Source organism: Triturus cristatus, chromosome 8 (assembly GCF_964204655.1).
Source record: "Triturus cristatus chromosome 8, aTriCri1.1, whole genome shotgun sequence".
Classification (NCBI taxonomy): domain Eukaryota; kingdom Metazoa; phylum Chordata; class Amphibia; order Caudata; family Salamandridae; genus Triturus; species Triturus cristatus.
Genome location: NC_140591.1, coordinates 1,601,455,264 through 1,601,527,352, shown reverse-complemented (window position 1 = coordinate 1,601,527,352; position 72,089 = coordinate 1,601,455,264).

The window sequence follows — 72,089 nt, the reverse complement described above, 5'->3', positions numbered from 1 at the left end:
TGCGGATTCTAATTTTAGATTGTACTTTTAAATGTATTTTATTGGCAGTGGATTCATGTTCTAGATTTCTATGGATGTGGCCCAAGCAATCCGCTTACACTCAAATTGTTATAAAAGATCTGCAAGCCTTTATGCGGACACAGGAAATAGCTGCATTCCACTTGGACATGGGACCAGTGTTTGCCTCTAGGGCTTACTGGGATACCATGGGAACCCTGGGTGTGACTGTGCATTATTCCCCTCATCATCTTAAGGGAAATTTGAGGTTCAGATCGTAGTATGATTTATCACTTGTATGTAGTTGAGAGAGCTTTAAATAATCTGCCTAGAAGATCCTTGGGCAGTTGGACCTCCTATGAGATCCTGTTTGGAGTCCAGATGAACGTTCCCGATCTTGATAATCCTGGCACAGTGATGGCAGATACGCTTTTTTACATCAATGAATGTTTTGCTGTCTTATAGTCTTCTGAGATGAACACTCAAATTAAACTAATAAATGTTCTGTCACTGAAGAATTTAAGGTGCAACCAGCAACTCCTGTCTGGATTCCTAAAGTTGAGGATACAGTTCTAGAGAAGATTATCAACAAGAAGGCGTTTGGCCCATCATACAGAGCACTGGTGCCAGTCCTTTACATTGCAAGTACTAGTACTGTGATTTTTTTCACAGCTTGTTGGTTGTAGAAGGAAACAATTTGTGTTCATCTACCATATCAAACTGCATCACGTGGCCAGTCCTACACAGTAGTGCAGGATGGTTCATGGGTAGTTACATGTCTCCACTCACTACCATGCAGGAAACACCTCTGCAAGCATTAAATAATACAGAAATTGCATGTAAATTGTCTCTCGCACTGTGCACTTTTATGGTTTCTGCAACTGAAATTAAAATAAATATGATGATGATACAAAAATTGTTACACCCTGGCTGGGGACATCAGATACTTTGGTTCTACAACTTCCTGTTACTACTACTACCAAAGCAACATCACTGTATGTGAATTCACAGCCTTCGACTGCCATCCCAAACAACAACGTTGTTTATTATTAACCACATTTGAAGGTACCAAATAGTTCGACTGTACCCCGTAAGGTCCCTGCTTTTGCACAAACTGCCTCTGGCTATTTTGCCAGCATTGATTACTTTTTCTCTGATTCATCACAAACTTCATTGCATGAGATACGTACATTTGTTTTCTGGCTGAAACAGACATGCCTGATTCCACCATGCTGCTACAGATGGATCTGCATTTCACAGCTTTTCTTATTCATTTAGATTGGATTTGCTACAGCTTTATTTCTTATTTATTTATTCATACAATTTATAGAGCGCACAACTACTCGTGGGTGTCTAGGCACTGAAGACTGAGCTTGCTGGCAGAAAGAGCCAGGTCTTTATTTGATTCCTAAATGAAAGCAAAAAGGGCTGGTCTTGATATGTTGTGGGAGACTGTTCCAGAGTTTGGTGGTGGCGACTAAAAAAGATCTGTCGCCCCTAGATGCTTTCTTTGTTCGTGGTATCGTGAGGAGGTTTGCTGTTGAGGAGCGTAAGCATCTTGAGGGGGTATAGGGGCATAGGGAAGTTTTTAAGATCTCTGGTCCAGTGGCATGAATTGCTTTGAAAGCGATGCAGAGGGCCTTGAACTTAGCTCTGTTTCTGACGGGCAACCAGTGGAGCTGTCGCACCACGTTGGAAATTGGTTTGGATTTGGGGGTGCCCGTCAGCGGTCTGGCAGCTGTGTTCTGCACCAGCTGTAGTTTATTTAGGACTCTTTCCTGGGCATTGATGAAGAGGCCATTGCAGTAGTCAATCCTGGACATGACTAATGTGCTGATAAGGGTCTTAGCTGCAGTGGTGGGGAGGAAAGGGAGGAGTTTCTTTATCATCTTGATGATAAAAAAGGATGCAGAGACACCTGCATTTGCGTGATGCATAAATGATAGTTTTTTATCGAAGATGACCCCTAGGTTTCTTACCTTTGCGACAGGTAGCGGAGGTGGCCCCATATCTGATGGCCACCAGATGGGGGACCCAGGCAGGGAGGAGATTGCCAAAGATCATAACCTCCGTCTTGTCGGAGTTTGATTTAAGGCAATTATCTGCCATCTATGTGCTAATTGCAAGTATTCCCTGTTAGAAGTTGTGTGCAATTTTAGCACCGTCATTGTGAACCACTATTACTAGTTGTGTATCATCTGCATAAGAGGTTAGTCCCAGGTGGTGGGATTTAATGACCCTCGCTAAGTCAGTCACATAGATATTAAACAAAGTCGGACTTAGCGAGGATCCCTGGGGAACACCACAAGGTAAGGCGAACGGCGGTGAGTTGAAGTTACCAAGTGTGACCAATTGCGATCGGTTAGAGAGGAAGGAAGCCAGGAGAGCCCTAGCATTATGAGAGATCCCTAGGACCGCGACACGGTCGATCAGAGTTACGTGATTGACCGTGTCGAATGCCGCCGAGAGATCAAACAAAATCAGGATGGCGGCCCCTCCACCATCAAGTATTCTTCTGATTTCATCAGAGGCCTTGATAAGAGCAGTTTCGGTGCCATGGCCCTTTCTGAATCCAAACTGGGTTTCATCTAGAAGATTGTTTTGATCGATGAAGTGTGATAGCTGAACGTTCATGATCTTCTCGGCAATCTTAGCTGGCAGGGGAAGGCAGGCGATAGCTCTCTAACTAGTGACGTCTAAAGGATCTAGGTTGGTCTTTTTTTATCAGGGGCTTGATAACTGTTTTTTTTCAGATGGAGGGATCAGTGCCAGTTTTGAACATGGAGTTGATGATGTCGGCTAAGTTAGTGCCTATGATATCAGGGAACAGTTTAAGGATAGACGGAGGGCAGGGATCATTAGGGGAGCCGGAGTTAGTGGTGGTGAGTAGGTGGGATACCAGAACTGGGAAAACATGGGAGAATTCCTGGAGCGAAGGCGAGCAACTTTTATCGATGGGGGAAGCATTGGTAGTGCAGGTGGGCTTTTTTTGTTTTTGATGCGGGGTAGTATGTATCTCACTAGGGATGTGGTTTGTGAATTTGGCGTAAATGTTACTGACTTTTTCTTGAAACTAGGTTGCTAGAGAGTCACAGAGATTTTGGGAGGCAACTGTGGAGGAGGTGAAACTTTGTCCAGACAACCTAGTGACTACTTGGTACATATGTTTGACCAAATCTTGTGCTGATTCAATTTGTGCGAGATAAAACTTACTTTTTTCCGTGATGAGGAGATGTTTATATTTTGATAAGTCCTGCTTGTAGACTATTTTTTGCACAGGGTCATACTCTAGTCACCAGCGTCATTCTTGCCGTCCACAAATTTGTTTCTGGAGCCTAAGCGTCTCGCCAAACCAAGGGGCAGACAGTGTTTTCCTATTGTTGGAGATTGTTTTGATGGGGACGGCCGTGTTGTAGGCATCGGAGATCCATTTCGTGTAGAGGTCAGCTGCTAAGTTAGGATTGGAAGGAACAGCTTGTTGATTGGCACATAAATTGGCTTTGAACTCTAATGGGGCGATATTGCTCCATACTTTAAAATGCCTGGGGGATATGGGTTTGGTGGGCAGGGGGGATGGTAATAGTTTGAATTTCTAATAGGACTGCGCAGGGGTCCGTTCATGGCAGGGGAATAACATCCCCTAGAGAGATTTGCTGATGTTTAGGAAAAATGCCATCTAAAGTGTGGCCAGCGGTATGTGTGGGGGAGGAGACTAGTTGTTTGAGGTCTACCGCTTTAATTTCAGCTAGGAGTGCTGAGGTGTCTTGATCATCACGGGCTTCAAGATGGAAATTGAAGTCTCTGAGGATAGAGAAGTTGTTTTCTCCTGCTACAAGTTCTAATAGACAGCCCATTGAGGAGAGAAATTCTGTTCGGTAGCCAGGGGGACGATATAGGAGGATGCCTTTAAATGGGAGATAGTGTGGTATCATGATAGTGAAGCTGATTGCTTCACAGATCGTTGAGGGAATGAGTGCAGTCCTCACTCTGTAAATATCCTGATGAATGATAGCAAGTCCTCCTCCTTTTTTGGAGGTTATGTCAAATCTGCTAGCTGTAAAACCCTCAGGAGTTGCTGTGTGGAAGTCTGGGCCACAGGAGGGGTCTCCTCAGGTTTCGGTTACAAAGAGGAGGTCTAATTTGAGGTCCTCTAAGAGATTTAAGATTTCGTATTTGTGTCTAGGCAAGGACTGAGCGTTTATAAGAGCTGAGCGGATGTATTCCTGGGGTGTGGATTGTGGCATAGAGAATAGTAAAGATGGAAGATGTGTGATGTTTAAGGAAAGAGAACAGGTGGGGGCAGTGGAAGGATGGCTGGTCCAAATGCTCTAGTATGATGGCATGGCAGCTCCGTGGGTGGTTATTGGATTTCATTATGGTTTTGAGCTGTTCAGAGGTGTAAGATAAAGGTTTGGCGTGGGGGCGTGGGCTTTGGTGAAGGGGGCAGGGGGTGTGGCCCTAGGCACGGTCCAGGCATGGACGGGTGCAGACGGGCTTACTTTTGGCGTGCCCGCTGCGCGCGTCCGCTGCGCGTAGCGACTGGCATGGAACTTAAGTAGGGAAGGGGAGAGGAACAACTGGTCTGCTGACCTTAGCGCTGCTTCTAAGCCGGAAGTGTAGCCACTGCACGCGAGTGTGTAGCTTCCCTCCACTCCAACTGACTGCTCAGCGGTGGACCGGGGAAGTGCACGTGATGAGGAGATTTAATCGAGTACAGTGAGGTATTTTTAAAAGCTGTGCAATTTCGGCGAGTTAAAAAATCAATCAAATTCAATAACCGTTACAATTTCATAATCTAGTAAGGAGCCCTTTGCCAGGTGCTCCTGAAACCACAATGTCAGCGTTTGTTTCACCTGCTTTAGTGCGTCTGCTGCGCGTAGCGACTAGCATCCAACTTAAGTAGGGAGGGGGAGAGGAACAACTGGTCTGCTGACCTTAGTGCTGCTTCTAGGCTGGAAGTGTAGCCACTGCCGGTGAATGCGAGTTCTTTTTGCTACTAAATAGACATTATCTCCCAGAACACTCTGCTGTTGAACTGGTAGCTGAGGTACTGATGCATCATTCTTTTTCACATTAAGCCCGAAGTGATCGGTTCCGTGTGAACCTTTATACATTTCCTGTCCCGGATGGAATTGTTTGTGATAACGTCCCATTTGGTATTTTGGGTGCTACAGAAACATTGCCAATTCCATAGATTATATGATCACTCCTGGGAGTATTTCTGATGACTGAAATGTCACTACTGTGAAAAGCATGCTTGCTGAACTAGAATCTTATGCATTATTTGAAACTGAGGATTTATATCATATTTCTGCTAATTATGATGAAATGTATTGTTATCATCATTATGCACACCATTATTTACACAGAGCTAGTACTCCATGTGCAGTTTTCAGTTACACATAATGTAAACATTACCCAACACCACCAGTGGGTAGTTCGAAACCACACCTAAAAAGTTTGCATATTTTTCTGGCATCAACTCTTTGTACCCATTTTCTTATTATTTTAAACTTACCCCTTCCCAAGCGATGAAAAATATGCTGACACAAACAAAATGAATCTATTTAGATTCAGTCATTTCCCAGCTGTTCATACAAGGCTATGAATTTTGGAAAGACAACATTGAGTTAAAATCAATTTGGGGAACACAAAATTGGCAAGTTCAGGGCAATAAGGCTTTGTTTAGAGCTTATCTACTGCTGAGCCAAATGTTTTTTCTGAATAAGACAGTACAGCTGACCACCTGCCAGGGATTGTCTAAAATTAAAAACATGCACACACTTAACTTTCCCTCTTTGTACATTTATACAATTGGCAACATTTTGCGAATTACACAGAGAAGCATGAAAGAGAATGTTACATATAATTCTTCACTTTCAGGTTCAGATGGGTGGTTAGTGTGGCCAATATATCCACTAATGGTTGTCATGCACATTTTTTAAACACCAAAAATTATTTTAAAGCAAGTAGACCAGACCGCTGATATTTGCAGGCACAACACTCGGGAGCAATGATTACAACGCTGGACTTTGCCTGCAGTTAAGGAACACTTATCTGTCCTTTCTAATGACAAGTATTTACAAGATTTCTTGTTGGGCACCAGATCACCATGTCTTAGATGTTTTCTATAAGCCATATACAATGAAGTTTGGACAGTTTGCCAGCAGGTAGCTGCTGAAATTTTGAGAGAAATTGACAAGGCTCATTTGGAAAGGGCTTTAGCTGTCGTGGATAATGGTATGACTACATTGTCAAATTGTATTTATTCTCTGAATAACATTGTATCATCTGTATTCGAGATAATACAGAATTACTTGTATCTCCTCCAGTATGGACAAAGTGAGCTGAGATCGATTATGCAATTGAGTTGGACATTGTATATTTTAAAATAAAATTTCAATCCATGGAAGTACCTGAACAAACTGAATTATATGTACCTTATTATAAAAGAACCTTAGTTATAATCTAATTTTATTAGATATGTTTTATTTTTTATTTTTTATTTGTCAAAAAGAATTTCTTAATGCCACCCATCTGTTAGAGCTTTCTACAGTGCAGAATCAAGATGTTCAACTCATCAATGTACCATCATTCACATTGTAGATGGCCAATGCAGCAATGCATTCTAATCAGGTTCTTGCAGTGTATTTCTGATGGTTAGATTTGAGATTTCACTTACAAGGGACTTGGAGACAAATCCCTATGTGAGTTTAAAAAACTATTCCGTGCACATTACCACTGAAACCTGCCACCAAAAGATAGACCGGATTACTGATGTTTAAGTATAAACTCGGCCAACATATTTTGATTGGCTAAGTGGATAGACCATTTTCTAACCGTCCCAAAATAACACAGCTTACCGTAGTGGTCTGACATGACTATAGACCTATTTAGAATAGCTTTTCAAGTAAGTGACATTAACTGAATAACTGTATTCTGGCAAAAAAAAAATAGACATTATGTTTTAGAAGCAAGCTGGGCTCTTTTGAAGATGCACCCCACTTTTTTCCCCCCTTTTCACCACTCAATGCAGGTTTTTAACTCTGACAATGCACTTATACATGCTAACAAGTACTCAGTGCCAGTGCTCTTTTTCCATTAGTATTGTGAACTGATACACCCATTGGCAACGTACCTTATCACCCCTTATATGTCCCTAGTATATGGCACCAGTGATACCCAGTGCTGCAGAGCCACCCCACTGCATTAATATAAGTAAGACACCCTTAAGGTATGCCTTCTCTAGCATAGGAGGTTATATATATAGTCCCTACAGTAGCCCTGTAAAGCAAGGTTTGGCTGTAAGTGACCGGCGGTCAATGGGATAACATGGGCTACCTACCAGGCAAACTTGAGATAGCCAGCTCCATTATGGTACCACTGAATTACGTTGTGCTTGGTATCAAACACCTTGCTTTTTCACCCCTGGCACAATTCTCATGTTGAGGGTGTGCTGGAATGCACAAGGGTGCCACCCTGAGTGGGTGCCCCACTAGGATACAGTAACCCATTGCCTTTGAAGGCTTTCCCAAACCATTTCCATCAAGACAAGAGTCTGCCCTCCTGGTGTGTTATGCTGGTCCTTCCCCAGGCTGAAGACAAAGGCCTGGGCAGGAAGGATGTTACACCTCCTTCCTCCAAGGCTGGCTAGTGTTTACAGTAATCAAGGCAGTGAGCCTCAAAGGCTTCATCACCCTTGATATGTAATTTACTTGTCCCACATTCAAGGACAAAGCCCTTTCCATGTCCAAACCTGAATTAGTATGCAGTAAGGTGGGAAAATGAGCCAGTTAGGAGGTGTATACCCAAAAAAAGCTAGCCACACCTTTAGGGTAGGCTAGGAGGTCTGTGCAGCCAAGGAAGGGCTCTGCCCTTTTGGAAGACCCTGCAATTGAATATTCTGGGTAGAACGGTGATGTACTTACACAGGAAGTTGTCACCTCAGAGGGCAGATTAGCCACAGGGACTAGTAGCTTATTGGCCATTGCCCCTCACACCCTCAACATCCTCTAAACTAGGATCTAGGGGGAACCCCTGACTCCAGAGCCTCAGTTCTGACTTTCCATCCGAGCAGAGAAGAGGCACAAAGAAGAAGACATCACCGACAACAGGACTTTTGTCTCCACCGCATTGCAAAGATAGGTCACTTATATGTCCTAAGGAGACCATATACTGGAACTGATCGACTCATGTGCGTGGCTTAAACTCATTGCTTTCTGCAAGAGGGACTCCAGCGAAACACTAAAACGCTAAGCAGACTCCCCTAGACTGATGGGATCAGTCCTTTTCAACCTGCAGAAGAATCATCCTGCTGCATCACAAGAAGTAGAGCCTGATATGGCCCTTCAAGAGTGTGCCCAAAAAAATGATGATGCGGGAGTCCTAGTGAGGCTCACAATAAATTTCGAGCTGCTAATCCACTCCGGTCGACCTCCAGCCTTCAATGTACTTTTAGAGTACTTTGCCTAAGCTAAGACTTGTTGGTCACCTGCCCGGTAATCAACCCTTTTACTGAGATCTCCAGCGCCGAGCATGTCATAGTGACAGGAACCAATTTCGGCAACTACCTCACTGCTGTGGCCTCAAGGTGGCATCATCAAGTGTGTGGTAAAGTGTGGTAAAGCATGTTTGGCGCAACCATTCTGTGATTTACAACTAAAAGGCTACCTCTGCACATGGAGCCGCCGGGCTAAGTAGAAAAGATCTAGCAGTTAAACTCTGGTCCTGGGACCCCACAGGTCTCTACTTCCCTAGGGTAGAGTGTAAGTCCATCTACAAGTGTGGTTTTGCTAATTGCTGTATTATGACAGCTCCCGTGGCTCCCGTTCAGCATCAAGAACAGCTAAGTAACCTCTGCACCCGGTCTCCCTGGGAAAGGTAACACAGTAACGACTGTTGAGTCTTGGTCTAGGGACCCGCAGACCCTTAACCACAACAGAGTTTGTTTGAACTCACCCTACAAGTAGCCTATTGCTAAGTGTGTTTTTCCCAAATGACTTTAATGTGAACCTTTAACAGCTTTAATTGCATGTATTATTTAATACTTTGAAAATCTATAACTACGGTTATAACCTATCAAATTCCTTTCAGTGTCCATATTTATATAAAAACACACTATTTTTATAAATTGCAGTTGGACTTCTTTCGAGTGGTGTCATTTACCTGTTGCCAATGGTGGTGCATGAAATGCTTTGCAGATGTTCCTCAAAGTAAGCCTGACTGCTCTTTGCCACACTACAAGGACTGTGCTAAGGATTGCTGTGAGTGAATCTATGGCCCACTTTTGTGTATTGTGTTAGCATTACAGGATTGGGCCCTCCAGCCATATCACCTATTACTTCCACCTTGCAATAGTTTTTACAACACAGTCTTCCTAGATGCTCATTGATAAGAAGCCATCAGTGTGAAACCGTATGCTTTTTTATTTGGCAGGCATGGATCTGGATGGAGGGAGGTCACTCAACCTACCATTTTGCTCCAAATGTAGACCTAAATTAAATTAAACCTGATGTGTCTCTTCCAGGGTTTTATGCTGTACCGGCTTCTTGTTCATTTTTAAACAGACATGGAGAAGGCCAGGGAAGAACACTTGATTGTGTTTGGCACATGGGATCAGTACCGGTGTGCGTTCATCTGGATTGGGGCCACCTTTACAAAACACATGCTAATAAGAAAGCCAGTTACACGTCTACAACTATAGGACCTTTCAAAGTCCAAATTAACTTGTTGAGGAAGAGAGGACATAGCTGTATTTATCTATTAAGTTGGTAATGCAGCCTGCTCAGACCGATTTATAGGTGTAACTGGATGATTAACAGTCAGAGAACTGCCTCAGCCAACAAGCATAGGTGCAATCCAAAACAGCCCTCTTGACTGGTGAAAAAGCATTCAAGACTGAGAAAAGAATACTGTGGTCAGGAGGCAGGTGCTTGAGGATTTTCTGCACAATTGTAAGGACACTGGTTGTAACAGTTTACCGAGTACCACTCAATGCTTCATCCAGTTTGTTAGGAAAGTAGACAGTGTTGGAGTTGCAGAATTGTAGACATTACATGAATGAAAAGAATGAAGTACTTGGGTAACAAAGTGTCATACCTCACCTCAATAGCTTCTTAATCGAAGCCTGCAAACTTATGACATCAATATCTTAGAATTGACTTTTACACATGATATTTCTTTAAAAGTTTTAGGTGAGTTATTAAGTTCAGGGGAAAACAAACCACTTAAAATATTTTGCACTGGTTTTTCATTTTGCTTACCTGAGAAAAAAAGCTTATAATGTTGTTTCACTCTTCCACTCTAGGAACAGAAAGGTCAGCTTGTCAATAACTGGAGTGAGGCTGTCTTACATGGTCTTTTATTGTATTGGGTTTCTCCTGGGAAGTGATGGGTGGTTCTGTATGAAAGAACATGCCTTGATGATTCAACCATGCTGACTGTGACAGAACTCCAACATTTGCCCTTACATTGTCGTACCCTCCTGGATGTCAACACAAGAGCTTATGTGACAATTACATAGCCACACAAATTGATATTTGCATGGTTGTGCATCACTTTTCACCTGAAAAATAACACAACGCAGCACCTTGCACTGCTTTGTGTTACCCTGCATCGTGAAGGTGTTACATGGGAAATGTATGGTCGTTTCAGTGCATCCACCCATGGATTTTGATGTAAACCCAGAACTAGTTAGTAAACCTGGGATTGTGTCAAAATGGTGCGCCTATCCAACCTTAGTATAATGAGGACGAATAACTTTATATCTCCTCGTTGCTTCTTCTTTGCATGTGGGCTCCATTCTGCAGCACACATAGAAAGAGGAATACACCTCTAAGGATTGTTTTTGCACAGGAAGGTATGCCTTCCGGTACAAAAACAATTCGGCACACAATGCAGGCAACGTTGCACCATGGTGCAGGGGATCCTGCATTGGTGACAGGCAGTCACAAGTGTGCCAGCTTAAGAAGAGAGCTGAACTGTTGCATATTTTTGTAAATAAATTGACATTTAGCTCTCTCCACTTCACACAATGCTGATCAGCAACTTGCCTTGATGCCTTGTGTTTCATGACAGATTAGTAAATCTGGGCCTAAATGTAGTGTGAGCTACAGGACATGCACGGAAGACTCAAGCAGCTGCTGTTGAGACATCCATATAGATGATAACATCTTTGATTATTTCTTGTTCCATTAAGAATATGTTACTTGATATTTTAAGTAGAAGACATACCAGCATGGGGTAATTAGATCCTGGGTGTACTATATGTGTTGAGTAGTTGTTTAACTATTAATAAAGTCAGATCCTTTGTATGAGGAAGGACATCCCAACATGGACCTTCCCAACATGCCACCTCTAATCATTCACCAATTCTTGGTTGACTCTATGCAGTTGGCATTTCATCCCTGTTTGGTGGTTGGCTCGCTTCTGCTCCCAAAATTTCATTTGTGCCCGTTCATCTTATTTATTTTCCTACGTATCAATGATTCTTGTCTCAAATTTGAAACGCATAAATTGATTAATCTATGACTATTTGAAAATCATATCACATCATTCTGACAATAGTATTACAGACACACAAATAATACCAGGCAGGTGACCCAATGGTCTACACATTGCCACACAAACACTGATTAATTTTCTTCAAGCATTATGTTTTAGTAACTTTGTTGACCACTTGAACGAAATGACCCACAGCCACCCATTGAACCCTACATGATCTAGTCCTTGGCACAGTTACCAAGGTTATAAAGACACACATGTCTTTTTTGTAGGTAATTAGCATTAAACTGCAACACACTAAGGGGGAGACTATGTTGTAAGCATTTCTAAAAAGAAACATAACATTAGGAATGAGTTCCTCATGACTACAAGGCTTATGAAAGTTGAAGAGAAGGTGTGTGTTGTACGTAAGAACATTCAAAGAACTGGAGAACAACATATGTGGCAATAACTTCAGGAAGGCATGGAAAGTTTCAGATTAGAAGAACTCTTTGCTACCCAAGCATTAGCCAATATAAGGTGGTTTCATATTGGAGGAACAGAAAGTGTATGATCAAGGCCCTTGAAACTTGCAAAGTATAATGCAACAAAGCCAGGATGCAAAACTTCAGTTTTTGGGAATGTTCTAAGAGCTCGAAGTAGTGTAGGTTACAAAATGGATGGGAGCTGTTTTGATAGACAGCACTAAAATATGGCTCCTTTCTTTTGACTCCCAAGTGCACATGCACTGGACTATGGCTCCTTTCTTTTACAAATGGCTCAGGATTCCCAGACACTGACTTCCAGGTGCACAAGCGCTGGAATAGCGCTCCTTTTATAAATGGCCCAGGGTTCCCAGGCTCCGACTCCCTGGTGCTCAAGCACTGAAATATCACTCCTTTCTTTTACAAATGGCCCTGGATTCACAGGCTCCGACTCCCAGGTGCACAAGGACTGGAATAGCGCTCCTTTTATAAATGGCCCAGGGTTCCCAGGCTCCGACTCCCTGGTGCTCAAGCACTGAAATATCACTCCTTTCTTTTACAAATGGCCCTGGATTCACAGGCTCCGACTCCCAGGTGCACAAGGACTGGAATAGCGCTCCTTTTATAAATGGCCCAGGGTTCCCAGGCTCCGACTCCCTGGTGCTCAAGCACTGAAATATCACTCCTTTCCTTTACAAATGGCCCTGGATTCACAGGCTCCGACTCCCAGGTGCACAAGGACTGGAATAGCGCTCCTTTTATAAATGGCCCAGGGTTCCCAGGCTCCGACTCCCTGGTGCTCAAGCACTGAAATATCACTCCTTTCTTTTACAAATGGGCCAGGTTTCCCAGGCCCGACTCCCAGGTGCACAAACATTGTAACCAGTTTCACCAGCCTGGACATCCAGCTGCTATAATGATGCTGGTCTGGTGGCTCAGTGGACTATTTTGTCCACTGCAGGGGCCTGTGTTCAACCTCATGGTCATAGGTTTAAATCCCAGTGAGTCCACTCAGCCTTTCATTCTTCTAAGATCGATTAAATGAGGACCATTGAGTTGGGTAACAATAAACATCTGTTATTCAGCACCAAGGTGCCTAATGGCGAACATGCACATTAAAAATACATATGTTATGTTATGTGTAAATTAGGGAGTCCGGCCCTGGGCCTCACTCAAACCTGACACACTCCTACCTACGGCATGGGGGAACACACAGCCCTCCCCATCCCAGGCTCATGACAATTGATAAATGAGCGTATAATTATCCCTGACATTGGTGCCAGCTTGTGGAAAATGACCTAGTAATTCTGGGTCTGCACTTTATTCAGAATTAGAGGACATTAATGTGGAATATCTCAACAAGGCCACAAAGGACAATCCTCTAATGCACTTTCAGGTTCCATATACATAACACAAAAAAGCTCCCACTGGTCATCTGTTTCTTCTACAAAGAAATCATGTGACAACGATCCACGCCTCATGGCACCAACATTACAAATGTGAGTTTTTTTTCAATTATATTTTTCTTGTATATAAATTTAAATCATTCGCGCACTTCATAGTTAACTACATGCTGTACGTTATTCCATTGTTTTTTTCCATCAGCCCCTAAATCACTAATCAGATCAATACACATCAATTATCCCTCAAACTGCCTACCAGAACTCCAAAAATGTCTCAGAAGCCCATTACCACCCAATCAGTAAAAGATGTAATGTGCGTCTATTCCACTTTACTGGGTAGTGGCCTGTGCACTCTACAAAGAAAGGGTTGACTCAGTGGGGAGAGGAAGATTGAAATGCAGTGCCTGGTGGGATATGTGGATGTCAGCCTCTCTCAGTGACTTGTTTTACCTGTAATGGTGCAGGCTGACACTTGGGTAGGGTTTTTATGTGAGGATCAATTGGTTTACTTATGATTGGTCAAGTGTTTAATACATTAATTTCACTCAGCACATGTCTGAATTAAAGTTTGTGATTGTGTTTCTATTTCATAAAATATATGCTCTCATGATTGTGGGGTGAATATATCCCAGAAGGGAATAGATGTATAGTGTGTTGGAGAAACATATCTATGGCTAATGACGCATACCAAGAAGGATGTTTGCTTTTCTCTGGTTGATGGGACTTCTCTTCACCAAAAGTAAGGAGAGGAGATCAGGCGGCTCAACCAGAAGAGACAGAGGGAGCCCCCTGGGAAGAGAAAGCCCATTGAGGTGAGAGGCCTCCCTCTTTTGAGTGGGATGGGCAGGGGGTTGCTATTGGCTATGTAAATCTCACCTGCACGGCAATAGTGGCTATTAATCACCCTCCTTGTTTTGTGGCCTCAACTGTGGCTGGGATTCATAAATGCAGACAGGATATTTGCCAGAAGTTATTGCCTGCAAGCCTGGGCATTAATGCCTAAGAAGAACATCGGAAAGTTATGGTCTTGGAATAGCACTGTAGCTCTTAAGCTCTGGTCTATAACAGTTGTGGGAGGCCCTTACACAGAATAAAGTCATTTTCCTGTGCTCAGGAGGAAGGTCTTTAGCAACCATTATAGCCCTTGACAGCACGCCATAAGTCTATTTTATTCCTGCTTTATGAGTGATGTAAAGTGGACCTTTTTGAGAGGCATGTTAACAATGACAGTTGAGTCAGCCATGAATCCCCTTGGCTCAGATCTGAGAAGCTCTGCGACTATCGTGTCTGACCTTCCTGCAGTGATGTATCACATCTACATTTATCAATAAGAAGAACCAAGTGCCATGATCAGCCAGCCTGGCACCGACCTGAAAATATTTTGCAGCCATTGGTGATAAATGGAATCTTTTCTGAAGTGCCTTAAAGCAGTCAGACAGCATGGTCACTAGACAACATGTGATTCCTGGTTTGGCCAAGCATTTCCATGAGAGAGAGGTGGCCAAACTGGATGTATGTAAGAAAAAGAGGCTCCCCACATACACTTTCTTGAGAGGGTATTTCATCTAATCATCTTTTGCTGGTCCTGCGTTTACCTCTCAAGGGTCTCTGCAGGGTTGAGGGGGTCACACCCTACTGGAAACGTGGACCATTGCTTCATGACACACAGAGGGTGGTGGCTGCGGTCATGAGAAAGCCCAGCAGAATGGGGGTAGAGATGTGAGTTCATGAGAGGAACAGGACCTGCATCTCAATGGGCAGGAGAACCAGTGGGATCAAAGTCAGAGTTGGATCATCTGTTTGCTTATCCTCATATTATTACATGTAACTGTAATTGTAATTGCATTTATAAAGTGCTTTCTACCCCTGACGAGGCGTCAAAGTGCTTTTTTGGCGAGTAGCATGCTACTCCGGAACACATAAAGGATTAGTGTTGAATTAGTATAGTGAAATATGAAAGTAATTTGAGTGGTGGACATGTTAGTCAGTTATTTGGATTGAGAAGGGTAGCGAAGGGATAGAAGAGGGAAAAAGGTTTGCATTTATATAACACTTGCTACCCCTGATGAAGTGTTAAAGCGCTTTTTCAATGAGTAGCACGCTACTCTGGATCCTATAAAGGATTAGTGATGAATTAGTATAGTGAAATATGAAATTAATTTGAGAATTGGACATGTTACTCTGTTATTTGGATTGAAAAGGAAAGTGGAGGTATAGAAGAGGGAAAGTTTTAGACTTTTTTTCGTTTGTTTTAGAGGTCACAGCAGTAGGAGGAGACTTGGGATGAGTATAAGGGATGTGGAGGGGAAGGGTTTAGAAAGGCTTGTTTTGGGGATCGGTACAGTAAAAGAAGTACCAGATGATGCAAGAAGGGGTGGAGTAGGGAAGAGTCTAGAAAGGGTTATTTTGGGGATCATTGCAGTGGTATGCGGCTTCGAATGAATTAGAGAGTGGAGGTAGCGGCTATATTGCTAGAGGCATAGGGTGAGAAATAGGGTTGTGCATTGGAAAGAGTGGTAGAAAGAGGTTTGAGAGAGGTATAGGGTGAGAACTAGGTGCTCAACACACATGATTAACACACACTTCACACAACATGTGTTCTACATACACATATTTTGATAATATTCCCACAGGTGGACTTATTGACTGCCACCGCGTATTGGTGCCTTGTGCCTGCCATGTTTGACCTGCCTTGGCATTGTTTGCATTATTGGCGACCCATAGATGGGTCACTTATACTTTGTGAAAGAATTGCATCTTTGTAATGTTAATAATAAAAACAAAAACGAATAAACTGCATGTTTGGTCTTCAACGACACAATTTGCCCGTTCTTTGTTATTAATAGGCTTCGACCTCAAGGGCTCACTTGAAAAACTTACTGTTTAGTTTTAATAAAAGATGAAAATTCTGTGACAGGGCTTTGGGAAAAGGCTAATTAGCCGCCGCTAATTGATGTAAATCCTCCCGTATTTAGCAGGCTTCAGAGAGCGTTAAATTCTCAGGATCTTGGATTCTGTCCGCGGCCCTGAGCACCATCTCGCGCCTGTGGGTCATCGTCTGAGCATCTCTCCTGCATCCCACCCACCAGCATCCGCGGCGCTGAGCACCGTTTCGCGCCTGTGGGTCGTCGTAGGAGCATCTCTCCTGCATCCCGCCCACCAGCATCCGCGGCGCTGAGCACCATCTCGCGCCAGCGGGTCGTCGTAGAAGCATCTCTCCCACCAGCATCCGCGCGGCCGCTCCCATCCGGTCAGTATAAAGATGCGCTTTCCAAGGGCAATGACAGTGCAAGGGTTGTGTAAGATTGGAGAGTTCGGCATTTGCCAACTTTGAGAAACCTTTTTATAACGTTGCAAACATCACGAATTTGTTTTAATAACAGAAGGGAGAGAAAAAAACCTGAAAAAAACCCAGTAACATCGACTATTAGCTAAAGGTTATTCTTGGAAACCTGCACGGATTGTTGCCACTTCATGAAGTTGTGAAGTTTGTCACCTCGAGTGAGTTCTCAGAGTCCTGGTTATCTTTGCAATGGGAAGTATTATTAAACCACTGTTAGGAAGACACCGAAGGAGAGCAGGAAGCGAACCCTTCCTGCTCTTTTGGATAAGTTGACTATTATTAGAAATTAAAAGTTTGAAAGGCAGAAATGAAACCTTCTGCTTCCTAACTGTTCCTTTACATAAACAGCTCTTTCCATGATGTGTCCTGAGGCTTTGGCCCCGGGCCCTGCGGGTCTCTTCATCAGATTACAGCCCGGAGGTCACTCACTGATGCTCCCCAGCCTGGCATTGTCCTTCATATTCACTCCCTTCTTGATATCCTCCTAATATGGAAAGCACCACTTGCTGACGTCACTATACTTGTGTCATTCCTGGCATGGGGTGGCATCTGATGTCTGTCCACCTCTTTAATTATTGTTTGTCTTTTTATTTCGGGGCTCATCTGTGGGGTGCCCTTTGCTGCTGTTGTCCCGCCCAGGGATGCGGACCCTTCATCCACAGTCCTCTGTACAGGGACCCCAAACTTCAGCTTCTTTCCAAAAGTTCTGACCTCTGTTTTTTCTCATACTTGATGGTGGAGACAAGACCTAGAATATCTTTTTCTTGGCTTTCCCTGGTATTTTCTACGTTTTCTCGTTATGTTACCTATTTTGGGCATCACTTATTTCCCAGCACATTTTCGGTGCGCTCTGATTTTCGATTGGTCGATGAGGCTTGTTTATGATGTTGACATGCATGGCACTGGCTCTTACAAAAGCTTCATTTCCTCCTGCTGGAGGGCAGGTAGATATGTTCGCATCAATGTATCGTATTTTATTTAAGTAGCTCACACCACAGAACTAACAGCATCTGGGCGCTGACACTTTTGTGAGCACAAGAAAAGAGAGCCAATCACACATGTTCTCTGCTTTGTTAAATAACAGCGGTAACTCCCCGGCCGGACACACATTGACAGGATGTCCCGCAGCTCTGGTCCACAGCAGGGATGATGGGAGTCCCTGCTGGAGTCAATGGGGCAGATTTATATTGCAGTGCGCCACTTTTGCGCCGCCGTTGCGTCACTTTTGTGACTCAGCAGTGGCGCAAATCCTGCGCCATGGTGCGGGGTATTTACAACGTGACGCATCTGGGAGATGCGTCACGTTGTAAAGCCCTGCGCCACATGTAGGCGTTCCAGGGCAGGTGGGGGCGTTCCGGCGCAGGAACGCCTCCTAAAAGTGGCAAGATTTCATTCAGTCACTATTACACCCATGCTGCATCAAAACCCTGCGCCTGCTTGAAGCAGGCGTAAGGATTGACGCAGCATTGTACAGATAGGGCCCCCCAGAGCATTGCTGGAGCTGCGTCGCGCTTGCGACACAACTCCAGCAATGCGCCGCTTTTACGGCACAGATGCGTCACGCATCTGTGCTGTTTTTGCCCCATGGTGCGCCTCATTATAAATGCGGCGCATCCATGGTGGCGGAGCTGTGGCGCATAATAATTGGCACATCCCTGCTGATATGGAGGGATGCGCCAGTTAACATAAATCTGCCCCAATGTGTTTGTGATTCAGTCGAAGGAAGTTATTCGATGTGACCTTCGTGATGTCAAATAATGGAAGAATGCAGAATAACTTCGGTGTTAAACACCTCGATGATATAAACTTAGCCAGGACTCAATCAATCACTCAGTCAGGGTTTGTAAAGCGCTGTTACTCACCTGTGAGTGTCTCAAGGCGCTGTGGGGGTGTGAGGGCGCAGCGGATCGGACGAAGTGCAGAGTTCATCCGAAGAGCCAGGTCTTGAATTGTGTCAGGACTGAACTTTGGGCCTTAGTTAGAGCTGGACGGACAGGATACTGTGTCACAAGTGTGTCCGCTGTAACACAAGTACTTTATTGTCGATGACACTTGCAATTCAGCCGACAGCACAACCACCGCATTGGTAATGGAGTCCCTGTCCATCAAACTCTGAATAAGACCCTTCGCCTGGTAAGTAGCCGGGGAGATTGGGGGGCCCTTGGTACCCGGATGGGAGATGATGATGCAGAGGACAGCACTGCTGGCCAAGTAGCTTTACAATTATTATAAGAAATGCAGGGACTCTTTGAGGGGCTGCGGGGCAGAGACGCAGAAAAAATGACAAAATGTAAACAAAATCAGAAAACTAGAAAATAAAATATGTTGCTGTAATTAAAGCCAGCCAGTGTCCTGCTTACAGAAATTTCTCAGGTCACTGGTAGTAGTAAACTGGTATAAATCATAGAATATACAACCAGATGTGATGATTCTCTGAGTAGAAAACAGAATGCCCAATTGTTGTCAGAGTTCCCAGCAGTCATAACAGCTGGACTCAGCTACTGAAGGGTGGAGAGGAGCCAAGGTTCTTCAAGGCACCCTGGGCTCAGAGGCTGTAGCTGGGTGAAGGTCAAGACCTGAACCCACAGAGTACAAGAGGGAAGGAAGGAAGGAGCATGCAGGACTGACAGAGTACAAGAGGGAAGGAAGGAAGGAGCATGCAGGATAGACAGAGTACAAGAGGGAAGGAAGGAAGGAGCATGCAGGACTGACAGAGTACAAGAGGGAGTGAAGGAAGGAGCATGCAAGACTGACAGAGTACAAGAGGGAAGGAAGGAGCATGCAGGACTGACAGAGTACAAAAGGGAATGAAGGAAGGAGCATGCAGGACTGACAGAGTACAAGAGGGAAGGAGGGAGCATGCAGGACTGACAGAGTACAAGAGGGAATGAAGGAAGGAGCATGCAGGACTGACAGAGTACAAGAGGGAAGGAAGGAAGGAGCATGCAGGACTGACAGAGTACAAGAGGGAAGGAAGGAAGAAACATGCAGGACTGACAGAGTACAAGATGGAAAGAAGGAGCATGCAGGACCGACAGAGTACAAGAGGGAAGGAAGGAGCCTGCAGGATTGACAGAGTACAAGAGGGAAGGAAGGAGCATGCATGACTGACAGAGTACTAGAGGGAAGGAAGGAGCATGCGGGACTGACAGAGTACAAGAGGGAAGGAAGGAAGGAGGATGCAGGATTGACAGAGTACAAGAGGGAAGGAAGGAAGGAGCATGCAGGACTGACAGAGTACAAGAGGGAAGGAAGGAAGGAGCATGCAGGACTGACAGAGTACAAGAGGGAATGAATGACGGAGCATGCAGGACTGACAGAGTACAAGAGGGAATGAATGACGGAGCATGCAGGACTGACAGAGTACAAGAGGGAAGGAAGGAAGGAAGGAGCATGCAGGGCTGACACAGTACAAGAGGGAAGGAAGGAGCATGCAGGACTGACAGAGTACAAGAAGGAAGGAAGGAGCATGCAGGACTGACAGAGTACAAGAGGGAAGGAAGGAAGGAGCATGCAGGACTGACAGAGTACAAGCGGAAGGAAGGAAGGAGCATGCAGGACTGACAGAGTACAAGCGGAAGGAAGGAAGGAGCATGCAGGACTGACAGAGTACAAGTGGGAAGGAAGGAAGGAGCATGCAAGACTACCGGGGTCCAGGAGGGAAGGAAGGAAGGAGCATGCAAGACTGACAGAGTACAAGAGGGAAGAAAGGAAGGAGCATGCAGGACTGACAGAGTACAAGCGGAAGGAAGGAAGGAGCATGCAGGACTGACAGAGTACAAGAGGGGAGGAAGGAAGGAGCATGCAGGACTGACAGAGTACAAGAGGGAAGGAAGGAAGGAGCATGCAGGACTGACAGAGTACAAGCGGTAGGAAGGAAGGAGCATGCAGGACTAACAGAGTACAAGAGGGAAGGAAGGAAGGAAGGAGCATGCAGGACTGACAGAGTACAAGAGGGAATGAAGAAGGAGCATGCAGGACTGACAGAGTACAAGCGGAAGGAAGGAAGGAGCATGCAGGACTGACAGAGTACAATAGGGAAGGAAGGAAGGAGCATGCAGGACTGACAGAGTACAAGCGGAAGGAAGGAAGGAGCATGCAGGACTGACAGAGTACAAGAGGGAAGGAAGAAGGGAGCATGCAAGACTGACAGAGTACAAGCGGAAGGAAGGAAGGAGCATGCAGGACTGACAGAGTACAAGAGGGAAGGAAGGAAGGAGCATGCAAGACTGACAGAGTACAAGAGGGAATGAAGGAAGGAGTATGCAGGACTGACAGAGTACAAACGGAAGGAAGGAAGGAGCATGCAGGACTGACAGAGTACAAGAGGGAAGGAAGGAAGGAAGGAGCATGCAGGACTGACAGAGTACAAGAGGGAAGGAAGGAAGGAACATGCAGGACTGACCGAGTACAAGAGGGAAGGAAGGAAGGAGCATGCAGGACTGACAGAGTACAAGAGGGAAGGAAGGAAGGAGCATGCAAAACTGACCGAGTACAAGAGGGAAGGAAGGAAGGAACATGCAAGACTGACAGAGTACAAGAGGGAAGGAAGGAGCATGCAGGACTGACAGAGTACAAGAGGGAAGGAAGGAAGGAACATGCAGGACTGACAGAGTACAAGAGGGAAGGAAGGAAGGAACATGCAGGACTGACCGAGAACAAGAGGGAAGGAAGGAAGGAGCATGCAGGACTGACAGAGTACAAGAGGGAAGGAAGGAAGGAGGATGCAGGATTGACAGAGTACAAGAGGGAATGAAGGAAGGAGGATGCAGGATTGACAGAGTACAAGAGGGAAGGAAGGAAGGAGCATGCAGGACTGACAGAGTACAAGAGGGAAAGAAGGAAGGAGCATGCAGGACTGGCAGAGTACAAGAGGGTAGGAAGGAAGGAGCATGCAAGACTGACAGAGTACAAGAGGGAATGAATGAAGGAGCATGCAGGACTGACAGAGTACAAGAGGGAAGGAAGGAAGGAGCATGCAGGGCTGACAGAGTACAAGAGGGAAGGAAGGAGCATGCAGGACTGACAGAGTACAAGAAGGAAGGAAGGAGCATGCAGGACTGACAGAGTACAAGAGGGAAGGAAGGAAGGAACATGCAGGACTGACAGAGTACAAGAGGGAAGGAAGGAAGGAGCATGCAGGACTGACAGAGTACAAGAGGGAAGGAAGGAAGGAGCATGCAGGGCTGACAGAGTACAAGAGGGAAGGAAGGAAGGAGCATGCAGGACTGACAGAGTACAAGAAGGAAGGAAGGAGCATGCAGGACTGACAGAGTACAAGAGGGAAGGAAGGAAGGAACATGCAGGACTGACAGAGTACAAGAGGGAAGGAAGGAAGGAGCATGCAGGGCTGACAGAGTACAAGAAGGAAAGGAAGGAGCATGCAGGACTGACAGAGTACAAGAAGGAATGAAGGAAGGGACGTGCAGAACTGGCAGCAGGTGTGAGGCACATTCAACACGCCTCACTGTTTGTTCCCTTTTGGGTAACCCGAACATGCCTCCACATTTATATTCCACTATGTATGTAAGTGATTGTAGGTGAATGTTTATGTCATGTCTATAGTCATAAGTTTCATTAACTGCATATTAAAAGGGTGCACTTTTAATATATCCCATATCAGGATAATATAGGGTCATTGTTATCATCATGGGCATTAGTTTATCTCTGAAAGCATGTCCCTTCTTTCTAGCTCACCGCTTGGAGTGAGTGGTGTTTCCACCTGTTATCGCCACACACTCTCTAACCATCCACTCTAGTGCCATCGAGACAGTCAACAAAAACAAACGGAGTCAAACGGTGGCATCAAATTTGAATGTATTTTTTTGTTTGATTTGAGCCCAACAAGGCGCACAAACATTACATATATTTTCACATAGCAACAATATAAACCTATTCCCACATAATTGATCTAACATACCCCTTCCTCAGCTTCAAAAAGTGATCTATAGCTTCCCTTAGTATAAAATAGCCAAATATATATATAATATAAATACAAATAAATAGGTCGTCAAAATAATGTTTAATTACACCAAGAACATACAAATATCAGAAGCACCATCATGCCAGTGTAATTAGATAAGAGCAAAAAACAAAATGTTTTTTAAAATACAGCAGGATTTACATCACAGCTACTATTATTTATCACCACTAGTAGTGGTGCTAGCCATTCATATAATTTAAAATCAACTTCTTTGGTCAACCGAATGTTTACCATCTCTAAACATTTGCTCACGCTGAAGCATAGTTTTAAATTGCTACATTCCAGTATTAAAAATAACAGGTCTTAAGAGTGTTGAATCTAAAAACAGGTAATAACACCTTCTTTCTAATATAAAACCGGTGCAAAAAATTGAAATATGACAAAAGGTTAAAGCGCACTGTGCGCCACATGGACAGAGTCTCTGTTTGGAGGTCACACTACTCTATTTGCACTTTATAACCTTTCAGCATCCAACGCAGGGAATTGTGTGCTTTGATATCCTTTAAATGCTGTTGTAACTTGCCTTTATAATCTGTGTGTAGTAGGTATACAAGCTGAGGTCTCTTCCTACAACCCGTAGTCTCTGCTGGCAAAGATTGATCTTGGTGGCATCAGGTCACTTTCTTCTTGTCCTCTTCTGAGCTCCATTCACTCCTTCAGATCATTCTCCTGGTTCAGATGCTGTGGAATCTGTCCTCTTTGTTGTGTCTCTGTGCCTCGTTCACACATTGGCTGTTAGTGCCCGTGCGGGTGGAATGCTTTCCTGCTTCTTCTGCAGGCAGGGACTTTAGTACATCCAGGGCAGCATTCTGCTACTGTTGTCAGTCCTTTTGTGGGTTTGAGCTGCTGACCTGCTTCCATCTTCTTCACAATTTAGACATATGCAGTGCCCAGGGTCGGACTGGGACAGAATGAAGGTCTGGGTTCAAAAATAAGAGTGGCCCCAGTTAATGAATTAGATATCAAATAATAAACCCATGTTTGTAGATGAGTGCAGTTTTGAAGTTGTAAAGACATGCTGTAACGTGGGTTGCAATCAATGGAAGGGAGACTGCATGGATTTGAGTTGCTGCAGGCAATGTTTGTGTTAACACCAAGAAAATCAACAGTAATAACCAGCCCAGCAGACCATAAAGCAGGCCCTCAAACTCCCACAAGATGACCCACACATTGACTTGTCAGACCAGCCCTCCGGGCACTGCCTGAATGTCTGTAGGCCAGTCCGACCCTGGCAGTGGCATGCTGTACTCTGCACCCCATTGTGGACATGTGAGCAGATGATGAAAATGGGCTCGTGGAAAGGGCCGGACCGGGAACAGAAACCGGCCATGGCAAACTACTCAGCTGCCCCCTCCCCCCCGGGGTGAGGAGGAGTGCAGCCGAGCAGTTTACGAGGGCCGGTTTCAGCCAATTTTGTTACAGGGGGCCGATATTGCCGTCCCCGGGTAACAAAAATGGCCCCCCAGGGGCCCAAAACCGGCCCTCACCCTAGTGGCCTACTGGGGAAACGCCTGGTGCCCGCTATGGCCAGTCTGGCCCTGCTCGTGGATAACGTGACCTCTGCCCTTCTTGTCACTGGTTAAGTAGCAGTCTAGTTAAGAACATATTGTTTGTAGCAAGGCTAATGCAGCAGTTTCCGCAAAGCTCTCCTGGGTTCTTCATTAACTCTCATATATGCGCATGTATGTTCTCTCTTGCTCGCTCTAGACTTACATCTGTGCCAAATGTTTGTCAGAAGTAAAAACAACATTTCAGGACCAACAGGCAATATAGTATTGTATGTTTCCTTGTAGATTTATGTATTTAAATTAATGTTTTTACTTGTAATTGTAGAAGCAGCAATCATGACTCCGTTTTATTCATTTTTACAATAAAACGAGTTCTGTGGGAGGAGCCTGCGACATCACTTATTAAAGGGGAGGCCCTAAAGGAACCCATACAGGATTCTTCTTTGGGACCCATTCAGTATTTTCCTTTCAGGCGATGGCGCTATCACCAGTATGGTTCAAAGCACACTCTACTGTGCGCCTTTCCCTCCTGATAGTGATAAGAATCAGAGAATAACATACAGGGAATGGACACATTCTCTACTGTCCTTGGGTGGGATTAACAGCACCTATTACAGTTTTTCCACAAAAAATGGGGAATAAGGCGCACATTTCGGCGCATGCCTGGGCAAAATCGAGGCGTTCCTTTACTTGCCAGCCCTTTTTCACTTGATAGAGATGGTCCAATTCAGCAGCTGCACTGTATTTGCAGGGATTGATTTTGTCACATTCAGTGATTAAAAGGTGCAATAAAAGCACCAAACTCCCACTTCTGAGGTGCGATAAGAGGAGGGACTGCAGACATCGGGGTTCAACAGGACACTAGGAATGAAGTCCATGATCTGTGTCTTTATCTCTGATGTCAGTGACCTTCAGCCACTGATCGAACCAGTGTGTCCTGTGGATCTCAATGTAAGAGATTTTATGTTTACACAGAGGCGGACTTTATGTATCTTAGATATCTTATTCTATCTCTCTCTCTCGCACCGCAATTTAACTGCTAAATGTACCCTTCCTGTTAGTTAATGCACATGATTTCTTGGTCACTGAATCTATGCCAACACTTTATCTAAGGTAATGTAACCTATGAATATTCACATCATTTACCAGATAATGGATTTGTGGCTATTTCATTCAATCTCATCAATAAGTGTAGTTAAATATGGGTAATTAGCACACAAATGCCTGCATTATGAGATTGATGTTACCTGAAGGGAAAGGAATTGGGGATGGAAACTTGAAACCTATGCCTAAGTAAATTTGTACCAGAGAATCTAATCCATAAATATATTTGTGTCCCCTGAATAAAAATTGGGAATGCAGGTAAAAGTATTTGTGAGTGTAAAGTACATAGAGCCAGAAGAATCTCCAAGATGTCACCCTTGAAACTGGATTCACTGACGACCATGAAATGTCCCCTCAATGGTGAAGTTCAACATAAGCAAATGCAGGTGCAAAGGCAGGATGAAGGATGTTCCTCGGTTTGTCCAACAGCAAAATGTGGAAGACAAAACTCCTTCTCATTTTTGTTGAGTATTATTATTGAGCTCCTCGCCCTGTCAGTGTGCTGCGTTGCGTGACGCACCGACGGTGTAACCTGCTGCGTGAAATTTACAAGCACACGTGAAGCCACCGTGCGTGGCTTTACGTGTGCTCGCAAATATCATTCCATTTCACACAACATGTTACGTGTTAGGGGCATGACATGGGTATTGCTGTGGGTGTTCCCACGCAACACCCATGTCCACTGATGCATTTCAATATTTACGAGCAATTGTAAACCTGGAAATGCGTCCGAATGCTATGCCTCCCAAGGGGTGGTGTAGCATGGTGCAACAAGGAGAAATGTTTTAATTTCTCCTCGTTTTATTGGAAGAGGAAATCACCTCAAGTGATTGTATTTATGCAGGAACGTACTCCTACCTGCACAGAAAAACTATCTCTCCACAACTATGGCACAAGGGTGCCTACACCGGCGCATGGCAGCAGTTTCTGCGCCAGCGCAGGCAAAGGTAAAGAGATGCGACATATTGCTGTAAATTTGCGGCATCCCTATGCCTTGAAACAAACGCAGTGTGGTGCAACAGACTAACTTGCAGCACTGCGCTGCATTAGTTTCTCATAAGTGAGCCCCAAGTATTTGTCAGCAATTTGCCACCATCAAGTGCTTATGCAATTAATCCTGTCAATGGCAGTACAGAACACCAGTGATGAAGGGAATATCAATAGAATACAACACATTTTAGTTACATTTTATGGCACGACACGGAGGCCAACATTATGCAAATTCTCCTTTATTGCCACAGCTCAGCAGTAACAATGAAAAGAATATAGAACTTCAGTAACAATCCAATAAAGTATAAAGTTTGTGAACATGCAGTCATCTCCCTTCTTTGTTGCTGCTGCTCACAGAGATAAGTACCCTCAATTCATTCGCTAATACTTTCATGTATTTACGGAGATTTTATGATTCTTTATGTAATTGATGCTTGTACCTTTTCATGCCTCGCATGACTGGGTCCTATTGACCATATCATGCATTTATTCTCTCTCATCAGATCTCTCTTATGGGCTCTCCATGTTTGTGACCTTTCCGTGTCAATGAATGTTTCAAAACCTTCTTAATTGTTATCATTATGACTCCCTTTAATTTTCTTGCTGCACGAATTTCGCATTATGAGCCTTTCTCTTGCTTCCCCTTATGCGCGTTTTGAAATGTCGATGCGAGCACTAAGCGTTGCCTAGCAACGCTTTGATTGAGAATTGGGCCTGCTTTTTCCTGCATACACCCGCCTCTTTCATCCCCAGCCCTGTCACATACCGCGAAGACCTTTCCGGTCTTGCCTTCTCTTCCCGGTGCCATTGTGGGTGCTTTCCCGGCTCCTGCAACACGCCGGTAGTGCCTTTCCTCCACCGTGATGCCACATTTCACTCACGCATCACGAGGAGGGAAAAATTAGAGAAATGCTCGTTAGAAACAACCACGCACGTAAGAAACATGGTTGTCATAGTTTCACAGAAGCAACACTTGCCAGTTGCTTCTACATGCATCGATCGAGTGCAACTGTCGACACGATTTTTCCTCACCGCCCTAGGTTACAATTGCAAGTTTACCCTTTCCTCAACCCTATTTAAAAAAAAAATGGGGGTTTCTCTCAACCTTAATTCACTTCTTTAACAAAAAACAAAAAAAAAGAGAGAAGAAACAAGATAAAATCACATACCTATTTTACCAGATCATTGACATTTTTATTTTTCCAAACAATGTCTCTCAATCCAGAGTCTAATATTGAAAATAAACTTGAGTCTATGGTCTCTAAGGCCATGGATAAGGCAATGAATTGTTTCAATGAAACAATAAATAAAAAATTCGAAATGCTATCAAAAGCATGGCCCACTACTACTACAACACATCCTATGGGCACACAAGAAGGGGCAGTTAAGGCCCCAAAGAAGAGAGCTGCACCACGACTTGCAGAAAAAGGTGGTAAAAAAAGCAAAAAAACGACTAAAGCAGCTCACTCACGCTTTTCAGGTGGTGACCACATGGATGCCTCGGGCATCACAATAGGGCATATATAAGGACCAGAAGCACCTATACATATTGATAGTGATGATGTGGCAGAAATAGATCTTTCATGCTCCTCAACCTTCGATACAGACTCAGAAGAGATGGGAGATGAACCTGTGGATAATATTGAAGAGGCAGATAAGGCCTCAGACCCAAAAATGGGTATTACCGATCCCTTCGGGGACTATATGTTCGACCCTCTCTTAATTAAACATCCCCTTTCGCCAGAATGGCAACCCTCCCAACACGTGGCAAACTACATTCGTTTTTGGCTTAGAAGGGAGATTCCCAAAGAGTTGAGATCCAGACTGAGGTCTGAATTTCCCCGCCCATCTCTCCTGGACAACATTGCAATGACACCTGAACTTGACCCTAAGGTCGTTGCCTTCATTGCCAAAAGTGCCAAAGACCCACGAAAGGATATAGATAAGAGTCTTAAATCTTGCCAAGACCGACTCCTCGACATTGTTGGACCCCTAACTAAAAATTTTGACCTAGCAGAAAGTGCATATATCGATGGACCCCCATCGACCCTAAGGAACTGCGCAAATGGGTCCAATGCGCCATGTGCCTTCTCGGAAATGCCAATTACGCAATTTCGAATGAACACAGAAAAGGTGTTCTCCTTAAGATCGACCATAAACTTATCGAACTGGCAAACAAGGAAGGAGGAGCATCCTCTCAATGACTCCTCTTTGGGAAAGATTTTAATAGAGATATGGCTAAGTATGTTGGCGCATTCAGCTTGATTCAGAAATCACAACGTGATATCGAAAAAGGTTTTCCAAGACAGAATTTTTGGAAGGGCCGGGAGAATGCGGGTTTGATTCCCTGGCCGAGGACAAACCACCTCTAGACCCTTTATGGGACGCGGATCAAGATATCAACAATCGTCCTTTTACCAGAATCAACCTTTTTTCCCACAAAGACAAAGAAACAGAGGTAGACCTTTGCGAGGTGAAAGAAGACCGAGTAGAACATTCTCAACAGGTAAGAATACTGAAAGACCTTTCAGATATCCCCATAAAGGTGGGAGGGTGACTAGCCCTTTTCTCTGGGAATTGGCCCTTGGTAACGCAAGACCCATGGGTTCTCAAAACCTTGAAGGGTTACAAAATAGAATTTCTAGACACTCCCTTCCAATCAAAGGCACCTCGCGAAATATTTTTCTCTCAAGAACAGAAAGACCTAGTTTCTCAAGAAGTGAAGGATCTACTGGCCAAAGGGGCTATAACACAGAGTTCAACAACAGGTTTTATCAGCAATATTTTCTTGGTAGAGAAAAAAGACAAGGGACAGAAACCGGTCATAAACTTAAAACCTCTAAATGGATGGGTATCCTACCACCATTTCAAGATGGAGGGAATACACCTTCTAAGAGATGTCCTGAGAAAAGGGGACTGGCTAACATGTCTAGACCTAAAGGACGCCTATCTAACAATCCCAATTTGGCCCCCACACAGAAGGTTCCTCCAATTTATATGGGACGGAAAACTATGGGAATTTTGTTCTCTCCCATTCGGACTATCATCAGCCCCCTGGTGTTTCACTAAGGTTCTTCGTCCAGTAGTAGCGTGGCTAAGAGAGAGGGGCGTAAGACTAATAATTTATCTGGACGATATTCTTATCATGGCTCAATCCAAAGCGACAGTCTCTCACCATACAAATCTTACTATTCGCCTCCTACAACATCTAGGTTTTGTGATAAATGCCAAGAAATCTTGCATTATACCAAGCCAGGAAACTCAATTCCTGGGCTTCATGGTAAATACAGTCTCCGCAGAACTGAAGTTACCAAGGGAAAAGATCAAGAAACTCCGAAAGGAACTCAGGAAGATACTTTCTTTGGAAAACTTTCCTTTGAGACTCTTAGCCAGAATCCTGGGTCTCCTATTCTCAACCATTCAAGCGATCTTTCCAGGCCCTTTAAACTACAGGGCCCTCCAGAGACTCAAAGCGAAAGCTCTGAAATCGTCTCTTTCTTTTACTCAGATGACCTCCTTGGCGAAGACTCGAAGATGGAACTATCTTGGTGGCTGAAAAATGCAGAAACCTGGAATGGCACAGCCATCTTTGGGGAGTCCCCAAATTTGATAATAGAATCAGATGCGAGTCTAGATGGTTGGGGTACCACTTGTGGCAACATTTCAACGGGAGGTCTTTCGACACCCGAAGAGAGGGAACTTCATATCAACTGCCTGGAACTCCTAGCAGGCTCATTTGCGGTTCAGAGCTTTCCCAGAACTCACTGAAGTGCTCAATAATGTTACGCATGGACAATGTCTCTGCAGTTAGATATGTCAGCAAGATGGGGGGACCACATTCAAAGAGTTACCGAAGTAGCGAAAGTCTTCTGGGATTATTGTCTGAACAGGGGACTGGCCGTCACAGCGGAACACATACCCGGTTTGAACAATAGAGTAGCAGACTGGTTCTCCAGGAATTTCAGGAATTCCAGCCACTGGAAATTGAACAGAGAGATATTCATGACAATTCAAGACCATTGGTGTCCCTTCAACACAGATCTTTTTGCAGACCGAAAGAATACTCAGTTGATGAATTTCTTCAGCTGGAAGCTGGACCCTCGAGCATTAGGGATGGACGCCTTCCTCCAGGACTGAGAGGGCTTAAAGCCATATGCCTTCCCGCCATTTGTCATGCTTCCTCGTCTTCTTTTACACGCTCGCTGATACATGCAGAACATGGTGGTGATAACCCCCTTTTGGAGGTCTCAGGCATGGTTCCCTCTCATATTGGAGATGGCTGTGGACTTCCCTATTCTCATACTCCCCTTCGGGGAATTACTCTTGGGTCATCACGGTGAATCTCACCCTCTCATAGACTGAGGTCTACTGATTCTGACAGCCTGGAAGATTTCAGGCCACAATGGCAAATCCCTGGCATTTCGGAACATGCTTTCCAACTCATATCTGAGTCTTGGGCATCTGGAACAAGGAAAGCATATCGATTGGCTTGGAATAAATGGGTTCGCTGGTGTCTTCAACGACACTACGATCCCGTTTCAACTGATTTAATACAAGTGGTTAATTATTTATCTGAACTCTTCGCTTCTGGCCTACGTTATAGAACTGTTAATGTCTATAGATCAGCAATAGCTGCAGGTCATTCCTTAGTTGATGGCGTTTCAGTTGGGCAAAACCTTTTAACAAAAAAGATTATGAGACGCATGCAAATTCTTAATCCTCCAACTACAAAATATTCAGCATTATGGGATGTTAAATTGGTATTACAACTTATTTCTTCTTGGGGAGATAACGCTAACCTCTCTCTCAAATGCATTTCTTATAAACTTACGGTATTGCTTTGCTTGGTTTCTTTCAGACGAACATCAGATGTTAAGGCTTTAGATATTTCTAACAGGTCTTACCAACCTGAGGGCGTTTGTTTTTATCTTAAGAAGAGAACCAAAACTATGTCTTCCTCTATTTTCTACCCTTTCTTTCATCTTAATGAAAGTCTATGTGTCGTTAGTTGTCTCAAAGAGTATGAAAAAAGGACGGTAAGTCTTAGAGGTATTGTATCTCAACTGTTGATTTCTTACAGATCTCCTCATAAGGCAGTTTCTTCTCCCACGCTTGCTAGATGGGTTAAAGAAGTGATGAATGAAAGTGGTGTTGATGTTTCTATTTTTGATGCGCACTCCGTAAGAGGCGCTTCTGCTACTAAAGCTTTTATGCTAGGTGGAGGACTACAGGATATCCTTAGAGCAGCTGACTGGTCAAATGAAAACATGTTTAAGAGTTGTTATTTCAGACCAATCAATAATGTGATTAATAATGTACTTGCTTCACTTTGAACTTGCATAATGTTGGCCTCCGTGTCGTGCCATAAAATTGAGACTTTTCACAGCGTGCTGGGCAGAAAATTTGGATTTTATTAAGGACACGGAGGCCAAGATTATCCCTCCACTTTGTATCCCTCCCTAGGGATTTTACACTTTAACATGGTGTGTCTTTTTTCTTGCAGAATAAAAGTCTTTGGATTCTTTAAAAATTGAGTGATTCTCCTACGGATCGTTTAAGAATGGAGCTATTCTTTCTACATCAACTTTAAGTAATGTATGTACCTCAATGTATTCTTGTTCGCAGCTCCTGACAACGAAGGGAGATGACTGCATGTTCACAGACTTTATACTTTATTGGAATGTTACTGAAGTTCTATATTCTCTTCATTGTTACTGCTGAGTTGTGGCAATAAAGGAGAATTTGCATAATCTTGGCCTCCGTGTCCTTAATAAAATCCAGATTTTCTGTCAGCAGGGTGTGAAAAATCTTAATTGTGGTTGCATTTATATAATGTTTGTAACATGTGGATTAATACCTTGTCTTTGTTTTCCAGCATTTAAAATGATGCTGGTGACCACTGGATTTCTGACAATCAACTCCACCATCCAGCAGGTCACAGAGTTCATCCTGTTGGGGTTTCCAGGATTTGATCGTTGGCAGCACTGGCTCTCCGTTCCTCTGGCCCTTCTTCTCCTCTTAGCAGTAATCGGTAATGTAACAATCATAACAACAATATGCAGGGAGCAGGGACTTCATGAGCCAATGTGCTACTTCCTCTGCAAGCTCTCTGTAGTGGACCTCGCTTTCAGCCTGGTCACCACCCCTAAGATTCTAGCCATCCTGTGGTTTGATGCACGCTCCATTAGCCGGGCAGGATGCTTCACTCAAATGTTTTTGGTTCACCTGCTCTTCGGCTTCGAGTCCGATATACTTGTTGCCATGGCTTTTGACCGCTACATTGCAATTTGTAGTCCTCTGAGGTACAGCTCAATTCTCCATAACAAACTTGTGGTTAAATTAATATTACTCATCATAGTGAGGTGCATAGTCTTGGCCTTGCCAGTGCCCTTGCTGGCTGCCTGGTTGAACTACTGCTCTGACCATATTGTTAAATATCCCATGTGTAACAATCTGGCTGTAACAAAACTTGCCTGTGATGATATAAGCTTGAATAGCATGTACCAAATGGCCATGGCAAATTCATTGCTAGGGTCAGATCTGATGTTGATTTTCTTGTCCTACTGCCTGATCCTGCGTGCTGTGTTGAAGCTCAACGCTCCAGGAGCCATTGTTAAGGCTTTAGGAACATGCAGCTCTCATCTTATAATTGTTTTCATTTTATATTCAGTTATTATCGTGTTGGCTATATCACACAGCTCAAAAAATGAAATAATGGTCTATGTGTCAGTAGTGCTGAATGTATTCCTTCTCAATGTCCCACCAGCCTTCAATCCCATTGTATATGGGGTTAGAAACAAAGACATCAACTGTGGTATCAAGAAGCAATTCAGCCGAATATGGGGTGCATAAATTGGGATGTCCTCCAGAATACCATCATTCTACAAAAATATCAAGAACATCAACTCCCACAATTGGGTTATGGGTAATCTCGAAAGTACAGATGTCATCAAGGTATGTAAATGTGGAGTAAAATAGTCAATCTACTTAAAATAGTGCCACTGGAATACTTCTTCACATACTGAAATATACTTTTCTGATTTGGCCCTTTTGTGAATTAAACCCTTCCTGAATATGATTGTGAGTACATGGGCTAAACCGTTAATACTAGTCAAGTCTTATTTTACATGCTCAAAAAAAAAAGTGTGGTAAAAAAAGCTCCAATAACATGTCATTTACTTTCACCACAGAGGTAATATCTTGCCTTTGTCGATAGATTCGAAATCTGGATACATTTCTGATTTATGAGTTTCATTAGGAATAAAACTCCCTCAACCAATTTATTGAAAAAGTAAATGTAGATTTACCTTGATAGGTCAATTACCATTATTGTAGGAAAGATTGGTACATTGTGAGTAGCTTTCAGTAGTAATTCAATGTCCATGTCCTAATTGTATTGCAAGTTAATATAAGAGAAATTAGGAATACATGTTTTCTATTCACAAATGATAAAATAAAATTCCATCTCCATTTAACTCCATGGCCCGTACTAAGAGGAAACATATTCAATGAACACATTTCTGGATGTCTTTTCATAAGGAGTTTCCTTACCCAACCGAGCATCATCTTCTCCGTGATTGACGGAGCCTTCCAGTGCTTAGTTCTCTGACAACTGTTTCCTCCATCGTTTCTTTATCCATTAACATGTAAATCTCTCTACAACAAACACATAACATGCAAAAGAAGGTTAGGATAGCTAATAGCACAAGGAAGATCACTCATCCTGATTGCAAACTTGCAGATATGGTGATGCTATCTCTCACGTGTTGGCTGCTGTGTCACAAATAAGATGGCTTGAAGTCTGAATTTCCGAGTTATACTTTCTTAACCTCAAGCCATTGTGAATACCGCTCTTACAAAGGTGTGTAGGCCAGAGCCTGATTCACATAGACCATAGTTGTCTCAACTGCTGGGACCAAGCCTGTTAACTTTGTTTATGGTGTGAGCTGACTGGAAAGAGTAGAATGTTGCTCCTTTGAATGAAGGCGTCAAATGTACTGTGAGGCTACAGAATGCAGCCTGGCACCCAAAGCTTATGCACTGGATTGTGTGAAAGGAATAGAGTAGACAGGGCCATGGGTCTGTTGCTCTCTCCCCCTCCCTACAATGGTGCACCTTATGTTACCTTGAGAGAAGCACACTCCCTTGCACCATAGCACATGCATGTGTTTGCATGATGTCTAGCATCAGTTTTGTACTGGAAGTGTACCCTCCAGTACAAAACTCTAAGCTTATACATACTTTAAAACATTTGCCCTACATGTGTCCTACACAGTGCACTACACATGGAACGTTGAAAAGGTTTGGAGAAAATAAAACCTTTTTCCAACTCTACAATTGCTTAGAGAAGGCTTAATTTGTTGGTGCAAAGCCCTGTATTCCATTTTACTAGGTATGACTTGCAACTAAAACCATGGGTGATGGCATGGGAAGATCCATATACTACTCACTGGACGTCCCCTTCATGCAAAGTAGCACAAAGTAGAGCACAGACTATATAGCTTTACTTTAGGGCTAGTTTCCATTGGAAATGCAGATTGGCCCTAGATAGTAAATAGTTTAGTAAACCTTTGCACTACACCTTGACACTTTTTGTGACTTTGAACTTACACAAAAACTTGATTGAGCAGCCCTTCTGAATGAATCCTGTAGTCTTTCTTGGTACATGATGCTGAGAAGCTGGGAACATCACCATACAGAAGGCCAACTTAGAATCTGACACTATCACTCTGGATGAGGACGACTGGAAGCAGTACATAACAGCAGACTGTTGCCTCACAGGGATTTGGAGCCTGGTGAGCCCACACACGTTCGGCCCCATGCTTATTGTGGCTATGTTTTATTTGTAGAATACTATGGCCAAGGAGTGCACAAACCATTCAGAGGAGGATTTTGTAGAAGAGAATCCATTTTACATCAGTGTTAGACCTGGCACCCTTGGTGTGGTTTCCCCTGACTATTTGCCTCAGCCTCCTGTATTTTTTTTTTTGCTGTGTGTTGAACTTCGTTTATGCTGGGTTAGATACTCTGGGCCTTTTTTGCACTGCTGGGTAGTGCCAAAGTGCAAGTGATCCCTATGTTAATTGTGATTATGATTGGTTAGCCATGATTGGCATATTTGATTTACTGGTAAGTCCCTGATAATGTGCACTGAATATGCCAGGGCCCGTAAATAAAATGCTACTAGTGGGCTTCCGGCACTGGTTGTGCCACCCACATGAGTAGCCCTGCAAATGTGTCTCAGACCTGACACTGCAGTGTCTGCATGCACAGCTGTAAACATTCATGTTCACCTGGCAAGTGCACCCACTTGCCAGGCTGTAACATTCCCTTTTCCTACATGTAAGGTACCCCTCAGGCAGGTCCCAGGTATCCCTGTGGGCAGGATGAAGTGTATGTGAAAGGTAGGCATATACTGGTTTGTTTTTGACCCGATAGTGTAATACTGTGTATTTCGTTTTTTCATATTGAAAGGCTGTCTGTTCCATAGGTTAACATGGGAGCTGCACTGTAACGTTATCATGTGTAACTTTCCATTGTGGCAATATAGAAATGTGGAGTTTAGGCTTTCTGAACACAGAATTTAATAACACAGCTTTTATAGATGGTGGTTTTTAAATTGTGTTTTTGAGAATGTGATTTTTATAAAGTGGGCTTTTTCTTGTATAACCATCCTATTGGCCTTTGCCTGTTTGTGTATTCACAGTCTGGTTTTGAAGTGACAGGAGATGGGGATGTGCATTCACTCTAGACAGTCACAAGGGAGGTTGAGGTGTGTCCTGCCTTACTTGGGTGACTCAAAGACAGGCTGAATAGACCTTTCTGCATTTAGAGTAGTGGGAGGAGGTTTTACTAGCACCTGAATAGGCTGTGTCTGCTCTGTCCAATGCTGTCTCCACCTCCTGTATTGGAGTAGGACCAGGGAGAACAGAACTAGTATTACTGAGCTCAGAGACTCTTGGAAAAAAGACTACGAAGAGAAAATGAAATATAAATATTAGACCTAAAACCCCAGAACATTAGATCACTTCTGAAATCAAGAGGAACCTCTGCCAAGGAGACGAGCTGAAGAGCTATGAGAAGGAGACTGTCCCTTTGCTGGGTTGACCTGCAGTTGCTGCTTCAGCCAAGGAGATGATAAAGGCTGGACTTTGATGTGAACCTGCTTGAGAAGAATCTCCAAGGGCTTGTGGGTGTTTGCCTCCTGTTTTCAAGTCTCAGTGTCACAAATATTTCACGCCTGTTAGACCTGGCTCCTTGGCGTGAGTTTCCCTTCCACTTTTTGATGGGGTGCCTCGATTGTTTTGCTGGTGTTGTCCGCTCAGGGCACTGCGCCACGGCTAATCCGTGCCGCAGTGCAAGTGCTCCCTAGGTAAAGTGTACCTGTAATTGATGTTCATGATTGGTTTATTGGATTCACTGTCAGTCCCCAGTAGAGTGCACCAGGGGTGCCAGGGCTTGTGAATGCCAATGCTGCTGGTGGGCTTGCAGCGCTGGTTGCGCCACCCACAGGAAGCGGCCTTGTAAAATGTATCTAGGGTCTGCCACCGCAGACCCTGTGCGCGGTCCGGGACCGTCGCGCTGACTGCGCAAGTGCCCCCACTTGCCAGTCCCTAAACCTTCCCTTACCCACATATTAGCCACCCCTCTGGCAGGCCCAAGGGCAGGGTGCATTGTAGGCATAAGGTAGGACATGCCCTGATGTGTGTGGCATGTCTTAGTAGTGAATTACAGCCCTTTCCGTTTTTCACTATTGAAGGCTACCTGCTCTCCATAGGCCAGAATGGGCTGCTGGGATCACGCCAACGCTGTGACCCCAGTGGACTCAGAGAGCATGGTAGAGTGTCAAGTTTAGTATGCCTGAACTCAGAATAATAAAATACTTCTTGTAGTCAAGTTTATTTTAATATCCTGGGTTTGTAAATACTACTTTTAGAAAGTTAGTATTTACTGACCTGACCATCTCAGTCCGCCTCTGCTGTGTGTGTGTGTGTTCTGCCTAGCAACAGTAAGGAGCAGGGTGGGGGGATCCCAGAGACAGGTTGGCTGCCAGGTGGTGGGCCGGGAGATGACACCAGGATGGGTGGGAGGAGTACACCTTGACTCTTGAATAGACCTGTGCTCTGCCACCACAAAGCCGGCGCCGCCCCCTGTGGGGCGGCTGATGTCTCTGCCCTGCTGCTGAAAGGAAAGAGCAGAGTCACCATAACAAAGTGCTCCAGAACTGGACTGAGCCAGGCCTAGGCCCCCTGGCGCTAAAGAACAAAAGAATCATGGTATAAAAGTAGGAGCCTGGCTCCTAAGAAATCAGAATCCTGTTTACCACAAAGAACCTCTGCCCGACTAGAAGGAGAAGAAGACGCTGGAGGAGCTGGCCTGCTGCTTGCCTTGCTGAGGAAGGAGAGGAAGAGACTTACTGAAAAGACTTTGCTACTTTGTGCTTGAACATTCTCCAAGGGCTTGATCTGAGCTTGCCCCCTGAACTGAACCCCAGGACCAGTGGGTTCTCTGTGCTTTTGCTCGTCCTCCAATTCGAGCCGTGTGTGCATCCCGCTGGAAAGAGACTGCGCCCCTCATCGCCCCTCCTAGGGCCGTGACACTCAGAAGCTTGCCTGCCTCAAACCCGTGAGAGCCCCGCTCCGTCCAGAGCCGCTCTCTGTCCCCGGGCCAGGCCGCCTGCATCCCTGTCACCGCCTGCTACTGGAGCGCGCTGACCGCGCTATCACCCCTCCCGCCGGAAGCCGTCCGACGACTGTGATCTACGCCGGGTCATCCAGCTGCACTGACCGTGCCCTGCGACCCCGCTTCGCTATCCCCGGACATCTCAGGCCGCGCCGCCCCCGCTGTGGAGACCTTCCGGCACCGCCGTGCTAAAGGGTCGCTGGCCGCGCCTGCCTACTTGCCCACACCTGCTGATTGAGGACCCAAGAACACTTCCCAAGCTGAGAGTCGCACCGACCTGTGCCGACTCTCCACATCACGAAAGAAGTTCCAGTATCGGGCTCGGGGCCCGCAACGCCTTATTTCCCCGTTCGCAGGAGCCGATCTCTGTGAGTACTGGAACCACAAGTAACATTTGCAAGAGACTACAAGGTCTCCATTTGAAGCTACGAACAAAGAACATTGGCCTGCTTTACAACCTGGTGGCCTAGCGAAAACGTTATTGGTCTTGTGATAAGTCTGCTGAAATATATATCCTTATTTTGACATAAAGAAGCGTATTTTTATATATATCCAAGTCTGGTGTCCGTTTCTGGGGGGATTGATGTATTTACTGTGTGTATGATTGTTAGTGCTTAACCTACAACGCCTGAGGAATCGCCTTGGCTGCTCACGCCACGCACCTAGAGGGTGAGCAAGGGTCATTCACGAGGGGTTATCCTGCGCCCTGACGTGGAGGAGAGGGTTCCTGCTTGACACAAGGGCAACCTTGCGCCAACCAGAGATCCCCGACTCTAACATTGTTGGCAGCGGCTGGGATTTCGGATTTGCACTTGTAATTTGCATACAGTGAATTATTAATCACCAGATAGTGAGAGCAGACCAAGTAACGCAGCCACAGTTTTTCATTTTTGGAACTTTGTTGAGACATCTGCCATTACTGCAACCATGCCTGGCTCACTCTCTGCTGGAAGAGCGCTCTCTGTGATTTCTGGAATAGATGAGGTGGATTGGGAGAGACTGGAAGGCTACTCGATGGAGCAATTGAAAGGCTACAGTGTAAAATTCCGAGTCCCCCATGCTGGATTCAAGAGGAGGACCCAGTACGCCAAGGCGCTGAGAGCCTGGAAGGAGTCACGAGACCCACGGAATGCGGGGGACATCGTTCCACCCGACAACCTTGGGGAGCCCAGCAGAGTCCGGTCGCCAGAGGAGCTGGCAGACAGGGCAGCAGACAGGGCGCATGCAATGGAGATGGCAAAGTTGGCAGGACAAATGGAAATGGAAAAGCAGAAGTTGGCCCTGGAGGCACAACAACGCCAAATGGATCATGATATAAGATTGAAGGAGTTGGAGCTGAAGGCGAAAAGTTTGGACACCGCTCCTTCTGGTGGCAGCACTCCACCGGTGCAGGTAGAGTCCAAGGTGTACATCCCCTAAGATGTAGTGAAGGAGTATTTTAGAAAGGATGACATATGGCAGTGGTTTAGAGCCTACGAGGTGGCCATGTCTTCACACCGGGTCCCTGAGAAAGACTGGGGAGCGGGGTTGTGGGGAAGGTTCCTTGCTGAAGGGCGGGACACACTGTTAGATTTGCCCTTAGAAGTCCAGACCTCATACCCCCATATGAAGGAAGCTTTAATGACCAGGTATGGGTTAACTCCTGAGCTATATAGACAGAGGTTCAGGGAGACTAAGAAGATCCCTGAGAGTACGTATGTGGAGTATGTAACCTTTTTCTGCAGAGCACTGGATGGTTGGGTGAAGGGTAGCAAAGTGAATGATTATCAATGGCTGCTTGATTTAATTGCATGGGAGCACTTGTCCAGTCAATGTTTTCCTGAGCTACGCCAGCACCTGATTGATAGCAAGCTGTCCAACCCGAGGAAGCTTGCTGAGGAGGCGGACCGCTGGCTCAGCACCAGGGTCCACAAGGGTCAAGTGGGAGACTCCGCCAAAGGTGGGCAGGGTCCCCAGCAGAAGAGTGGGGGGGACAGGGGTAAACAGAAAGGGTTCCAAAAAGGCCCCCAAAGTAATCCCCAAGGGAACCAGCAGAAGGGTTCTCAGCCTCCCCCACCCCCGCAGCAGAACGGGGCCCCGACAGGTAGACCTGTTCCAAAGGGGCCCTTCAATTGTTATAGGTGTGGTGACCCGGGTCACATTGCCTCTGATCCTAAGTGTCGCCTGTTTGGTAAGACCGCACCCACTGGTGCTCCACCCCGGCAAGTAGCTAATGTTAATTTTGGGGAGGAGGTAGCAGTCCAGGAGGGTGGGGGTCCCGGGCAGATGACCCTAGTCTCGCTAGGAGACAGTGAGATGGTCCCTGTAACCTACCTGCCCTCTAACACTAAGAAATATGGGCAAGTAGTGACCATCAATGGAAAGAAGGTTGAGGCTCTTAGAGATACAGGAGCCAGCGTGACCTCGGTGAGGCAACACCTGGTGTCTCAAGAGCAGATTGTACCCAATGCCTACTGTAGGGTTGTCAATGCTGACAACATAGAGAGCCGTTGTCCAATGGCTCAAGTTCCCTTTGAGTGGGGGGAGGTCTCTGGTACTCTACAAGTCGCTGTGAGAACTGACATGCCTGTAGACTGTCTGCTAGGGAACGACCTGGAGAGCTCCCCTTGGGAAAAGGTGGAGAAGACCACGCATCTGAGGATGGTGGGTCTACCCGACTGGGCGTGCGTGACCACCCGGTCCATGGCAGCCAGTAGGGGTGTTGGGAGGGTCCTGGAGCCTGAGGGAGAGGTCCAGGAACCGGCCTTAGGGAGAAGGCGCAGGAGGCGCGGGAAACCGGCCCCCGAAGTTCCCACGGCCCAGGAGGAAGTAGACCCTGAGGGGGATGCTCTGGAGCCTACCGGGGAACAGATTGCCGAACTGGGAGACCTGCCTGAGCTGACCCATTGGCAGCAAGAAGGAGGTCCCTCCAGGGAGGAATTCTGCAGGGAGCAGAAAGAATGCCCTTCTCTCGTGGGTATGCGGCAGCAGGCTGCAGACCAGGCCAATGGTGTTCAGGCCAAAACACACTACGTGTACTGGGAGAGTGACCTCCTGTATTCCGAGCCTAAGGCTGCTGAACCTGGGTCAGCCCGTGTGCTGGTGGTACCCCAGAAGTTCAGAACCTTCCTAGTGGGGCTGGCTCATGATGTGCCTTTAGCAGGACATTTGGGGATGGACAAGACCTATGACAGGCTTATCACCCACTTTTACTGGCCCCAAATGCACAAGAATTCAGATTCCTACTGCAGAACCTGTCAGACTTGCCAGGCAAGTGGTAAGAGCGGAGGGAAGCACAAGGCTCCTCTGCAGCCCTTCCCCGTGGTCGGTACGCCATTCCAGCGAGTGGGTATTGATATTGTGGGGCCTCTGGACCCCAAGACAGCCCTGGGCAACAGGCTCATCCTGGTCTTGGTGGACCATGCCACCCGGTACCCTGAAGCCATCCCTCTGAGGACAGTGACGGCCCCCGTGGTGGGACGAGCACTGATGGGAATTTTCTCCCGAGTGGGATTCCCTCTAGAGGTGGTGAGCGACAGGGGGACCAATTTCATATCTACATATATGAAATCCCTGTGGAAGGAGTGTGGGGTAACTTACAAGTTCACCACTCCTTACCACCCCCAAGGAAATGGGTTGGTTGAGAGATTCAACCGAACCCTCAAAGGCATGATCATGGGCCTGGACGGTCCAATGAGGCGTAAGTGGGACGTCCTCTTGCCATGCCTGCTCTTCGCTTACCGAGAGGTGCCACAGAAGTCTCTAGGGCTCAGCCCCTTTGAGCTTCTGTATGGTCACCCGGTAAGAGGACCTCTGAGTTTGGTAAAGGAAGGCTGGGAGCAATCTCCCAGGAAACCTCCCCAGAATGTATACAGTTACATGCTGGCCTTCCGAAACCAGACTAGGCGTTTCAGGCAACTTGCTGAGGCAAATCTGGAAGCCAGCCAGGAGGAGATGAAGCGGTGGTACGACCAGAATGCCACTCTGGTAGAGCTTCAACCTGGACAAAAGGTGTGGGTCTTGGCCCCAGTGGAGCCTTGTGCACTTCAGGATAAGTGGACAGGTCCATTTGAGGTTGTGGAGCGCAAAAGTCCTATCACCTACTTGGTGGACATGCAGTCTCCCAGGAACCCTTTGAGGGTCCTACATGTTAACCGCCTTAAGCCCCACTTAGAGAGGACCGAAGTGGGCATGCTGCTGGCCACTGATGATGGAATGGAAGAGGAGACCGAGCCTCTTCCTGACCTCCTAGTAGCCTCTGAAAAAGATGGGTCAGTGGATGGAGTTAACCTCTCACCCACCCTGACGCCCGAACAACAGGAAGATTGCCGCCACTTGCTGGGGCAGTTTCCCGATAGGTTCTCCCTGGTTCCTGGTGTCACAGATTGGTGCGTCCATGATGTGGACACAGGAGACAGCTTACCTGTGAAGCACAAGGCTTACAGGGTAACTGACAGGGTCAGAGCTTGCATTAAGGAGGAGGTCTCCAAAATGCTTGCGCTAGGGGTGGTTGAGTCCTCCAGCAGTCCTTGGTCCAGCCCCGTGGTCTTGGTCCCCAAAGCTGCTGCGCCGGGAGCCACACCTGAACTCCGGTTCTGTGTGGACTACAGAGGACTCAATTCAGTAACGAAGACTGACGCGCACCCCATCCCCAGAGCTGATGAGCTCATTGATCGGCTGGGGGCTGCCCGGTTCCTCAGCACGTTTGATTTAACGTCTGGGTACTGGCAGATCGCCTTGACCGATGGGGCCAAAGAGAGGTCAGCATTCTCTACTCCAGATGGGCACTTCCAGTTCCGAGTCATGCCATTTGGAATGAAGAATGCCCCTGCCACCTTTCAGAGGTTGGTCAACCAGGTACTGGTTGGGCTGGATGCGTTCAGTGCCGCCTACCTGGATGACATCGCAGTGTTCAGTGCCACCTGGCCCGAACACCTGCGCCACCTCTGGGAAGTGTTGATGGCTCTGCGCCGAGCAGGCCTCACGATCAAGGCAAGCAAGTGCCAGATCGGGCAGGGATCCGTGGTGTACTTGGGACACCAAGTGGGGAGTGGCAAGGTGGCACCCTTGCAACCCAAAATTGAGACCATCCTGGCTTGGGAACCCCCCAAGACGCAGACCGCAGTGAGGGCCTTCCTGGGGCTCACTGGGTACTACAGGAGGTTTGTCAAGGGCTATGGAATGATTGTTGCCCCCTTGACAGAGCTGACTTCCAAGAAGCAGCCCAGGAACGTGATTTGGACTGACACCTGTCAGAAAGCTTTCGACACCCTGAAGACTGCCATGTGCACGGCGCCCGTGCTCTTGGCCCCTGACTTCTCCAAGGAATTCCTAGTGCAGAGAGACGCTTCAGAGCATGGTGTAGGGGCTGTTCTCTCACAGATGACTGAGGAGGGCTGGGACCAACCCGTAGCCTTCATCAGTAGGAGGTTACTTCCACAGGAAAGTAGGTGGAGTGCAATTGAGCGAGAAGCATTTGCTGTGGTCTGGGCGCTGAAGAAGCTAAGACCCTACTTGTTTGGGTCTCACTTCCGGGTTCAGACGGACCACAGGCCCCTCAGATGGTTGATGCAAATGAGGGGTGAGAACCCGAAGCTGTTGAGGTGGTCCATCTCCCTACAGGGTATGGACTTTACGGTGGAACACCGTCCTGGTACAGATCACGCCAACGCTGACGGTCTGTCCAGGTATTTCCGCCTTAGTGACGAGGAACCCCCTGGGCAAGGGTAGTTCTCCCCACATTTCAGCTGGAGGGGACACGTGTTAAACCTGGCACCTTGGCGTGAGTTTCCCTTCCACTTTTTGATGGGGTGCCTCGATTGTTTTGCTGGTGTTGTCCGCTCAGGGCACTGCGCCACGGCTAATCCGTGCCGCAGTGCAAGTGCTCCCTAGGTAAAGTGTACCTGTAATTGATGTTCATGATTGGTTTATTGGATTCACTGTCAGTCCCCAGTAGAGTGCACCAGGGGTGCCAGGGCTTGTGAATGCCAATGCTGCTGGTGGGCTTGCAGCGCTGGTTGCGCCACCCACAGGAAGCGGCCTTGTAAAATGTATCTAGGGTCTGCCACCGCAGACCCTGTGCGCGGTCCGGGACCGTCGCGCTGACTGCGCAAGTGCCCCCACTTGCCAGTCCCTAAACCTTCCCTTACCCACATATTAGCCACCCCTCTGGCAGGCCCAAGGGCAGGGTGCATTGTAGGCATAAGGTAGGACATGCCCTGATGTGTGTGGCATGTCTTAGTAGTGAATTACAGCCCTTTCCGTTTTTCACTATTGAAGGCTACCTGCTCTCCATAGGCCAGAATGGGCTGCTGGGATCACGCCAACGCTGTGACCCCAGTGGACTCAGAGAGCATGGTAGAGTGTCAAGTTTAGTATGCCTGAACTCAGAATAATAAAATACTTCTTGTAGTCAAGTTTATTTTAATATCCTGGGTTTGTAAATACTACTTTTAGAAAGTTAGTATTTACTGACCTGACCATCTCAGTCCGCCTCTGCTGTGTGTGTGTGTGTTCTGCCTAGCAACAGTAAGGAGCAGGGTGGGGGGATCCCCAGAGACAGGTTGGCTGCCAGGTGGTGGGCCGGGAGATGACACCAGGATGGGTGGGAGGAGTACACCTTGACTCTTGAATAGACCTGTGCTCTGCCACCACAAAGCCGGCGCCGCCCCCTGTGGGGCGGCTGATGTCTCTGCCCTGCTGCTGAAAGGAAAGAGCAGAGTCACCATAACAAAGTGCTCCAGAACTGGACTAAGCCAGGCCTAGGCCCCCTGGCGCTAAAGAACAAAAGAATCATGGTATAAAAGTAGGAGCCTGGCTCCTAAGAAATCAGAATCCTGTTTACCACAAAGAACCTCTGCCCGACTAGAAGGAGAAGAAGACGCTGGAGGAGCTGGCCTGCTGCTTGCCTTGCTGAGGAAGGAGAGGAAGAGACTTACTGAAAAGACTTTGCTACTTTGTGCTTGAACATTCTCCAAGGGCTTGATCTGAGCTTGCCCCCTGAACTGAACCCCAGGACCAGTGGGTTCTCTGTGCTTTTGCTCGTCCTTCAATTCGAGCCGTGTGTGCATCCCGCTGGAAAGAGACTGCGCCCCTCATCGCCCCTCCTAGGGCCGTGACACTCAGAAGCTTGCCTGCCTCAAACCCGTGAGAGCCCCGCTCCGTCCAGAGCCGCTCTCTGTCCCCGGGCCAGGCCGCCTGCATCCCTGTCACCGCCTGCTACTGGAGCGCGCTGACCGCGCTATCACCCCTCCCGCCGGAAGCCGTCCGACGACTGTGATCTACGCCGGGTCATCCAGCTGCACTGACCGTGCCCTGCGACCCCGCTTCGCTATCCCCGGACATCTCAGGCCGCGCCGCCCCCGCTGTGGAGACCTTCCGGCACCGCCGTGCTAAAGGGTCGCTGGCCGCGCCTGCCTACTTGCCCACACCTGCTGATTGAGGACCCAAGAACACTTCCCAAGCTGAGAGTCGCACCGACCTGTGCCGACTCTCCACATCACGAAAGAAGTTCCAGTATCGGGCTCGGGGCCCGCAACGCCTTATTTCCCCGTTCGCAGGAGCCGATCTCTGTGAGTACTGGAACCACAAGTAACATTTGCAAGAGACTACAAGGTCTCCATTTGAAGCTACGAACAAAGAACATTGGCCTGCTTTACAACCTGGTGGCCTAGCGAAAACGTTATTGGTCTTGTGATAAGTCTGCTGAGATATATATCCTTATTTTGACATAAAGAAGCGTATTTTTATATATATCCAAGTCTGGTGTCCGTTTCTGGGGGGATTGATGTATTTACTGTGTGTATGATTGTAAGTGCTTAACCTACAACGCCTGAGGAATCGCCTTGGCTGCTCACGCCACGCACCTAGAGGGTGAGCAAGGGTCATTCGCGAGGGGTTATCCTGCGCCCTGACGTGGAGGAGAGGGTTCCTGCTTGACACAAGGGCAACCTTGCGCCAACCAGAGATCCCCGACTCTAACAACGCCCAGCTTCCTTAAACTCCATTGTTGAGAGTTCTGACCTGCCAGGAGATGGCTATTCCAGTTCTGGGCCTCTGTAGGTTGTTCTTGTTACAGGAAGCTACCAAGAACTAAAGTTCTAAAGGAAATCGATTCTTCACTCTCCTTGTTGCTGAATTTTCTAACGCAGCACCGCCATGCAGGAGAAATTCCTGACGGACAGCCCTGTATGGCTAAAAAATCAAGGCAGCACCTGCCAGAACCTCAAGAAACCACTGCATGCCAAATCTTGAGCACCAATACGCCTAAGATCACTGCAATGACTCTAAACGCAGGCCCCGCTGGGCGGAAAGAAGAATCGACAAATCACCAGTTGGCGGCTGTAGAAATAGACACCGCACCTGGTTCACCATCGCTGCGTCTCCTCCAGCACATCTGGATAGCCCATGCATCACACCAGGGCACCGAATCTACAACAATGCTGGGTTAGGAGTAAGAAACTGATGCATCTTCTTCCCACACAGTAAGAAACCATCGCATCACCTCCTGTTCAGTTAGGAGACAATGCATCACCTACCCTGCGTGGCAGTAAGGAATGAGTGTATCACCTCCCCTGGAGCAGTAAACCAATGCATCACCTTCCCTGTGCCTAAGGAACTGACGCATCACCTTCCCTCCAGCTATTTTTTGTTTGCAATTTTGACATGTCCCAGGTACTTTTGTGCTAAAAGTGCTGCATCCTCTGCACTCCAGCTCCTTCCGCCAGCTGGCCAACCTACAGTGTACCCAATCGGCTCAGCTACACCCTCCTCAACACACGCTTTCCCTACAAACATGCCAAAATCTGGGACCTCCTTATCTCCGTCTCCCCTGACATTGCCTTCCTCTAGAAAACCTGGATGAACCCCAGCTCAGGCCTGGAGATTGCCATACCATCCTGGATGGCTACAAGATCACCCGCAAGGACCGCACCAACCTACCAGGAGGAGGCATCGCCCTCGTCCACAAGAACTCCCGCTGCCAGACCACCCACTCGGACAACCCAATGATAACTATGGAACATCTCTACTTCCAGGTCCAGACCATCCCCAATACCACCCTCACCAGCACCCTCGTCAACAGACCACCTGGTCCCCACCTGCCCTTCACTGACACCATCATCAACTTCATAGCACCCCAGGCTCTTGCATATACCAATTACATTCTATTCAGTGACCTCAACTTCCACCTGGACAACCCCGAGATCAGAACACTGCATCACTTCTGGAGAATCTTGCCATCATCGGACTCAAGCAGCTAGTCACCTCTCTGACCTACGCAGTGGGACACACGATCGACCCCCAAACTACTCTGGACCGACCATCACTGCATTCATTTTGCCTTTGCCAAACCCACCATACACCACAGCACCCACCGTCCACTCGCCATAACTGGAACAAGGTCACCAAAGAACATCTCAGTGCCACCCTCAGCACAACCACACTGCCGACATCCACAGATGCCAATACCGTAGCAGGCAACCTCCATCGATGGATCTTTAACAGCTCCAACACATTAGGGCCCCTTAAAAATGCACTCAGAAGCAACACTCCAAGAAAGCCAGTTGCTTTAATGCTGCCCTCCACGAGTCCAGACGCACCTGTATATGGCTCGAGAAGAGGGGTAGGAACAACAAAACCCCAGAAGCCCATGCAGACTTCAAAGCCGCCATCACTGCAAGCCACCCCCTCCTCAAAACTACAAAGAAAACGGCCCTCCAATACAGAATCAACACAAATGCACACAACAGCAAAGAACACTTTGCCATAGTTGAGGAGTTCATCAAACCCAACAGTGAGACCACAGAAGTCCTACTCTCCTAAGACCTCTGCAGCAAACTCGCAGTTATTTCCATCACAAGATCAAGCAGATCTACGACAGGTTCAAAACCCAAGACTCACCTATCACTTCTGCCACCACCAAACGTGACAAGAATGCCTCACCAACAGATCCTCCTCAACTGGACCCCGCTCACCACAGATAACACTCTCAAGACCATAAGGAACATTCACTCCGGAGCACACTCAGACCCCTACTCACACCACATCTTCCACAGAGCCCCCACCTCCATCGCCCCCAAATTATGCCCTACCATCAACTGCTCCATTGACACCGCTACCTTCCCTGATGACTGGAAACACACCAAGATCAAGCCCCTGCTGAAGAAACCGTCCGCCGACCCGACAGACCTCAAGAATTTCAGACCCATCTCCCTGCTCCCCTTCCCAGGCTACGCCATTGAGAAAGCCATCAATGCCCTACTCTCTGAATTCATGAAACCCAACCACATCCTGGACTCCTCCCAATCAGGCTTCCGAAGCTACCACACCACCAAGACCGCATCCCCGCCACCAATATTATCCACTCCCTCCTCCACTGGGGAGAAACAGCAGACCTCATCCTCCTGAACCTCTCGGCTGCCTTCAACACCATCTCCAACAGCACCCTAAGCACGAGACTCCATGATGCTGGCCTCTGCGACAGAGCACTAGACTAGATCCATTCATTCCTCACCGGTAAAACACAGCAAGTCACACTACCACCATTCCTCTCAGAACCCACGGAGATCAGCTGCGGATTCCCCCAAGGCACTTCTCTGAGCGCCACCCTCTTCAACGTCTACCTGGACAGGCTGGCAGCTGTAGTAGGGAACCACAGACTCGACATTGTCTCCTACGCCAACGACACCCAGCTGACCCTCTCATTCAACAACCAGCCTGCAATCACCAGAAACAATTTCCCTGACAGGATAAAGTCTGGCACTACCTGGCTGAGAGGCAGCTACCTCAAGCTCAACTTTGACAAGACCAAAGTCCTCAACCTGGGGCCCAACATCTCCACTTGGGAAGACTCCTGGTGTACCACCGTGTTAGGAATCACCCCACACCCACAGACCATGCACAAAACCTTGGCATCATACTGCACTCCTTTCTACAATGAACCACCAGATCAACGCTGTCTCCTCATTATTCTTCCACAGTCTTTGCCTGCTTCAAAAGATCTTCAGATGGATCCCCATTTAAGCCAAAAAGATTGTCACCAACACATTCATCAGCAGCAGACTCGAGTACGGCAATACACCCTACACAGGTGTCAGCCAGAAACTCCTTAGGAAACTACTGAATGTTGCAGCCAGACTGGCCCTTAACACCCCCCACCGAAGCCACATCTCCAAACACCTGTGAGAACTCCACTGGCTCTCAGTCAACAAAAAATTCACGTTCAATATCCTCACACACGACTACAAAGCCCTCCATGACGCCGGACCAGCATACCTGAACCACTGCCTCTCATTCCATGTACCCACTAGACACCTCTGCTCCACCAAACTGGCCCTTGCCAGTATTCCTCAGATGCACAAGACCAGGACCAGATGAAGATCCTTCTCCTACCCCACTGCCAAAAGCTGGAGCACTGTACCTCTCAACCTCAGGCTATCCCTGCCGCTGACACAATTCAGGAAGGATATCAAGACTTGGCTCTTTGTCTGAACCTCAGCATCCATCAGGGCCTTCAGCCCCCCCAGCCCCGCTGCCTAGAGACCCTCACGGGTGAATAGTCACACTTTACAAACTCTGATTGATTGATTGATCCATAGTTTCCTATGGAGAGAACTGTGTTCACCTTCTAAAAGTCGTATTTTGATATCTGTATTTTGGTTGTTTTGGTCTTGTTTGGTTTAGATAAAGATACTTTATATTTTTAAACTGGTGTGGCCTCTATTTGTTGTGTTTTCACTGTGTTACTGTGGGTTATATACAAATGATTTACACATTGCCTCTGTAGTTTAGCCTGACGGCTCTGTGCTAAGCTACCAGAGGGTGAGCATAGACAAACTTAGGTGTGTACTTTACTCATCCTGACTAAAAGGAAGGTTCCCTACTTGGACAGAATTTATACCACTGCTAACTAGAAACCCCCATTTCAAACAATCAGTATTTGAAATACACATAAAATTCCCATAATATTAGAGGTAAACCATGGAGACATGTTATCAGTAAAGAGTCTGGCCCATGCAGCGCAGAGGTTTAATTTGAATGATTGGTCAATGAACGTTACATTCATGTGTGATTTATTCAATGGAAAGAAGAAACATTAACTTAGGAAGTAAAGGTTAGACTAGATATGTCTACATTGAGGTATACAAATCTGTAAATGAAAGAGCATGAGAATATATGAGAGATATCTGAATACGAAGTATATACATATTCAGGTCCTCTCCTTGTCAGTTTTGGCAGGATGTTTCCAAAGTAGTGGGTGAAAGACTACATTCATAAAGATTATGAATTTAAAGAGAATATGTCTGGCTATAAGAATGTTTAGGTGTTTTAAGCAACAAGGTAAGTTGTATGTCTCTTTAGCCGAGAGGATTTTTTCAAATATTAGAATATGAATGCAAGGATGATCCCATTAATGATAATTGTTTTTATTTAGTTAAATGAGTTGCATATATTGTACCTGTCTGATGGCATCTTTTAAAATCAGAATGTTAATGATAGTTTTTTGCTAAAAGATCAGAAAACAAACAAATAATTGAATCAAATTGTCTATCATTCATAGAAGGCCAAGATGTGACAAAAAAACATAATGAAGGTATCAGAGGCCCACTGATTTTGAATGATAACATGTTATTAGTATAATAATTAAGTAGCTGAGTGTTAGACTTGGCATCTTTTGGTGTGTTTCCCCTGACTTTTTGCTTTCTGACCTCCCGTTTTTGACTCCGTTTTTGCTGGTGTAATGATTCTGCGCACTTTCCTCACTGCTGTCCAGTGAGAAAGTGCAAGTACTCCTGTATAAAATGTGTATGGATTGGTATTTCCATGATTGGCCTATTTGATCTATGTGTCAGTCCCTAGTAAAGTGCACTGCGAGTGCCAGGGCCTATAGATCAAATGCTATTGGTGGGCTGCAGCACTGGATTGTGCCACCCACGCTAACAGCCCGTAAAGTGCAACTCTGTCCTGCCATTGCAGAGCCTGTGCGCAGCCTGGGGCTGCCATGTCGACCTGGCAAGTGCACACAATTTCAAGTCCCTAAATCTTCTCTTTTCTACATGTTAGTCACCCCTAAGGTAGGCCCAAGGTACCCCTGTGGGCAGGGTGCATTGTATGTGAAAGGTAGGACATGCCCTGGTGTGTGTGGCATGTCCTTATAGTGAATTACAGCCTTCTTCGTTTTTCACTATTGCAAGGCTACCTGTTCTGCATAGGCCAGAATGGGCAGTTGGATTATTACATCCTATATTCCTAACTGACCCAGGGAACATGGTAGAAATTCGAATTTAGTGTGCCTGAACTCAGAATGATAAAATAATCTTTAAGTGAAGTTGGTTTTAACATTCTGAGTTTGAAAATACCACTTTTAAAAATTAAGTATTTTCTTGTCTGAGCATCCAAGCTGCCTCTGCTAGGTTGTGTATTCCTTGTCTGGAGTGTGAGTGACAGGGGCTGGGGGATTCCAGGAGACAGGGTGGGTCAGCACAGGGCTGAATAGCAACATCTACATAGAGATGGGTGGGAGGAGTTGCACCTGGGACCTGAATAGGACAGTGCCTCCCCTCCACAATGCTGGCTCCACCTCCTGTGGTGCGTCTGATGTCCCTGGCCTACTCTCTGAAAGGAAGGAAGGAGACTTGTCAACAAAGTGCTCCAGGACTGACCAGAACTGGTTTGGACCAGGACTCTGCCTCTAGAGGACAAAGAGAAATTGAGGATAAAAAGGGGGACCCAAACCCCAGAACTTTAGAACTCGCTGGACTCAAGGAACCTGCCAAGACAAAGAGCTGGAAGAGCTGCCAGGAGGAGTACTGTCCCTTTGCTGTGTTGTTGCTTTGTTGGATTGGCCTGCAGCTGCTGCTTCTGCCTTGGGCAGTGAAAGGACTGGACTGAATTTTCTCTACTTGTGCTGAGTATCTCCAAGGGCCTGAACCGAGCTGGCCTCCTGTTAAGAAGTCTCAGGGACTGCAAAGACTTCACCAACCTCTGGGTACCACTCCTGGAACCGCGGTTTCAGTTGCCACAGAGAAGAAGGAACCGCGACCGACTCTGTCAACCGACTCCGTCGCTGGCCTTGTGTCCTGGAGGCACCGCAAGCCGCACCGACTAGCCCTGCACCGTTAGCCTTGGTCTCACCGACTCCGTCACTGAGCCGCTGCCTGCACCGCATCAAGAAACACCGCAACTTGCATCACCTCGCTTCACTTCGCTGGCCTTGGCTCACCGACACGATCGCTGCTGGTTCAACACCCGTGACCGACTCGTCATGCACCGCTGTCCGACTCGGCCAGTGCCAATTCCCGCCAACCGGCTCTGTCGCTTGCATCGCAACTTGCCAGCACCGCATCGAGCACAGTCTCGCCCTGCACTATAAGCCTTGGTCTCACCGACGCTGTCTGCACGATCGTCACCGAGCTGCTGCTCGCACCGCATCAATGGACACCTCACCTTGCACCGCTTCCACCTTGCACCATGACCGTGACAAATGCCACAACCGGCTCTGTCACCTGCACCGTGACCTGCCAGCACCGCATCGAGCACCGACTCGTCCTGCACCACAAGCCTTGGTCTCACCGACGCCGTCTGCACGATCGTCACCGAGCCACTGCTCGCACCGCATCGAGGGACACCGCACCTTGCACCACTTCCATTTTGCATCAAAACCGTGACGGATGCCAAGACCGACTTGCATGCCTGTGTGAGCCGCAGTGAGAAAGGTACTGTGAACGAATCTGTCCCGCTGTTGCTGGCCCGTACTGACGCGGTCAGCGGGGACTGTGAGACTCGTACGACCTATGTTTTTCAACGTATTTTGCAACTTAAAGACATTTTGAGAAGTAACTATTTTTGAAGTACTGTAATGTGGATTTTTATCGTATTTGGTCTTGTTTTAAGTATATAAAATTATTGAATAATGTTCTTAACTGGTGTGGTGTCCGTTTGTAGTGCTTACATTGTATTACTGTTGGCTATGTGCAAATGCTTTACTCACTGCCTCTAAGATAAGCCTGACTGCTCGTGCCAAGCTACCAAGGGGGTTAGCAGGGTATTTTTTAGGAGTTTAACTTCCTTGTCCTGACTAGAGTGGTGGTTTCTACCTGGCTTGGGTGCAAACCTTAGCCAACCAGAGATCCCATTTCTAACACTGTGGTTATAACATGGGATTGGTTTTTAATACAATATTGTGTTCTAAGCTTGTAAAAATGAACAGAAGTATGTATTTGTTGCAGGTCCTGAAAAAGGTAGAGTTAAACAAGTAGCCACCGAAACACAACATTGACCTATATAAATCTACCACTGGTATTCGGTTATGCAATATACTGATAAAGAACAACTTGCATTTTGTGCAAGAGTAAAGAAGAGCAGTATGTTAATGTAAAATGCTGAAAGAGTGATAGGCTGCTTTAAGTGTGAGCTAGGATTTTAAAGACGGATTAGACATTTTTTCTTGTTGTATTGCTTTTTAAATGTTTTGAATATTTGTAAGTGTTACTTTTATATTATATCTTTTTAGCTACAATTTATGAAAAATAAACAAAGTATATTTCTGATGTACAGTATTGTGAAAAATTGTGATTTAATGCTGTAATAGGCATGTCATTTATTGCTGCTGTTTGTACTTCATGCTGCCACAATTATTATCTTTGAGCTATTGTTACTTGGCAGATGTTTAATCCTACACGCCTCCAGCATTTAATTATGCAAATGAGGAGATGTTTGTCATTTTGGCTGGAAGAGCAGATTGATGGACAGCAGGATTAGAAAGTCTTTTATGTTTTACCAGATAAACAAGCATTTGCAATGCAATACTTCTTGCATTTCTTATATTTAGAGTTATTGGTATTGTAATGGTATTGTTTTTTTAATTATGTATCTGTAGTGTACTGTTGTGGTTGTATGTGGTGTGTAGTGAAATTATATTTTTAGTGGTGATGAATTATGTGTTGTGCAGTTTATTTGTGTAGTAGAATTATGTGGTATGGTAAATAGATAGTGGTAACAGCTGTAGAGAAGAGATAGATAGGAAGAATTAGTAGTATGTAGTTTATAGAAGAAGTTGTTATTGATATTGAAAGACAGGATGATAAATATTGTGTGAGAAAGGAGTGCATAGGTAGTACTTGTTTAAAGAAGTATTTTTGTTTATTAGACAGTTGATTAATGTGAGGATTAGTGTTAGAGCTTTGGTGATAATTGGAACATAGTTGTGTGTTAAACTGTTTGTAAAGATGTGTAGTTAAGTATCTTATTGATGTGGTGATATTGTATGGGATAGGGAAATATATGGGTGATAGAGTAGTAGAGAAAGAAAGTTGTAAGGTAAAGGGGTATTTGGAGGAAGGGTGGAATGTGAGAGGTGTATTAGTGTATAGGGTAAGAAGATTTCGGAATGTAGTGTATGTGTGTAGGTAGCATATAAATGAGACAGGTAATGTGATGAAGGAATAATATGGTGTAGTGGTATATGTTGGTTAGCATTTAATGATGTGTAAATAACTAAGTATAAGTAAATAAATAGCTTTTCTCCTTTTTTTTAGTAGTAAATGTATTTTCTTTTGTCGACACACAGAGCATTTTAAATATGTCCAAAATTTTCTATTTTCTATTTGAATAGCCAGAATAGTACCGGTAGCATAAACCTTAAATGTTCACATATATAAAGTTGGTATTATGGTGGAAAAGTTATATTTGGAAAAAAATATTTTTGAGTGTATTTACTGCCAGTTTGTTTATTAGAATTATTTACAAGAAATTCTGTGTTTTTTTTTTACATAAACTTTGCTGAATTGGGTATGTAATCTGTTGGGTTCTGCAAAAGACACACAATTGATGGACGGAATGCAGAACAAATGATAACATTCACCCCCAGTCAAGAAATCTGGTTTAAATCCATCATTCTTTTGCTCACAATGCCACCACAGTTTAGACCTGGCCAAATGCAAATCAGTCTTGACCCTGTGCCTCATGGGAACAGTCCAGCCCGACCTGCCAAGCCAGGTCCTCCCTGGACCGGAAACAAGCATCCTAGGACCGGTTTCGGGGTTTCACCTGAAGTACTGGGAATTTTAAGCCCAGCGGTGCAGGGGAACACACCCTATGACTTCGGGTTCTTCCTGTTTCAGACCTACAGAAACACAGAGTCTTCTGGGTGAAGTCAAAGATCAGTTTATTGGCTGCAGACCAATTACAGGTATCCTAGAAGTACAACAGCGTGTATGTTCTCAGGAGACTGCTAAAACTTACAGAAACGAGCTTCTCCTTAAATACAAAATATCATGCTTCAGGCACACATTCCTTGTTTTATGATATGGCCATATAAATGTATACATTACAAACGAAAAGGCAGAGTCATGATGACCATCCCACATTCCAGTTAAGCCAGCCCACAATTATTTACCCAGCGAGGCTCAGATCCCACATCAGATATCAACAGGCCCCAATAAACACGACCATCTCCTGTTTGGAAAACAAGCCATAGAGCAGGAACAGTCAGGTGTGAAAGAGATTAGCTGGAGGCTCGTGTGGAATGAAAAGGCTTTATGGTGTGTCAAGCCCTGATGCTACTCACAGGTGGCCGTAGGACGGGGAGCTCGTGGGACCGGACTGACCTGGGGCAGCGGAGCCAAGCTGCCCAGGTCACAGAGAAGTCAAAGGAAGGCACATGTGCTCTAAAGGCCTGTATTTGCTTCATAATATGTAGCCTATGTGAGGGCAACCATAAGATGGCCACCGCTCTAAGATGGAACCCACGAAGTCAATGTATAATAACGTATACTCAGTGCATTCATAGCTAGAACGTTATACAAAGCACTTGTACATACCACATTGACCATTTGCGGCTCGCTAATACCGGTATAGACAGGGGTAGGGCCCTGCCTCCTACGCGGTCCCAAATTTCAAAGTACGACAGACCCTCCTTTTGCCCTTACATAGGCAATAACTATACTCACATCAATCCGAGTCTAGGTCAATATTCACGAAGTCATGGAGATGTTGCTGTAGCATCATCCTATTACTTAGCTCGTCCCTCGATACAGGTTTCCTTACACATAATGTAGCACAGAGGCCACATATCGCAGGAGCACACTGTATGCACAGACAGAACAGGAAAAGGATGGCTAAGATCATTCCAATGACCATCAGAATCTTCCAACCCCAGGCAGATATCAGTTCCCAGAACCACCCCACCAGTGACCAATCTCCTTTATCCACGTGTATGGATTCAGATATTTTATGCAGTTTGGAGATGGCTTGATAAACTGTTGGAGCGTTATCTGGTATGAAAATGCAACAACTGGATTGAATGACCTTACATACCCCACCGTGGTCTGCAAGTATAACGTCTAGAACCATGCGGTTCTGCAAAGTCATGAGGCGATCCGCTTGGAGCTCAGCTGTTAAATTACCAAGGGCACCAGCCGTAACATTAACAGTGGATTCAACCACACGAGTCAGTTGTCTCAGGTTCCTACTATTGACCATCGGTCCCCAAAATGGCAGGAAACCCAAAAAGAAGTCTCCTGCTTCCTGACCGGCAGTATCCTCCTTACTAATCACGCCTCTCACAACTCTGGTCTTGTGATAGTCAGAGGCAGCAGTAAATGTTGGCGGTAGCAGATTTGCAATATAACATGTGCCCGAGAAATCAGGGGGCAACCATGTATATTCTCGGTCATTGCAGACAAAATATGTACCCTTGGCAGCCAAAAACGCAGGGGAAAACTGCGATGGAAAAGTGTACGTTTCAGTACAGTCACTTCTCCCCAGTTGAGCTCTTGGATTCTGACCATTACCTTGAAACAGAACCGACCTATGTGGGGTACGACCCAAATTGGGGATGAGATTTTCCGCTGTCTTTCACCCAGACTAATACTATACCCCGTCGCGTTCCACCCTACATAAGCTCTTAATTCTTCCTTGGGTATAGATGAGTACACGTCGATATCTCTGCTCATATCGGCAACTCCTTTCATTAAAGCTTTATTATTTGTGCTAGGTCTGATGGAACGCGGTTGTCGCGGGGAGTAGGTATCTAGTGCAAAGAGAAACATGGTCTGGAATGCCCATGACGATCCATTGTAACTATACGGCAGCACTAGATAAGGAATACCCTTATTAATGGTATGTGGCATTAAACCACACACCCAGCAATTGGTTGTATTCATAACTAGTTGGTGCTGGTGCAGGAGCTGAATAAACGAGTTGTTCACAAACTCTGATCGTCTAGCTTGTTCATGTTCGGGCAGAGGGTGAAAAGAGTGTGAGGAGACAGTAGGAGGAGGTATAGGCTGTATAGTGGGTGCAATGGGCTCTTGAGAGGAGAAGAATACAAATCCTACAGTAAACACGATCATACTACTTAATATAAACAGACATAATAATACAAAACGTTTTACACATTCTTGCTTTAAAGTTCATTTCCTCAGTAAGTCTCTCCATCTTGAAAAACTCCATCCTCTAATCGTGCCGCTCGCGGCGGGTGAGTATCTTCTGCTAAGGGGTACGCCTGTCGGTCCAGGGAACGCCCTAGACCAACTAGAACTGTTGACCTAACGTCTTCGGCCTGTACCCCAAAGTCTTGGCACCGCGACCCTGCGGCTGAACCCGGATGGTGGTTCGAAAAACAAAAAATCAAGAAAGTCCTTCAGATGGGAGAGCTATGGTATCAACAACAAAAAGGTAAGGAAAAAAGAATATTTATTTGTCCATAGGCCTTGGTCTTAAGTTATAGTGAAAACGGCCAGGTACTGTCTGATCTTGAAACAAGAGTTCAGGCTCTGTAGTGTCCAATCGAATTGACGGTGGCACAGCTTCTTGCAAAATATCGTCACTTTCTTGTGTTGAAGTTGTGCCTCTCACGCGTGCAACACTGAACGGCACAAAACGAGGTACAGTGTCTGTTTCAGAGTCAGCGATACCCTCCTGGACCCACTGGTCATACGGCAGAGGCAAAGGGATCCTTTTGATGTGGACGCCGTGGATCCAGTTCTTCTTCCCCTTTACTTGAACAGCTGATCTTGTAGACAGAAGTACGAGATGAGGGCCAATCCAACGGGGCTCATCGTTGCTTTTGCGCTGGAAATTCTTCACCAGAACCCACGTGCCAGGGTCGATAGGGTGTCCTGGAGCCTCAGAGGCCTGGGGGAGAGTATCATGCACCTGTTGGTGTAAAACACACAATTTAGCCGTCAATTCATACAAGTAATCAAGCAGTACTGGATGTTCGATTTCGCTGAATTTCGTCGGTCTTGGCACACCCCATACATTGGCCGGGCGGCCAAAAACCACCTCGTATGGGCTAAGTCCCACTCATGAGTGTACGGTCATTCTGGTGGACAGGAGTGCTAGAGGCAGAGCGTCAGGCCATTTAAGACCGGAGCTCGCCTGGATTTTGGCCAGGTTGAGTTTTAGAGCGCCATTGTAGCGCTCTACTAATCCAGCTGATTGGGGGTGATTTGCAGCGTGGAACTTCTGCTTTATCCCTAATCCCTCACACACATTCTTCATAACTTGGCCCACAAATTCACTCCCATTATCACTCCACACCATTCTTGGCATTCCAAACCTAGGGAAAAATTCCTTCACAAGGGCTTTGGCTGTGGATAGAGCAGTGTTGTCTTTCAGGGGATATGCCTCTATCCATTTTGAAAAAGCGCAGACAACCACCAATACATATTTCAGGTTGTTGCACATTTCCATGTGGATAAAATCTAGCTGCAAAACTTCAAATGGATATGATGGAGGCGCAAAATGACCAGCTGGAGTTGGGGTTCCCCTACCAGGGTTGTATTTCAAGCATACCATACAATTCTTGACCACATTCTCTGCACACTTGGGAATTCCAGCATTCTGCCATACTGGAGCCAACAACTTACAGATTCCTTTCATACTGATATGTGCCATTCCATATGCCATAGTAACCACTGGAAGCACATATGCATCAGGTAACAACCATCGCCTATGTTCTGACAGATCAATCCAACAACCATTCTCATCCAACTTACCCGTACTTTCTCTCCACTTGCTCAGCTCTTTCTCTGTGGCTTCAGCTTGAAGGGACTTTACACTCTCTATCGTGTTTTCACACATTCCAACATCACCAATCCATCTGGCAGGGCCTGCAACATACATTCGAGTCTTCACATCTTTTGCTGTTTCTTTCGCGACTTCATCAGCAAATGCATTACCACGACCAACATCATCAGTGATTTTCTTGTGCGCACTGCATTTCATAATCGCAACTTGCAACGGTAGGGTCAGTGACTCAAGAAGATCATTCACCAACTTGCCATTCTGAATCTTAGCTCCATGCGAAGTCAGGAACCCACGTTCTTTCCACAATCGCCCAAAACTGTGCGCCACGCCAAAGGCGTACTGGCTATCCGTATATATGTTCACTTTCATTCCTTCAGACAACACGCATGCTCTCGTAAGGGCAATCAATTCTGCTGCTTGAGCCGAATTTTGTGGCACACGTGCAGTTTCAACAATCGTGTGCAAAGTAGTGATAGCATATGCAGCAGTCGTATCACCATTCGGAAGCTTGAAACACGAACCATCCACCCATAAGGTACCATCACACTCAGTCAGGGGAGTATCTTTAAGATCTACTCTCCCTTTCGTCTCTTCTTCTGTTCTGAACAGACAATCATGTTGCTCAATCTCATCTAGGTCTGCTGGGATTGGTAATAGTGTAGCTGGATTCAACGTGTTGCATCTCTTTATGTGTATATGATTTGCTAACAGTGTCAGCACATATCCGGATAATCGCGCACTAGTTAAGTGCTGTGTCTTGGTCCTGTTTAACAATGTGTCCACAGCAGGTGGAACCATAACCATCAATGTATTATCCATTACTAGTCCAGCAGATTGTCGAATAGACATAGCTGCGGCAGCTGTAGCTCTCAGACAACTTGGCAATGCCCTCGCTACCGGGTCCAAGGTTAACACTGATAATGCGCAACCGTTCTTTTCGTGAACATACAATGTAAAAGGCTTGCTGTAGTCAGGGGTACCCAACACAGGAGCTGAACATAATGCATTGCGCAATTCCCAAAAACTTGTCTGACACTCTTCGGACCAAGGGATAGGATTCGGTGTGTCTTTACATGTTAATGCTAACAAAGGTTTTGCCAGCAAGGAGAAATTTGGTATCCAGTGCCTACAGTATGAAGTAATGCCCAAGAAAGCACGCACTTCTCTCTGTGTTCTAGGCACACTTAATTGTGCAATGGCCTGAATTCTCTCTGGGGTCAGTTTCCTTCCCTCCTTCGATAAGAGATGACCTAAGTAGGTCACTTCTTGTCGACAATATTGCAGCTTTGAGAGAGACACTTTGTGATGAAAGGCAGACAAATGGCGCAACAAAGACAGTGTAGCTTCTTTGCAAATCTTTTCAGTATCCGCGGCGATTAGCAAATCGTCAACATACTGAATAAGGATAGCGCCACTGGGTAGAACCAGTGCATCAAGCTGCGCTTTTAAAGCCGGACTGTATATTGATGGACTTTCACGGTAGCCCTGGGGAGCGCGTTTAAAGCGAAAGCTGCGACCTCCTAAACTGAAGCCAAAAATGTATCTACTCTCCCCTGCAATTGGGATGCTAAAGAAAGCATTCTTTAAATCGATCACTAGGAACCATGCAGCGGAGGCTGGAATCATGGTTAACAAGGCAGTTATATCAGGGACAACTGGAAACTGTGGCACAACAATCTTATTAACCTCTCTAAGATCAATCACAAATCTGTAAACAGGTGGCTGTGAAGGGTCCGTTCGTTTTAAGACAGGTAAAACAGGACTATTGCAAACGTTGCCTCTTGTCTCTTCAATTACACCCTTTTTAATCAAATCACTGACAATTGCTAACAACGCTTTCTGACCTTCATTGGAGATCTTGTACTGGGGAATACGTGGCAATCTGACATTGGCTTTTAAAGTTACCACATATGGCGGTATTTCCAGAAGACCCACATCATTGGGACCAGTAGCCCAAAGGCCATCCGGAAGGGATGACAATTCAGGTGGCATTGCATTTTTAGACAAATACATTGGGGAAATCACTTTCTTACCTAATGTAAGTTGTACTTCTGAAGGAGAACAATATAGCGTCGCATGCAATCTTTTTAGCAAATCTAATCCTAGCAAATTTTCACCACAACCTGTCGTTAGGATGAGGGGGGCTTTTAGCTCACAAGGTCCAACAGAAAGTGACATAGGACTAGAAATCGGGTTCCTAACTGGGGCGCCAGAAAAACCTACTGAAACATTCATTTCGCCAGACAAAGGCGCGCCAGGGAGTTTTGAATGCATGATTGAACTCTTTGCAGCACCAGTATCCAGCAGAAAGGGCTCCGTTACATTTGCTGTAGTTACTTTAACATAAGGTCCGCTCTGATCCACTGGCACTGAAACAACTCCCTCTCTCTGTCTACGGCTGTCCTAATAATCATTATCTTCTACATTGTCGTCTTCTGCATAATAATCATTATTGTAGTACTGAGCTGTATTACCAGTCGCGTTGGCTTGCTGATCAAAGCTATTTATGGTATTTTGAGCCGGAAGAGGACGCGCGTTCTGGGGAACATTTCCACGCCCTCTGCCTCTAGGAGCTTGCTGACCACCTCTACCTCTTGCGCCATATGCATTACTGTTGCGCTGCAATAATTTAGGGCAACTATGTTTAAAATGACCTTCCTCTTTGCAATATGAACATTGGTTGGGACCTACAGGGATGCGTGGTTGATAATACCCATTCATTTGCTGAATATTCTGAAACTGTTGGAGCTGCTGATAGATACCTTGGCTTTGCCTATAATTATTCTGTCCTCCACGTGGCGGATAAGCCTGCTGTAAGAGGACCTTTGTTTTCAGTTCTTTCGTTTTCTTATCTGTTCTATCTTTCTCGTCTTTATCTCTATTTTCATAATACTGTGCAGTAGCCAGTATTTGCGCTGAAGAGGAAATAGCCCAAGAACTTTCTGAATCTTTTAATTTCTTACACAACTCGGGAAGTAGATTCTGTACAAATTTATCAACAAATAACCGTTGGCCACCTTCAGTGCTCATGTCTTGACCACTGTGGTCGATAAACGTTTCTTCAAACCTGGTAAAGAAATTGGACACTGTCTCATCTTTCTTCTGCTTACATGCGGATAGTTTATCCCAATTTACGCGCATCGCGGGCATTATGGTTTTCATGTAGGTAATAATTCTACCAGGGAGGTCTGCTACCAAAGGGTCAGGCTTCGCGCCACCAACTTGTCCAGCATCTGCAGCAATAATATTAGCTCATTTGTTACCCAATTCTGCAGCGTGATCTACATTACGAATGGATCCCCATAAAGGCTGTGGAACCACATTCCCAAATAACATGTCTATGTCAGCCAGATTCATGACACATGATTCTGCAGTTTGTTATAACTCCTTATAATAACCTGTAGGGTTTTTACGGGGGTCAGGCAATGTCTGTTTAAGCGCTAAGACCTCAGAACGCTTCCATGGAACATATACCCAAACACGCTGAAAATGAGCTGTGACAGCTGGATTAGCATTTAGATCAGCAGGTCTCCACACTGGAGGAACCTCACGCATCGGATATTGGCGCGCTTTTACCTTTTTCCCCACAGGGAGTTCCTGTTCGAACAATGATTGCTGACAATCACCATTTCTGAGGGACAGTAAAGTCTCAACTGCTTTATCTACATTGGGACCCACAATTATACCTGTTTCAAAATCAAATCGCACTCGACACAATTCCTGTGGGTTTGGGTTTGAACCATTATCCTCCAATTCCTCACAGAGGAATTCACACATTTTGTCAAAGACATACCTCTGTTTTGGGGCATCCCATTGATGAAAAACGTTAACCACTGATTCCACATCATAGAGTGAAGGGAAACCAATCCACCGACGCGCCAGATGATCTAACACCTCTTTCTCGTCGGGACCAGGCAGCTGACTGCGCAATTGCTTACGCTGTAAGCCAGGAGTCGCACTCGATGACCCAAAGAGAGGCGACATTAAACTAGTAACTACATTAGCTAGTCATTGTCGTGCTGAAGGAGAAGTTGAGGCGAAAACGGGGGGATAGACAGAGGGAAGAAAAACGGATTCAGATACAGGTACCGGGGTAGTGCAAGAAGGAGCGCCAGAGGAGGCCACTTGCGTGCTAGGCAAAGTCGCAGGAAGCGCAGGGGCAATAGGTAGCAAAACTGGCGACCCTTGAGAGGGCTGCACTGCAGGGATAGGAGCCAGCTGAAGAGGAGCTGGCGGCTGTGGGAAGGCTTGCCGCATATTTACTGGGGGCTGCACATTTACAAGCTGTGGAGGTGCGGTGGCATTTTGCGCATACGGGGGTGGTGAACTTAGTAAATGGGACATTAGGGAATCTTTTTCTTTCTCTTTTGCTTCAGGTTGCACAAGGGGTGACAAAACAGGGTAACATTTATCGATCCCTAGTTTGCGCTGTCTATGTAACTGTTCATTCATTTGTTCCTCCTCATTATCTTTAAATTGCACCGCTGCTTGCATCACTGACATACCTCTTTCTCTCTTATTCCTTTTCGCTAGCTTAATTTCCTTCTGTTTGGCTTCCTTTCGCCATAGGCGGAAAGAATCAAACATCGTCGGCCGGGCTTTCTTTTTAAACAATTTCACTTCCAAATTATCTAAGATATCTGTATCGAAACTACCATTTTGGGGCCATTTTAAAACACCGTCCTTTCTGGTGTATCGGATCCATACATCATTATATGCAATGAGGCCCACGCCATGTTTTACATAAAGCTCATAAGTTGGAGTTCCAATTGGAGGAACCGGACATGAATCCTCTAACTGGAAATCCCTTCCACAACCCAAACAAAACAATCTTCCAAATACACTAGCACCAGGCATCTTCGCTCACTAGTCTAGTTCCAAACTTCAAAGGATTATCGATTATGATAGTCTCGTGAATACACGAGTCCTCTGGCTTTGGCGTTTGCAAACTCCAAATCAAAATGATCCCGAAGGATACCAAATTCAAACTGGGAGACGCTCCACTTATACTTAACTGAATATCGATGATCAATGGCGTCACCAAGACTCTCTCGATTGTTTTGCTCTACCAAAATCGTCAAGGGTCCAAAACAGGGTGATTAATCAGGGCAGCAGTCCTTCGTAGCCGTCGGGACGCGGAGAACCTCGCAGAAAAGACTTTTGGACGACGTCGACATGCAGGGGTCGATGAAGTGGCGGCCTTCCTCCAGAATTTCCACACGAAGCTCCTCATGAACCTCTGGCTTGGACCGGTACCGCTGAAATCGTCCCGAGTTGGGCACCAACTGAAGTACTGGGAATTTTAAGCCCAGCAGTGCAGGGGAACACACCCTAGGACTTCGGGTTCTTCCTGTTTCAGACCTACAGAAACACAGAGTCTTCTCGGTGAAGTCAAAGATCAGTTTATTGGCTGCAGACCAATTACAGGTATCCTAGAAGTACAACAGCGTGTATGTTCTCAGGAGACTGCTATAACTTACAGAAACGAGCTTCTCCTTAAATACAAAATATCATGCTTCAGGCACACATACCTTGTTTTATGATATGGCCATATAAATGTATACATTACAAACGAAAAGGCAGAGTCACGATGACCATCCCACATTCCAGTTAAGCCAGCCCACAATTATTTACCCAGCGAGGCTCAGATCCCACATCTCAATGATCCCAATGTTTTGAATATTTGTAAGTGTTACTTTTATATTATATCTTTTTATCTACAATTTATGAAAAATAAACAAAGTATATTTCTGATGTACAGTATTGTGAAAAATTGTGATTTAATGCTGTAATAGGCATGTCATTTATTGCTGCTGTTTGTACTTCATGCTGCCACAATTATTATCTTTGAGCTATTGTTACTTGGCAGATGTTTAATCCTACACGCCTCCAGCATTTAATTATGCAAATGAGGAGATGTTTGTCATTTTGGCTGGAAGAGCAGATTGATGGACAGCAGGATTAGAAAGTCTTTTATGTTTTACCAGATAAACAAGCATTTGCAATGCAATACTTCTTGCATTTCTTATATTTAGAGTTATTGGTATTGTAATGGTATTGTTTTTTTAATTATGTATCTGTAGTGTACTGTTGTGGTTGTATGTGGTGTGTAGTGAAATTATATTTTTAGTGGTGATGAATTATGTGTTGTGCAGTTTATTTGTGTAGTAGAATTATGTGGTATGGTAAATAGATAGTGGTAACAGCTGTAGAGAAGAGATAGATAGGAAGAATTAGTAGTATGTAGTTTATAGAAGAAGTTGTTATTGATATTGAAAGACAGGATGATAAATATTGTGTGAGAAAGGAGTGCATAGGTAGTACTTGTTTAAAGAAGTATTTTTGTTTATTAGATAGTTGATTAATGTGAGGATTAGTGTTAGAGCTTTGGTGATAATTGGAACATAGTTGTGTGTTAAACTGTTTGTAAAGATGTGTAGTTAAGTATCTTATTGATGTGGTGATATTGTATGGGATAGGGAAATATATGGGTGATAGAGTAGTAGAGAAAGAAAGTTGTAAGGTAAAGGGGTATTTGGAGGAAGGGTGGAATGTGGGAGGTGTATTAGTGTATAGGGTAAGAAGATTTCGGAATGTAGTGTATGTGTGTAGGTAGCATATAAATGAGACAGGTAATGTGATGAAGGAATAATATGGTGTAGTGGTATATGTTGGTTAGCATTTAATGATGTGTAAATACCTAAGTATAAGTAAATAAATAGCTTTTCTCCTTTTTTTTAGTAGTAAATGTATTTTCTTTTGTCGACACACAGAGCATTTTAAATATGTCCAAAATTTTCTATTTTCTATTTGAATAGCCAGAATAGTACCGGTAGCATAAACCTTAAATGTTCACATATATAAAGTTGGTATTATGGTGGAAAAGTTATATTTGGAAAAAAATATTTTTGAGTGTATTTACTGCCAGTTTGTTTATTAGAATTATTTACAAGAAATTCTGTGGTTTTTTTTTACATAAACTTTGCTGAATTGGGTATGTAATCTGTTGGGTTCTGCAAAAGACACACAATTGATGGACGGAATGCAGAACAAATGATAACATTCACCCCCAGTCAAGAAATCTGGTTTAAATCCATCATTCTTTTGCTCACAATGCCACCACAGTTTAGACCTGGCCAAATGCAAATCAGTCTTGACCCTGTGCCTCATGGGAACAGTCCAGCCCGACCTGCCAAGCCAGGTCCTCCCTGGACCGGAAACAAGCATCCTAGGACCGGTTTCGGGGTTTCACCTGAAGTACTAGGAATTTTAAGCCCAGCGGTGCAGGGGAACACACCCTATGACTTCGGGTTCTTCCTGTTTCAGACCTACAGAAACACAGAGTCTTCTGGGTGAAGTCAAAGATCAGTTTATTGGCTGCAGACCAATTACAGGTATCCTAGAAGTACAACAGCGTGTATGTTCTTAGGAGACTGCTAAAACTTACAGAAACGAGCTTCTCCTTAAATACAAAATATCATGCTTCAGGCACACATTCCTTGTTTTATGATATGGCCATATAAATGTATACATTACAAACGAAAAGGCAGAGTCATGATGACCATCCCACATTCCAGCTAAGCCAGCCCACAATTATTTACCCAGCGAGGCTCAGATCCCACATCAGATATCAACAGGCCCCAATAAACACGACCATCTCCTGTTTGGAAAACAAGCCATAGAGCAGGAACAGTCAGGTGTGAAAGAGATTAGCTGGAGGCTCGTGTGGAATGAAAAGGCTTTATGGTGTGTCAAGCCCTGATGCTACTCACAGGTGGCCGTAGGACGGGGAGCTCGTGGGACCGGACTGACCTGGGGCAGCGGAGCCAAGCTGCCCAGGTCACAGAGAAGTCAAAGGAAGGCACATGTGCTCTAAAGGCCTGTATTTGCTTCATAATATGTAGCCTATGTGAGGGCAACCATAAGATGGCCACCGCTCTAAGATGGAACCCACGAAGTCAATGTATAATAACGTATACTCAGTGCATTCATAGCTAGAACGTTATACAAAGCACTTGTACATACCACATTGACCATTTGCGGCTCGCTAATACCGGGATAGACAGGGGTAGGGCCCTGCCTCCTACGCGGTCCCAAATTTCAAAGTACGACAGACCCTCCTTTTGCCCTTACATAGGCAATAACTATACTCACATCAATCCGAGTCTAGGTCAATATTCACGAAGTCATGGAGATGTTGCTGTAGCATCATCCTATTACTTAGCTCGTCCCTCGATACAGGTTTCCTTACACATAATGTAGCACAGAGGCCACATATCGCAGGAGCACACTGTATGCACAGACAGAACAGGAAAAGGATGGCTAAGATCATTCCAATGACCATCAGAATCTTCCAACCCCAGGCAGATATCAGTTCCCAGAACCACCCCACCAGTGACCAATCTCCTTTATCCACGTGTATGGATTCAGATATTTTATGCAGTTTGGAGATGGCTTGATAAACTGTTGGAGCGTTATCTGGTATGAAAATGCAACAACTGGATTGAATGACCTTACATACCCCACCGTGGTCTGCAAGTATAACATCTAGAACCATGCGGTTCTGCAAAGTCATGAGGCGATCCGCTTGGAGCTCAGCTGTTAAATTTCCAAGGGCACCAGCCGTAACATTAACAGTGGATTCAACCACACGAGTCAGTTGTCTCAGGTTCCTACTATTGACCATCGGTCCCCAAAATGGCAGGAAACCCAAAAAGAAGTCTCCCACTTCCTGACCGGCAGTATCCTCCTTACTAATCACGCCTCTCACAACTCTGGTCTTTCGATAGTCAGAGGCAGCAGTAAATGTTGGCGGTAGCAGATTTGCAATATAACATGTACCCGAGAAATCAGGGGGCAACCATGTATATTCTCGGTCATTGCAGACAAAATATGTACCCTTGGCAGCCAAAAACGCAGGGGAAAACTGCGATGGAAAAGTGTACGTTTCAGTACAGTCACTTCTCCCCAGTTGAGCTCTTGGATTCTGACCATTACCTTGTAAACAGAACCGACCTATGTGGGGTACGACCCAAATTGGGGATGAGATTTTCCGCTGTCTTTCACCCAGACTAATACTATACCCCGTCGCGTTCCACCCTACATAAGCTCTTAATTCTTCCTTGGGTATAGATGAGTACACCTCGATATCTCTGCTCATATCGGCAACTCCTTTCATTAAAGCTTTATTATTTGTGCTAGGTCTGATGGAACGCGGTTGTCGCGGGGAGTAGGTATCTAGTGCAAAGAGAAACATGGTCTGGAATGCCCATGACGATCCATTGTAACTATACGGCAGCACTAGATAAGGAATACCCTTATTAATGGTATGTGGCATTAAACCACACACCCAGCAATTGGTTGTATTCATAACTAGTTGGTGCTGGAGCAGGAGCTGAATAAACGAGTTGTTCACAAACTCTGATCGTCTAGCTTGTTCATGTTCGGGCAGAGGGTGAAAAGAGTGTGAGGAGACAGTAGGAGGAGGTATAGGCTGTATAGTGGGTGCAATGGGCTCTTGAGAGGAGAAGAATACAAATCCTACAGTAAACACGATCATACTACTTAATATAAACAGACATAATAATACAAAACGTTTTACACATTCTTGCTTTAAAGTTCATTTCCTCAGCGAGTCTCTCCATCTTGAAAAACTCCATCCTCTAATCGTGCCGCTCGCGGCGGGTGAGTATCTTCTGCTAAGGGGTACGCCTGTCGGTCCAGGGAACGCCCTAGACCAACTAGAACTGTTGACCTAACGTCTTCGGCCTGTACCCCAAAGTCTTGGCACCGCGACCCTGCGGCTGAACCCGGATGGTGGTTCGAAAAACAAAAAATCAAGAAAGTCCTTCAGATGGGAGAGCTATGGTATCAACAACAAAAAGGTAAGGAAAAAAGAATATTTATTTGTCCATAGGCCTTGGTCTTAAGTTATAGTGAAAACGGCCAGGTACTGTCTGATCTTGAAACAAGAGTTCAGGCTCTGTAGTGTCCAATCGAATTGACGGTGGCACAGCTTCTTGCAAAATATCGTCACTTTCTTGTGTTGAAGTTGTGCCTCTCACGCGTGCAACACTGAACGGCACAAAACGAGGTACAGTGTCTGTTTCAGAGTCAGCGATACCCTCCTGGACCCACTGGTCATACGGCAGAGGCAAAGGGATCCTTTTGATGTGGACGCCGTGGATCCAGTTCTTCTTCCCCTTTACTCGAACAGCTGATCTTGTAGACAGAAGTACGAGATGAGGGCCAATCCAACGGGGCTCATCGTTGCTTTTGCGCTGGAAATTCTTCACCAGAACCCACGTGCCAGGGTCGATAGGGTGTCCTGGAGCCTCAGAGGCCTGGGGGAGAGTATCATGCACCTGTTGGTGTAAAACACACAATTTAGCCGTCAATTCATACAAGTAATCAAGCAGTACTGGATGTTCGATTTCGCTGAATTTCGTCGGTCTTGGCACACCCCATACATTGGCCGGGCGGCCAAAAACCACCTCGTATGGGCTAAGTCCCACTCATGAGTGTACGGTCATTCTGGTGGACAGGAGTGCTAGAGGCAGAGCGTCAGGCCATTTAAGACCGGAGCTCGCCTGGATTTTGGCCAGGTTGAGTTTTAGAGCGCCGTTGTAGCGCTCTACTAATCCAGCTGATTGGGGGTGATTTGCAGCGTGGAACTTCTGCTTTATCCCTAATCCCTCACACACATTCTTCATAACTTGGCCCACAAATTCACTCCCATTATCACTCCACACCATTCTTGGCATTCCAAACCTAGGGAAAAATTCCTTCACAAGGGCTTTGGCTGTGGATAGAGCAGTGTTGTCTTTCAGGGGATATGCCTCTATCCATTTTGAAAAAGCGCAGACAACCACCAATACATATTTCAGGTTGTTGCACCTTTCCATGTGGATAAAATCTAGCTGCAAAACTTCAAATGGATATGATGGAGGCGCAAAAGGACCAGATGGAGTTGGGGTTCCCCTACCAGGGTTGTATTTCAAGCATACCATACAATTCTTGACCACATTCTCTGCACACTTGGGAATTCCAGCATTCTGCCATACTGGAGCCAACAACTTACAGATTCCTTTCATACTGATATGTGCCATTCCATATGCCATAGTAACCACTGGAAGCACATATGCATCAGGTAACAACCATCGCCTATGTTCTGACAGATCAATCCAACAACCATTCTCATCCAACTTACCCGTACTTTCTCTCCACTTGCTCAGCTCTTTCTCTGTGGCTTCAGCTTGAAGGGACTTTACACTCTCTATCGTGTTTTCACACATTCCAACATCACCAATCCATCTGGCAGGGCCTGCAACATACATTCGAGTCTTCACATCTTTTGCTGTTTCTTTCGCGACTTCATCAGCAAATGCATTACCACGACCAACATCATCAGTGATTTTCTTGTGCGCACTGCATTTCATAATCGCAACTTGCAACGGTAGGGTCAGTGACTCAAGAAGATCATTCACCAACTTGCCATTCTGAATCTTAGCTCCATGCGAAGTCAGGAACCCACGTTCTTTCAACAATCTCCCAAAACTGTGCGCCACGCCAAAGGCGTACTGGCTATCCGTATATATGTTCACTTTCATTCCTTCAGACAACACGCATGCTCTCGTAAGGGCAATCAATTCTGCTGCTTAAGCCGAATTTTGTGGCACACGTGCAGTTTCAACAATCGTGTGCAAAGTAGTGATAGCATATGCAGCAGTCGTATCACCATTCGGAAGCTTGAAACACGAACCATCCACCCATAAGGTACCATCACACTCAGTCAGGGGAGTATCTTTAAGATCTACTCTCCCTTTTGTCTCTTCTTCTGTTCTGAACAGACAATCATGTTGCTCAATCTCATCTAGGTCTGCTGGGATTGGTAATAGTGTAGCTGGATTCAACGTGTTGCATCTCTTTATGTGTATATGATTTGCTAACAGTGTCAGCACATGTCCGGATAATCGCGCACTAGTTAAGTGCTGTGTCTTGGTCCTGTTTAACAATGTGTCCACAGCAGGTGGAACCATAACCATCAATGTATTATCCATTACTAGTCCAGCAGATTGTCGAATAGACATAGCTGCGGCAGCTGTAGCTCTCAGACAACTTGGCAATGCCCTCGCTACCGGGTCCAAGGTTGATGAAAAATATGCGCATGGACGCGGTCTGTCGCCAAAAGGCTGTGTTAACACTGATAATGCGCAACCGTTCTTTTCGTGAACATACAATGTAAAAGGCTTGCTGTAGTCAGGGGTACCCAACACAGGAGCTGAACATAATGCATTGCGCAATTCCCAAAAACTTGTCTGACACTCTTCGGACCAAGGGATAGGATTCGGTGTGTCTTTACATGTTAATGCTAACAAAGGTTTTGCCAGCAAGGAGAAATTTGGTATCCAGTGCCTACAGTATGAAGTAATGCCCAAGAAAGCATGCACTTCTCTCTGTGTTCTAGGCACACTTAATTGTGCAATGGCCTGAATTCTCTCTGGGGTCAGTTTCCTTCCCTCCTTCGATAAGAGATGACCTAAGTAGGTCACTTCTTGTCGACAATATTGCAGCTTTGAGAGAGACACTTTGTGATGAAAGGCAGACAAATGGCGCAACAAAGACAGTGTAGCTTCTTTGCAAATCTTTTCAGTATCCGCGGCGATTAGCAAATCGTCAACATACTGAATAAGGATAGCGCCACTGGGTAGAACCAGTGCATCAAGCTGCGCTTTTAAAGCCGGACTGTATATTGATGGACTTTCACGGTAGCCCTGGGGAGCGCGTTTAAAGCGAAAGCTGCGACCTCCTAAACTGAAGCCAAAAATGTATCTACTCTCCCCTGCAATTGGGATGCTAAAGAAAGCATTCTTTAAATCGATCACTAGGAACCATGCAGCGGAGGCTGGAATCATGGTTAACAAGGCAGTTATATCAGGGACAACTGGAAACTGTGGCACAACAATCTTATTAACCTCTCTAAGATCAATCACAAATCTGTAAACAGGTGGCTGTGAAGGGTCCGTTCGTTTTAAGACAGGTAAAACAGGACTATTGCAAACGTTGCCTCTTGTCTCTTCAATTACACCCTTTTTAATCAAA